This window comes from Impatiens glandulifera, chromosome 1, assembly GCF_907164915.1.
Source record: "Impatiens glandulifera chromosome 1, dImpGla2.1, whole genome shotgun sequence".
NCBI lineage: Eukaryota > Viridiplantae > Streptophyta > Magnoliopsida > Ericales > Balsaminaceae > Impatiens > Impatiens glandulifera.
This window is the reverse complement of record NC_061862.1, coordinates 31,531,213-31,590,130: the sequence shown is the minus strand read 5'-3', so window position 1 is coordinate 31,590,130 and position 58,918 is coordinate 31,531,213. Positions and strand designations below refer to the sequence as shown.

Below are 58,918 nucleotides of genomic sequence, written 5' to 3'. Positions count from 1 at the left end.
CTCTTCAATCTGTTTGTTGTGTTTTCAAGCTCTTTCTTCCATGGATAATGGGGGATAAAGTTGCTGCATTTGTAATGCATATTCACACCATTTTCTTTCTTCAATTGCTTCAACTATTTAAATCTTTTCATGACTACATACATTTTTACGTTTTTGACTCATTAAGTAAGAAAAACAAAGAAGATGAGACCATGTAATCCATGTACGTCGGTTTGATTTCATTCGAAAGCGTTTTGAATAAGAGCGAGTCATATAGCGGGTCATATGACCGGTGAGGTGTGTTAAAAAGAAAGCTCAAAGCTTATTTAATGAAATTGTAATTAAGAGGTTATGCTAGCTCCTTAGGAAAAGTCAAATTTACTTTGTAAATAGTTTGAATAATTTAAAAATCAATAATATGTATGAATTTTTTAGTGACTATGTCCTATTTCTAAAGTTTAAATTATGAATGACTATTCAAATTAATTTGAATTGTCTAACCGTTATATATAGATCCAATTTGAATTGAAAAATATCATATCCTTCTTGTAAGGGTTTTTGATAGGATATGAGTTGGATATTGTTAATATTTTCATTTTTATTAATAAAAAAATATTGTTATTTAGTTGTTTTAATTGATTGAATGATTATAATGTTTTTTTTATATTTAAAAAATAAATTATATAAAAAATATATATTTTAATTACAAAATTAAATTATTTATTAATTAAAAATAATAAAAAGTAAATAAATAAATATAAACTTTCGGTCATACAACTCAGACTCATAGAAAGGACTCCATGGGCCATGGAGACTTATTTGATTTGAATTAATTTTTTTATAATTATTTCAATAAATAATTATAAAACAAAATACTCTTATTATCAAAAAAGGAATATTCGCCCCTTTTGAAAAAGTTCTTAAAATTATAATCACACATCAAACAAAGAAGTATAATAAAAATTCCAAACAGGTCCTACGAAAAAAAAGGGAATAAGTCAAATAATAGCGAATGGGGAAACTGCAGACGAGACGCTCTTTGAATTTTAAAAATTATGACCTGTTTGATTCCCATTAATGATATTGAATGTTCCAACTTTGCATCTAAGTTGCAATCAAACTAACCCTAATGTCCATGTGACAACCAATAATTTGTTCATCTTTTGAAAATTTCATCATATTTCATTTATATTTGGTTTATTTAAGAACTTAAACAAACATATCTTTAAATTTATCTTTCCATTTTTCTTTTGTTTGAACTTAGACATTTTCCTTTTATTAAAGAAGGCTAGCACAATACTTCACACATGACCCATCATTTAATTTTGTCATATTTAAAATAGAAAATTTTCAATAAAAATTGAACATGATTTGTTCTAGATGTGAAGGCAATAACTCACTTAGTCAAAGCTTGTTACCCTTTAATTAATTCAAATTTTGATTTATAAGTTGATGTGTTTATTCAATTTATTGTTTGAAAATTATCAAGATAATGGATATACAACATGAATTATAGACTGATATGTTGAGTTACTATTTTAAACATGAGATTATTAATGGTTAATACTTAGTTGTCTATAACCACTACTTGATAAGGACATAAAAAATTACTTTTCAGCCATTTGAATTTTTTTATTTATATATGATATATATTAAAATATCTTACTTTAAATTTATACAAATTTTATCCCATTTTCTAATTTAGTATAAGCAGCAAGAATAAGTAAATAACTCTAGTCACTCCGAGGTTCTAGATTCGAGTACGTAAGATGACACATCTGATTGAATTGATTGAGTGTATTTGCGGACTATGTATTTAACCTGCAAAAATTAATAAGAATAAAAAAAGTTGTGGAAGCCGCGTTCTAATAAAACAAACTTGTTACAAAAATAAAATAAAATAAATTAATGTAAGATAAAAGATTTTATAAGAATGTATTAAGGTTAAGTGAGATATTACTATGAAATTTAGTTATGTTTTTAAAAAAAAAATTAAAAAAAAAAATATATATATATATATATATATATATATATATATATATATATATATATATATGGGGTAAAATACATTATAAATTATTTAATAATCTAAACTTTCTATCAACATATTTTCAATTCAAAGAAAAGTTTATAAAGAAAATGAACAATGTCAACCTATAGTTTCAAGATTTTTGTTATTAGTAAACTTTGTACTTTCTACTTTTACCTGATTTTTATCATATAAATATTATTGCATTTCAATATGACCCTTAAAATATTTTAAATCACTTAATAATTAATTTAGCTTAAAATTCAATTTTACATTTCATTACCAAGCTACTACATTTTTTTTTGGTATCATTCACCAACCACACGTATTACATCAAAAAAATAATATTAATTGTCAATTTCAAATTTGTTAAATTTTCATTTCAAAATATTTAAAAAATATATTATTCAAAATAGCTAAAAGAATTGACAAGTGGTGAATTTGAAACAATATTAACATAAATATTATAAAAGATTGTAACAATATTACTATATTTATTAAGAATCTTTAACATTATGATAATATATTATTACAAAATATTTATAATTTATTAATCTTTTTCTGTTAGCAAAATAAATATATATAATTTGAGTCCAAAGTATTAATTTAAAGCACCGATGAAGTAACAAATATGCTTGAATAACATAATTTAATGTATAACATAATTTATTGTAATATACATAAAAAAAACAATCTAATTGTAACCGATTTGGTTGATTTTTACATAGGAAACAATAATTAGAGATTATAAGATATATATTTTTTCTAAATATTAAAAATTGAGAGATTTTAATATATATAAATAATGTATTTATTTTATAAAGACATGCCATGACGTGGTTGTATAGATCGGGTTTGTTTGATTGAAACGTGTTTGACAACCCATTACCCATTTACTTTTTCGATTTTATTTATTATTTACTATTTTAGCACGTCATTTCATGTTCTACTTCTTAGTGCTAGTTTGATTTCAATTATTTATTATTTTAAATAAATTGATACTTAACATTGTAGTATAAATTGATAAAAACTCAGAATAAGATGAGTAATTAGTCATATCAACATTTAAAGGAATATATTTGTTATTTAACGTTTAAATTATCTTAATGAGTTAAAAAAAATAATAAATAAGTTAGACCTAATAAATAACAAATTATATACTGAATTATACTAATCCTAACTAAGAAATCAAACATTATTTCATTCCTTCTCATTTATTAAATTAATTAATTTATTAACTAAAATATTAAAATATTATTTATTTAAAATTTTTATTTTCTATTTTATTTATATATATATATATATATCAATACTTTTTAAATATTTTTTTAAAAAAAATATCTCACTTTCTCAAAATCATCACCAATTATATATATGAGTAATAAGGGAGAGAATAAGAGAAGATATGACTTAGTATTTAGAAAAAAGAAAAATGTAAAAAATAAGAGAAGAAATAGATTATTTTATTTTATTTTGTCAATCAAACTACATTATTCGAGTTTGTTTGATATTGATTTTTTTAGTTAAAAAAAATACTTTTATAAAAGAAAATATAAATTATTAAAGTTTTAATTGGTTTAATTACTAAAATATACTTTATATTTAAAATTTAAATTTAATAAAAATAAATTTATATTATTTTTTATAAAAACAATTGTAAAGAAAAGATTAAAAAAAATAATATCAAATGAGGCCTAGTTTAGATTTCAGACGTTTACTTCATTTAAAAAAAAACGCGTTTCCACACTTCCAGTTTTTCCCCTTATGCTGCGTTTGTTTGTTTGTTTGCAATCAGTACTTTAAAATATAATCATAAATCATTCTATTATTATATTAATGATATTATATATTAATAAATCATGCCTTTTTTTTTTCATTAAACCAGTCTACTTTACCTAAGTGGGTATTTGTTTCAAAATTATAGTCAATTCAATTACAAGAAATCACTTGTTTAAGTTTTTGTTACACTAACATTAAAAAAATAAATTATTGTAAGTAAATAAAATCAAACATATTTAAGCGTTTAAAACTATTAAAATAAGTTGAAAACATATTCAAACATTTAGTAAATAAATCTGAATCAAACTAGACCTAAGATTTTGGGTAAATGGGTCAATGTTCTATTAGAAGACTTAGTATTATGTATTTTATTTTTCCTTCATATTTTCCTTAAATTCCTAATTCTGTTGACTAGTTTCATTTTCCATTATATATTTTTTTTCTTAATAATTTACAATTTGAGTAATTATAAGTGAATTTTGATATTAATAAATATTTTATAAAATAAAATAAAATAATAATAAATTAAATCCACCCCAAACAAGACCTTAGCTGTGGCGGTGAATTCCTCCCCTCTCTCTTGCCTAACTCGAGCCGACTCCTAAAAGTCGTAGCCATGCCAAACAATTTCAAATACGAATTTATTTGATTAATTATAAAAAAAATTAAATTATGTAAATAAAACGGCATCGTTTAATAGAGAGAGAAAAATTGGTTAATTCGTTTAAAAAAAAAAGAAAAAGAAAACAGGGGATAAAGAAAGAAAGAGAAAAAGGAAAACAGGGGGTTTTGGAGATCTGAAATTTTGGCTATAAAATCCAAGTCTTGCGATCTCACAAATATCATACCATTCATTGCTAGTCTTCTTCATAGTCAAATCCATCTTCTTCCCAATTCAAGTTCTACTTTGATCATGGCAGGAGGAGCTTCGTCGGTCCATCCGACGCCCCTGCTCAAGGATGAACTCGACATCGTCATCCCCACCATCAGAAACCTTGATTTCTTGGAGATGTGGAGGCCTTTCTTCCAGCCATACCATTTGATCATCGTTCAAGATGGAGATCCCACCAAGACTATCCATGTCCCTGAAGGTTTCGATTACGAGCTTTACAATCGGAATGATATCAATCGTATTCTGGGTCCTAAAGCTTCCTGCATTTCCTTCAAGGACTCTGCTTGTCGATGTTTTGGTTACATGGTTTCCAAAAAGAAGTATATTTATACTATTGATGATGATTGCTTTGTAAGTCTTTCAATTTTCCTTAACTATATTGCTTGGATCTGTGTTTGATTAATCGTTTTCTGACCTAAATCTGCCGTTTTCGAGTTCATTATAATGTTTTGAATTGTAGATCAGTTATTAGATCCCTCATTTTAACGCAGGTTGCAAAGGATCCATCTGGGAAGGAGATCAATGCTTTATCTCAACACATTCAGAATCTTTTGTGCCCATCAACACCGTTTTTCTTCAACACACTTTATGATCCATACAGATCAGGTGCAGATTTTGTTCGTGGGTATCCATTCAGCCTTCGTAATGGCGCACCCACTGCTGTTTCTCATGGTCTCTGGCTTAATATCCCTGATTATGATGCTCCTACTCAACTGGTCAAGCCACTTGAGAAGAACACCAGGTATTATTATTAGATCATAGAACCAAATCTTACAGATTCATAGTCCAATCCCATGTTGTTTCTAATTGCATGTCATTATTGTTTCAAGATATGTGGATGCTGTCCTTACCATTCCAAAGGGTACCCTATTTCCCATGTGTGGCATGAATTTGGCTTTCGACCGGGAGCTCATTGGACCGGCTATGTACTTTGGACTTATGGGTGATGGTCAACCCATCGGACGTTACGATGACATGTGGGCTGGATGGTGCATCAAGGTCAGGATTCATGACTTAATTTTTTCAGTTTTATCAAAATCAAATGCATCCCCTTTACTTGTACTAATGATAATAATAATAACAGGTGATATGTGACCACTTGGGTTTGGGAGTGAAAACTGGTCTTCCCTACATTTGGCATAGCAAGGCTAGCAACCCATTTGTGAACCTTAAGAAGGAGTACAAAGGAATATTCTGGCAAGAAGATCTTATCCCCTTCTTCCAAGGTGTGATCCTCCCTAAGGACTGTACAACTGTTCAGAAGTGTTACATTGAGCTGTCCAAGCAGGTTAAGGAGAAGCTTAGCAGTGTTGATCCCTACTTTGTGAAGCTGGCTGATGCCATGGTTACCTGGATTGAAGCTTGGGATGAACTCAACCCATCTGAGGTGGTTGTGGTGGAGGGGAAAGCTGATAAGCCTGCTAATGGTACAGCAGCAAAGAAGTGATTTGAGAGAGTCTTATGAGATTTCTCACCTTGCCAGATATATTGGGAGTTTGGTTAGTGAGTGAGCTCAATTTGATTCTCTTGATTTTGGAAAAGTATTTGAACACAGAAGAAGAAGGGTTAGTGGAGAAGAACTGATGAGTTATTTTCGTTATTTATGCATTCAAAGTTTAAGTTTTTACTTTCATTTTCAATGTTATTCAATCCTAAAGATTTCTTCTTGGGATTTTTATTTATATTTTTAACTTACCTTGACATGTTGAGGATTCTATTATTTCTGGCAATAGACATTGTTATAATTTACTTGATCATATTTCTTTTGCGATTAAGGTTTTACAGTCATCAACATTTACAATTTATTCTTGAAGCCTTACATTTTTTCTTTATCAAAAATCACAATAATCTTTATACACATTATATTATTATAATCTAAATAATGATTTATAAAATATTTTATATATTGAATAAAGTTAAAAATTAACATGTAATGTGAATTATAATTTACAAAATGATCTATATAGCAATTAAAGTAAAGATAGATTCAAGTTATCTTTTATTATTTGTGGGAAATGAAGAAATCATAGATCATATTTTCATTTGGTTCTTTGTTTTGGAATAAGTTTTTTTTTCTTTGTTTTGGAATAAGTTTATCATATCTATAGGTCTTTTTAGTTTTTCAATGGAATGGATTGATATTAATGATGTTGCTCTCATCAAGGGAAAGGGTAAAGACTTCTCTTCAAATGTTTTAAGTGTTTCTTTGTCAATATTATTTATCACATTTGAATGGAGTCGTAATGCAAGAATTTTTTCTAGAGTTTGAAATGATATTAAACAAGTTTTAAGGTATATCATTTTTTTATGGAAACTCATTTATTTGAACATGAGGCGAATTCTTACTTGTGAAAGAAATTTGTTGATTTATCAAAAACATATGACCAAAAAGATGAAGCATTGCTTATAAGTAAATCTCTAGTTCAAATACTTTAAAAATGACTTAATTTTCATGTAATTGTAGTGTTATTTACTTGTTTTATTTCGTTATTTATTGTTATCGTTTGTCACTTTTCTTTTTGAGATTTTTATTGAGATGAAACTAAGTTATTAAAAATAAAAAATAAAGACATTATCACATTATAATCTAGATCACGATTCAGTCATAAAGTAATCTAAATCACAGTCAAAACAATCTTATACAAAGGAAAAAGAAGAATTTTCAATTTAAACTTTGATAATCTTACAATGTAATTATGACAAATTCACAGTTTCAAAGGTAATAAAAAAAGGGTAGATTTTGCTTCTAATGACTTTTGTTCTGCACATATGTGATTTTGCTCAAAATGAAAATTGAACTTTACAAGACTGGGGCAATAGAGTTTTATTTATTTATTTTTTTACATAGAACAACAAATGGAAGCATAATATGGTGGTAGATCATTTGAGCCAAAACTGGATGGCCGAAGGAATTAGTGGATCGGTGAACGATAAAATAGCAAGTGTTCTCCAGATGCAACGGCTAAGAACTCTGTACATGAATCCTGGTCCATGGCGATACAAGTGATGGCCTTACCTAATGCAGTGGTCATAACAAAAACAAATCAACAGAAAAAACTTGTGCAATGAAGTTAAATGATATTTTTCGGAGAGCTGAAAATAGATTAGTTACTAGAGAGTCATATGGTGAACCTGAATTTGAAAGTTTTACAACAAAAAGCATACCTTCAAGATGATGTAGAACTTGAAGCTTGATTCCTGTAGAGATTTCCCAAGTATAAAGGCATCCATCACACGTTCCGAGAATTCCATGACCAGCTGATGTCCCTAAAGCAGTGGCTCTGACAATAACGATTTTCCTCTTATTAGACACTCATATGCAATCTGAAGCCCCCTTTGGCTTCAACATAACATGAATAATATAACAAATACCTGGACTCCAGTGCACTTCCTAATGTCACTTTGTTTTCCATCAATAGAGCTAACCTACATGATCCACCTAGGTTCATTTGGGAATCACTGGACTTGAATTTTTGTTCAGTATCAGAGGTTGTTGATACAAGAAGCCAGATCACCATATTCTCTTCTTTTTCTGTTGGCAGGATGGGGGAGTTATTTTCAGGATGCTTTGAGAATGACTTTTCTGTTGCAGTAAGAATGGCATCTATTCGATCATTCTCAAAGGGATTCATTGAAGCACGGCCTTGACCTTTCCATCTAAAGACTGTAACTGGAGCAATTTGGAGTATTGAAGTACTTGGGCATGAATATCTAGCAACAAGAACACGTTGGCAGATATCCCTGACAAAAGAAACAAAACAAATGTCATGGATCATGCAGACAGACCACCACAATCAGATCCTCTCTTTTTTCTAAGGGAAACAGAAAGGAAGTGATGGCCAACATCATAAACAATGACATATAAATTTCTGTTGGGAAAACATTTCCTTATTTACTACCATGGCATTGGTTAATAAGTGTGCAAAATAAAGTACACTTTAAACTCTAAGTCTATGTTTGTTTAGGGGGAAAATTGAAATTCTTCCATTTGGAACTAAAATTCCAATGGAAAGCACACCTATACATTTTTCCAACCCAATTCCATTCTTCACTCATTGGAATTATAATTCAAGTGACTTTTTTCTTCATCAAACATAGGATTTGAACTATCCGACTCCAATTATACAAGATTTGGAATTGGAATTTCAAGTAACAAACATAGCCTAAGAGTCAGCTTCTTTGAACTATAGACACTAGAATCGAACAAATAGGTAAGTAAGTTTTTTTTAAAGAACTTTTGAAACTGAAAAGTTGTATAAACCATGTGGCTAAATATTTCACCCAAAAAAGTTGTATAAATACTTTTCTGCAAAGGAAGTTAAATGTAGGCTAAGATGGAAAGCAAATTCCACTTAAACATGACCAGAGAACTATTCTGTTACAGCCTTGGAATTATCAATGACAAACGGTGGAAACAACTTCTTTTTTTCGCATTACAAGTGAGAACAACATTTAATATCCATGTTAAGCATATATCCAGATTTATTTTTTATAAACTTGCAGCTTTACAAAGTCTATTTTACAACTGATATAATGACACTTGAAACCCCTACCCTAGATCCTCTAGGATAAACAATTACGTGTCCAAGCCCACATTTATAATCCACTTAACAACCACTCTCACGATCTGGCATGATACATGCTTGGTAAGAACTTATGAGCAATTCTAACTCTAAAAGCAGCTTACCATATGCCAAATTCCCCAAAACCATTATGACCAATAACCAGAGCAGCTGAATTGGGAATTCTCTTCAGCTCCACGATACAAGGAAAGATGCAGTCACAAGTTGATAAATCATATGTTTCTGTTGGTGCACTGCAATCAGCAAATGAGGAAAGAATAAAAAATCACGCCCTTACTCATCAAGAACCGAGGAGGAAAATAAATATCGGAATGAGCATTGTAGATTGTGGAAAACAGAAGTTAACTGGTTTCAGAAGTAAATGAATGAGAAACAAGCAACTATTGGGGCTGTTTTGCTAGCAACTTTTTTTTTTTTCAAGTTGATTATGATCTAAGAAATCTACATTTTCTATGTTGGTCAAATCAAAATGATGTAAAACATGATCTGATCTTGATCAGGTAACAATTCTCTATACGAAATGAAGAAAAAATTACATTTGCATGTCAAATGGAGGAAATAATCTGAAAACCAAGTGAAGCAACAAAATTACACAATAATTTGGATCATGATACAAAATATTCTTTTACCAAACGGAAAAAAAAAATCACTTTCATTTTAATTTTGCAATATTCCAATATGATTGTGAGAAAAAATTAGTTTCCAAATAGGCTCATAATATGTGCAGTAAATACCTCCATGTTGAGTTCATGGTCCACAAGTGCAATGCTCCATTCCCTTGAACTCCAAGAAGAGAGCTTGGTGGGCAAACTAATAGACAGTGAACCTTATCATTTGTCATAAGTTCTGTCACCTTTGAAACATGTCCATGCTTTATTTGCACTACCTTGATTGCATCCTTCTGAGACTGACATGATTGACATGCCATACATTGACACTGTATCTCTCCTTTCCTGGTAACATGGATTAGGAGATACCACTAAATAATTTATGGGTAAATTTTCTGAATATGTTAATGGACTGAGAATTTACCTGCAATAGGGAGCTTCAATACTATTAGGAAATACAAGGCATTGTCCATCTGGAGTAAGTTGCAAACCAGATCTATAAGGTGCTATCTGGAAAGCAAAATGTAATAGTGATTCTAAGAGTGTATGAAGTCTATGAAAGTATTTCCTGGAACTCGGGAAAATAGTTGGGGATATAACAAGTTTGACATAGAGGAACTTACTTCTCTACCAACTGCATCTCTAGACACTGAAAATAATATCTTTGAGTAACCAATGAAAGATGGGCTTCCAATGTGCTCCTCTAGTGATACCTTGTACATGAAAAGTGTCCCATCCTTGTCAACCAAATTACCACATAGGACACAAATATACATAGTATTTTCTCTTCTCCTCAATAAGATAGATAAAATTGGCAAAGGGTGGACGTATCGTCCAGAAAACTCAAGAGCATTATCTACGTTGTTCTTAAGCCTTAGACTTGAATTCTGAATGACCTTGTGAACCTGCTCCTCTGCAAATTGTGTTTGACAATTTCCTTCACGGGCCATGCATGTAGTAGAAACATCTAAATCATATCCATCATTTGAAGGACACAGTACAGACTGAGCTCCACTGCTGAACTTACTATTATGACCATTGACATTTTTCTCTTCATGCAATGATTCAAATTTAGATTCAGAACTAAATGGATGGCTCTCGTGTTCTTTATGATGGAATAAACTAACTGGATGGTTCCCTGGGGCAACACCGGATGTTACAGGGTCAGGAGCGCAACCATCTACAATACTTCTGCAGATTATACTTTCAGTCAAAAGACTGTGGCTTATTGCTGCTACAGTACATGCATCAGTTTGTTGAGCTGAGAAAGCGTCCTGATTATTTTCCTTTTTTGGGCCACTGGAATCCTTACCTGATAATTGAACAATGTAAATGAGTAAATCACATGAGATAAACTGAATTGTGGAGAAGATCCTAGAAAATGACAAAAATCAGAATGCCATCAGAAAGACATTAAAAAACAGTGTTACAATACTTTGTAATGTAGATACCAAATACCTTGTATTAAAAGATTCATACCTCAGGTTTACTGCTAATTTTTAAGACAATTTCCTAAACCATGAAAATTTCAAAGCTGGAAAAGCATTTTGTTAAGGACTTGTGGGATTATCTAGTGCCTAGCATTATAAACCAACATGCAAAATCTGCAAATATCTCAATTTGAAATTTTGAATTTCCAACTCTGAGATAGTTACATGCATGTATGCATGTCCAGAGATGGAGGAAGTGTACCTCCACTTGAACCGGGAGAATCTTCTGATTTCAAGATACATCCATCTGATTCTTCGCAAATGACTTTGTAGTTCCCCAGATAACTGGTCTTGCTTGAGGGCGTGAACCCAGGAGCAAATTCAGCAAAGAAAGATTCTTCCTCCTTGGGATAACTTGTGGCAGCTACATTAACTTCATTATCAAAGTCCATTCTTTGCCTTTCATTAACACAGGCATGAACCTCCGTTGGTTCATTGACAGCATCAACAAGAACAGGTGGTACCATAGTGTCAAGTTGAGGGCATTCACTTCTCAAGGAAGGTATATATAGTCCAATGTCATCAGCGCCGCAATCGTAGTCAACACTGTCAGGAGCAAATATTGTGCATTGTCCAGGTTCGTGGCAATACAAAGCAGCAGTGTCTGTAAAGGCATGCATTGTTTCCTTCTGCCCTTCTAAATTGGAGCCATCAATGTGTGCTCTTGCTGAAGTTTATTACAATGAAACATTAACATATATTCAAAAAAAGTAATAGAGAAACTACTAACAGGCAGATAAAAAAGAGCTGCAGATTTATAAGTGTTTTTCTACCCAAATCTGTAGAGGTCCCATTGTCTTCAGTCCTAAGATTGTCTTTCCTGATTGAGGCTTGGAAAGGAGCAATCTCCGAAGACTCCTTTGTTTTCTTTTTCCTTCTTTTGAAAGTTTTGAGAAGTGGAACAGCACGTGGGAGAAGGCATGTCATCATTGATTCAGATATCTCTCTACCAACTTCAGAAAACTTCTCAGAGTGGGCATATGGTGAGTCACTTTCTGCTTCTAGAGGTAATTCTGCTGCTTTTTCCTCGGAAATAACCAATTCATTGGCATCTGGATTGCAGTCTTTATCAGAAGAACTATCTTTTTGTCCAGTTTCTTGTGAATGGGAACCATTTTCTGCAATAGGACATTCCTAATCATCATAGTGGAAGGTTGCTTTTTGATTCTTGATACATATCTCTAGTATAAGAGGAAGAAGAAGAAGAAGAAGAAAAAGATGCATGAGTAAGTACCATTAACTGGAGGGGCGGTGCTATAGAAAAGATCCAAAGAGTCTGGGGCAAAAAGGCCCAAATCATTGTTGTTTCCTGTCTCTCTTTCAAAGTGTATTTCTCCACTTTTATCCTGTTTGGCCATTAATGAACTATAGCCTTCAGTCTCAATGCTTGTTAGTCTACTAACCTGTAGCAAAGGCCTGTCTTCTTTCTGGGGGATATCGCCTTCTTTGAGAATGTAATACTGAGAGGATCCTGATTGAAAACCATCTTGAACAGAAGAAGGATTACCGCCATCCCCTGCTTCTTTCAATGATTCCAGTGATCCTCCTGTTACACTACTAGTTTTTTGGTCTTTGGTTGGCATGTGATTCATGGAGTTCTCAACACTACAATTTTTACCCTGCCTAAAACTGAATTCAGCAGCATTTACAATACAATCTCCATATCGAAGCTTTTTAAGGCTAGTTGAAGCCCCAGGGTTCAAGTTTTTCATTTTAAGTGTCCTGCTTCTCTTCCCTTTAATAATTGGTTTGTCCAGACATGATAGGGGTGGACCAGGACATATGAATGAATCTGTGACTTTTGTCTGATGCTTCATTCCAGAATGCAAGCTCCCATAGCTGGACGGTTGCAGATTCTGATCAGTGCATCCAACATTTGCTAGCAATTCTCGTAGCAACCTCTGAACAGACGAATTTTTGAATCCAAAAAACTGCACATAATGTCAAAAAGTAGTTAAAACCATGTGCCTCTGGGTCCTGTTACTTTCTTTATTTCTCATAAAGCCACAAAAGAGCTAACAACAGATGGTCTAGACTGAAAAGGAAAACTAAGGGAGAAATTCATCTACTTATTTGTTAACATGTTTCAAAATCAAAGTTTCTTCTTGCAACTCCTTAAGAAAAAGTTCATAGAGCCACGTAAGTGTCTAGATGTCTCATAACTAGTCCATAAAAGACCAACCTCTTGGTAAACATTCCATAAAGAGAAAAGGTAGCATATATTTTTATCATAGTATTTGTGGATACCAAGTTTTCATCTACTGCTGATTCATATGCAGGTTGAGAGCTCTCTTCCTAGCATTTACTTTGTAAATTTTGTATAAGAATTGTCCGAAGGAATTGATTGCACCATGAAAAACAATAGGGACATTTATATGAAACCAAACAAACAAAGTTTTCTGATATCTTTTGTGGGTTATAATTTTGTAAATATATAAAATGTGGAAATATTCAAACTAAGTCATAATCCCTACAGTTTAGAAATTAGTCAGGTTTTCTATGTGATAATCCTCATATTATGTTTACCCCTAAATAAAGGGATCACCTTTATTATATATGGGGGTCTACCTATCAAAAAGATAATAACCCGATCTCTTTTTCTCAATAATTCAACAAATACCATAGTCAATGTGACCTTCGAGTTTACTATTTTTTCAAAAAATAATCAATTCAAGAAATAACAAAGCAAATAACAGGGAAAGATACAGTCCTAAAAGAAGCTGGGTAGAACTGCAAAAACTATACTATTGCTCTGTTTGAAGAATACTTGCTGAGGTTCAATAGACTTACTTCAACCCCGTCTATCTTGCAAGAAAATCTTTTCTCACGGCCCAATTTTATGCTATGGGATCCTTTCTTTGGAAACTTACCCCATGCAATATCTGGAGTTTGTCCTGAACATGACTGTCCATCAGATGAAGATATCTGTAAATGATAAAATAGGAGAAACCAAGAAAGAAGCAATGAGATATCTGGTAATATTGGACACTAGTTAAATGTACAAAAGTAATATTTTCATCTGCATACCATAAACAAAGGCCCTTTAAGACCTTCATGAATCTTCATTGTATATGTGACACCATTCCGTGTGCGCAGAGCTTGGTATCCAACAGGATAGGGATACCGATCTTTTCCCTGCATTTTCTTTTAAAGGTTAAGCCAATGGACTGCAGAACTAGAAATATGGGAAGCAAAGTTTCCAGTTAATCATGGAAGGGCTAAATCACTTAGATCCTAATCAGTTGCATCAACCTAAACTGATCTTCTAAACGTATCATAATTCACGGCCTTGGAAATAGTTATCTCTTGGACAAAATAAATTAAAATGTGTTTCTTGTTACTCCTTCTGATGGTATCAATCATGTAGTTATGCATCCAGCTGGAAAATATAGTAACATTTCACTATTAAATAAACTCTTGGAATATATGTAGTGTTGATCGATCATTATCAAACTAAGCATTGTCCAAATAGATGATAGTGCACTCACGCTCAAGAACCAACCAGACCAAGTGTCTAATTCCTACAGGCATGAGGTAATCGTTATAAACTCAGGCACTAGAAACTTGTCATCAACATCTAATCCTCAAATATATCCTTCTATTTGTCATTGCAAGTTTGTAACACATGCATTCAAGACCTCAAATTGCATGAAAAGAGCTATTTTCCAACTCGCTTAGATAAACAACGCTATCTTAGCATGAAAATATATCAAACTATCTTAGCATGACCATCGTTTAAGGATTTCAATGCTAATTGTTTAAACTAACGTATCTAGAAAGGAAAGTGGAGAAGACAAACCCTAGTAGAGCTCCAGTACTTCTTTTCCAGGGGGCCGTTGTATAAAGCTCCTATGGAAAGAATCTCCAAGCCGTCGTACTTTTCATCGCTGATTTTCGCCATAGATGACTATTGATTGATTGCACTCAAAACAGCATCATCTGTGTTCAAATCGAATTGATGGAATCAGACGAATCGGAAGAGATGGCGTACGGATGAGAGATCGTTTTTTGGCGCAAATGTATTTGATGACTGACTGTAGGTTTAGCATTCTCCCGCCAAATTCATGCTAGAATTTTTAAAAAAAATATATGGCTAAAAAGCGCCGTTTCCAAGGATCGAACCCGTCACCCTCTACTAGAGAATACTTATCACTCTACTATAAAGATTTTGATGTTCAACTATCTATATTATATATAAATATGTTTTAATTTTTTTGGTCCCCGTTTAATTAGTTATCTTAAATTAATTTGATATATAAAATTTGAGTGATGAAAGGATTCTGGGGAATATGTATATATTTATTTTTAAATGTAAAAAATATTATCAATAATGATGTCATCACAACCACGATAAAAAGAGATAAACAAAACAAACAAAAAAACATGAAAAGACATGAAAATAGTATATTCAAATTGATACCTCAAAAGTACTTGCAACTCAAAAGAGCTGAAAGTCAAAGATCATTGAAATCTATTATATAAACTCCTCTCTTAAACTCATGTACTATGCATATCACTAGTGGAAAATGAGATATTAGTAAGGGTGAAAACCGTTACTGAAAGTCTCAAAAACCGTTACTAATAATATTCTGTAACGACGAATAAAACCATTACCATTTGTTACAGAAACGAGCGTTACTAATACCCTTCTTGTATCAGTAACGGTTTTCGAAAACCATTAATGAAACACGTCTAACAATAGTAACAGTTTTAGCCGAGGTTAAACCGTTACAGATAAATCATTAGTAATAGTTTTCGCCTTTCATAAAACCGTTACTGATATATTACTAGTAACGATTTTCGCCTTTCATAAAACCGTTACTGATATATTACTAGTAACGATTTTCGCCTTTCATAAAACCGTTACTAATATATTACTAGTAACAATTTTCGTCTTTCATAAAACCGTTACTGATATATTAATAGTAACAATTTTCTTATTTTTAATACCGTTATTGATATATTACTAGTAACGGTTTTCTTATTTATAATACTGTTACTGATATATTAATAGTAACGATTTTCTTATTTATAAAATCGTTACTAAAAAATATAATCGTTTAAATTTTTTATTTATTTCATATTTGTACCTATATAAACACTAATAATTATCTAATTTGCCAAAACTACAATCATCAATTCAAAAACACAATCATAATCCAAAACCACAATTATAATCCAAAAACCACAATCATCCACAAACCACAATCATAAATCTACAATTCATCAATCCACATAAACCATAAACTAATCAGACTTCAAAAACCACCTAAACCATAAAGTAACCAGACTTAAAAAACCACATAAACCAAAATTAAACTAACCAGAATTCAAGTGGGAGGGGCATCATCTCTAGTGGGAGGGGTAGGTGGACGTGGAGGGCGAGCGTTAACGGGAATTAGGGATAATATGAAGCTCATCTACTCCATCATCTCAATCATCTTATTCCGCATTTGATCACACTCTTGTATTGATTGTTGTATCTCCCTTTGTGCTTCTTCACGCTCCATTTCATGCTCCATTAATGCTTCTTCACGCTCTCTCCATGACTGAAGTCTCTCAGCTTCACGCTCCTCTCGTATTCTCTAAATCTCCTAAAGTAAAACTCGATTTTCCTCACGGATCTATTGCGTGTCATTGCGCGGAGTGCTAGAAGTACCACCACGAGCATCTGCTCTAAAAGATGTATGTGTGACACTTGAGCCCATACCCACAACTTGCCCATGTCCGTGAGACCCGAACGCGTACTCAACCAACTGCAAGTCATTCCTACTCGGGTCTTCTTCTATAGCAGTTCGCAAGGCAGTCTACAAACACAAATTACATTTGATTACAGACATAAAATAAATGAAACTAATAAACACGACTTACCACTTTTTCTTGAATAATAGGGGGACATCCGGATTTGGATCTTGTAGAGTTGGTTTCTTTGTATGAGTGTGGAGAAATAAGTCAGCAAAATTAGGCGAGGTACCGGTAGTCTTCTCCTGTACAAATTTAATAATTGATAAAAACATAATAACATTAGAAACTTCGTATTCAATGATAAAACGCACCATTTGTCTCTCGACTTGCGAAAATGAGATGTTGCCCGCATGATTATTGTACACAACATGCGATCTATTACTCACATTGACATGACTTGTTTTCTGCAAATAAGAAAAGATTTGTGTTTAATGAATGATTAATGTAAGAGCTCTTAAAAAAAGCTTACCCTAAACTCCAGAGTGAAAAAGCGACGATCAAGAAGATAATTCCAATCACTTACGGTGATCTCCGGAAGGGAATTTGCCCTAATCGCTGTCTCGTCACCTTCACGAACTCTTAACGTACAAGGTGTTCCATTGACATCTCCATCTATCCCATAATTTGTTTGCTTGATGTAGACCTTGGCGGCGATAGTTGTTGATTTCCTCCCCCACAGCCTCGAAAGGATCCTGAAAAGTCAACATTAAAATACAATTATAGATTGTGATTAACATATCTGTAATATCCAAATTTAAAAAAATAAAAGACTTCATATTTTAATGATAGTGGCTTAACATGTAGGTGACACTTGCTTTGCTTTAAAAGAAATAAGTGAAACAAGGCATGAATGACACTTGGACTATTCTAAGAGAGAGAGAGAATTAGCAAATGGGTTTAAGATACTAGGTAAATGACAAATGTCATTATCTAATAACCTTTCAATGCATATATTTGTACTTTTACTCTTTAGCTACATAGAGAGAGAATCAGGGTTTGTAGATTTAAGTTTGGTGGAAGGGAATAAAGAGAACTAAGAGCTTATGGGAAATTAGGTAAGGAAATCTATTCTTCTACCGTTTTAGTTTTTAAAATATCTATATGTATAAGTATTTTGGGTATAAGAGGTTGGTTTTCATTAAACAAATGTTAGGGTTACAGATTTATTTTTAAATGGGTTTATAAATGTATGAATCAAGAATGCATGTGTATTTTGATGATGAATTTGATAAAATGATAGTTTAGGATAGATGATTCTGAAATTGTTTTGATAAAAGGATAGGTTTATAATAGTTGATTCTGAAATGGGTTTTTGATGAAATGAGGGTTTATGATTGATAATTTTGTAATGGGTTTTGATAAAAGAATGGTTTATGAGAAATTAGTTTCTAAACAGATTGAGTGTATTGTTTCGACAATGAAATGGATTACGATAGATTTGGATTTGAAAATGAAGTTTTACATAATTATGTCGATTGGACTATTTTTATTACTCTGGACTTGATTTTGTATTGTTTGTCTAATAATGAACTATTTGTGCCTCGAGTGCCGCTTACACCGGTTATATGCGTCAACGCAAGACACTTATGTCTTGGTTGATGGCCCATGCGTCAATGCAAGACCTATGTCTTGATTGATAGCGCGTCAACGCAAGACGCTTATGTCTTAGTTTATGACTAATGCGTCTATGCAAGATAGATGGCTTATTAAATTATTATGATAATACAGACTTTATCTTGATCCCAGAGTTATTACTAAAGTATATTATTTTCTGTGTAATGAGTATCTTAATTACTTAATATTTGGTTAACCTATATTTGGCTTCTTGATCCAGCTGTAGAAGGGTTTGATTTTCTTACTGAGCTTGTTTAGCTCATTCTTTTTAAATGGATTCTTTTCAGATAAGAACAACGACTAGTCAAGGGGATTATGAGTGAGAAGACTATAGTAGTATAGATTAACCGGTAAAGAGTTACTCTCTTTTTGTGTTAGTATGGATGTATAGAAGGTATGTAATATGAAAGGAAAGTTTTTAGGAATAATGGTTAGAAGAAGTTCTTTTGTTTAGCCTAGCATGTTTTATTTGGCTATTGACATGCGGCGTCTGCACGCCTCATGTCTTGGTTCGGAGAGTGACAGATTTTGTGGTATCAGAGCATAAGGTTTAAGTTAAAGATTAAGAGTTAGTGTTGCTGCAAATATGAAATTAGGTATTCAAATCATTTAGGATATCAAACTTATCAAATCATTTAGGACAAGTACCCACACTTATTTGGAAGTTAAGTTTGGAGGACCAAACTTCTTTTAAGGAGGTAAGATTGTAATATCCAAATTTAAAAAAATAAAAGACTTCATATTTTAATGATAGTGGCTTAACATGTAGGTGACACTTGCTTTGCTTTAAAAGAAATAAGTAAAACAAGGCATGAATGACACTTGGACTATTCTAAGAGAGAGAGAGAGAATTAGCAAATGGGTTTAAGATACTAGGTAAATGACAAATGCCATTATCTAATAACCTTTCAATGCATGTATTTGTACTTTTACTCGTTAGCTACATAGAGAGAGAATCAGGGTTTGTAGATTTAATTTTGGTGGAAGGGAATAAAGAGAACTAAGAGCTTATGGGAAATTAGGTAAGGAAATCTATTCTTCTACAGTTTTAGTTATTAAAATATATATATATGTATAAGTATTTTGAGTATAAGAGGTTGGTTTTCATCAAACAGATGTTAGGGTTACAGATTTATTGTTAAATGGGTTTATAAATGTATGGATCAAGAATGCATGTGTATTTTGATGATGAATTTGATAAAATGATAGTTTAGGATAGATGATTCTGAAATTGTTTTGATAAAAGGATAGGTTTATAATAGTTGATTCTGAAATGGGTTTTTGATGAAATGAGGGTTTATGATTGATGATTTTGTAATGGGTTTTGATAAAAGAATGGTTTATGAGAAATGAGTTTCTAAACAGATTGAGTGTATTGTTTCGACAATGAAATGGATTACGATAGATTTGGATTTGAAAATGAAGTTTTACATAATTATGTCGCTTGGACTATTTTTATTACTCTAGACTTGATTTTGTATTGTTTGTCTAATAATGAACTATTTGTGCCTCGAGTGCCGCTTACACCGGTTATATGCGTCAACGCAAGACACTTATGTCTTGGTTGATGGCCCATGCGTCAATGCAAGACCTATGTCTTGATTGATAGCGCGTCAACGCAAGACGCTTATGTCTTGGTTTATGACTAATGCGTCTATGCAAGATAGATGGCTTATTAAATTATTATGATAATACATACTTTATCTTGATCCCAGAGTTATTACTAAAGTATATTATTTTCTGTGTAATGAGTATCTTAATTACTTAATATTTGGTTAACCTATATTTGGCTTCTTGATCCAGCTGTAGAAGGGTTTGATTTTCTTACTGAGCTTGTTTAGCTCATCCTTTTTAAATGGATTCTTTTCAGATAAGAACAACGACTAGTAAAGGGGATTAAGAGTGAGAAGACTATAGTAGTATAGATTAACCGGTAAAGAGTTACTCTCTTTTTGTGTTAGTATGGATGTATAGAAGGTATGTAATATGAAAGGAAAGTTTTTAGGAATAATGGTTAGAAGAAGTTCTTTTGTTTAGCCTAGCATGTTTTATTTGGCTATTGACATGCGGCGTCTGCACGCCTCATGCCTTGGTTCGGGACGTGACAATATCAAAACTAATACCTTACCGTGATAGCCATCCATATGTGATCTAGCTGTGTGGAGCTCAGGTCCGACCAATGCAAGGTCCTGTGAGGTAGTGCATTAGAGTCTCGAATGACACTCCCAATATGCCTCGACCACACTGTCCTATTCTCGCACATTGGCTTACCATCTATCGGGTTAAACTTAAGATTCATCTTCTTTCCCGCTTGTAATCTACCAATTGCATATTTTTGTTCTTACCCCGTCTCTTCCTCAAAATATATCCTAAAATTAAACACACAATTATATAGGATCATAAAAAAATACGTAATCAAACACCGGTACCTCCATTTTTCTCCTCAGACGGGGGTTGTGTCTCATCATCATCATCGAGGTTAGTGTTTGGTACACTATCAACATTCATGTCATCATCACTATCTATTATACCGCCCAAATCAAGGTCCCCGATAGAGTTAAGTAGTGCTAAAGGGTCCTCTGAATGCTCCTCAATCCTCTGTACAAGGTCTTGTAGCTGGCCGGTTAAACCCTTACCTACTACTCTTTAAGTGCCATGATAGCTGCAAATATAGAATGTAATGTTTATAATAAAAATATACAAGTAACCCTTAATAGAAATAGTTCAACCTTAATTAGTGACGTGAATTTATTGGTGTCACAATTTTCCATCCAAGCTTTGATGCCATATCTGTAGAGTAAAAGACTTGTTGTGCTTGGTTTGCCATTATGAATGATTCATTTAATTGAGTCTGTAGAGTCTTGTTGATATTTATACTAACATAATCATACTTATCAACTTTAATGCCCTGATCTTTGTGATGAACATCAAACCATTTGCATTTGAAGAGAACCACTTGTCTTCCACAAAAGAATATCACTTCTATAATTTCATTAATCACTCCATAGTAGTTAATAGTCTCGGCCTCATTATTACCAACAACCAAAACTCCGTTATTTTGGGTGGTCAAGCTCTCGTCATGTTTTTTAGTGTTAAACTTGTACCCATTTATTTTGCATGAGTTATATTTCTTTGCATACATTGTAGGCCCACCTCCTAAAATCTTAAAATTCGTTGTTCTATCGGATTGATCGGTCAGTTGCTCCACCTATTAATTAGAAATTGTTGTAAAACTAATTGTCATCTACTAAAAAGAAATTGTTGAGACGATTACTTACTCTTTCTTGGAAATATATAACATATTATTTATCCCGATCTTCATTGAAAATATTAGGTGGGCATGATTGAACGAAATCGCCGCGCAAATGATAAATTAAATTATTACTTAAATCATACCTCATAATAAAATTGATGGACTTACTTATAATATTCTTCAGCTTCGCGACAATTTTTTAAGATGTACCAATGAGCACGCTCACGATCACCCGATTAGTATGTGTAGGATGTGCTCTTAGATAAGTCTTCCATAGCGATAAATATGGAGAATGTTGTACTAGTACGTATCAATGCATCTCCTGACTCATGATCGTCCAAATATCGGGCACACATGCTCATACTCTCATTCATAAGGTAGCTCTCGCTGATTGGACCTTATGGAAAGTTCCTGTTCCTAAAATATTTTTTCAGTGTGCTTATATATTGTTTAACTAGATACGTCCATCGATACTGAACAGGCCCTCCAAGATAAGCCTCAAAAGCTAAATGAACTGGCAAGTGCACCATTATATAAAAAAGGTGGAAAGAACCTTGACAAATTCACCACAGCATCGTACACATCATCAGGAAGTAGGCCACGTATAGCTAGTGGAATGAGATATTGTAATAAAATGTGACAATCGTGACTCTTCAATCCTAATTTTTTTTCTCCTCCATGTTTACACACGCCCCAATATTTGAACAAAAACCGTCTGACATTTTAATATCTTTCAGAAACTGGCATAATCGTTTCTTGTGTTCTGATGACAATGTATAGGGGGCTATCAGACACCGAAGAACACCATCTACTTCAACCAGATGTAAGGAATGTTTTATGTTCATTATGGCCAAATCTTTCCTCGCTTTAATTCCATCATTGGTATTTTCTTTGAAATTCATTAAAGTTCTAAACAAACTATCACATATATTCTTCTCAATATGCATTACATCCAAGTTATGTCTCAACATCAAAGATTTCTAGTAAGGCAATTGGAAAAATATACTGAATTTGTTCCAGTTATCACCCCGGGATTCATGAATAACTTTTGTTTTCTTGGGAATGTACTTTGTCAAACAAATTTCCTTTAGATCTCGTGATTGCAATTGAATTTCAGAACCCAATAGTAGAACATGAGGACCCCTATGCTCAGTACGCCCATCAAATATATTAGTCTATTTGCGCCAACGATGATTAGACAGGAGGAATCGTCGATGACTCATGTAACACTCCTTTTGGCAATTTGTTAACCTCAATGATGTAGTGTTCTGATTACAAGACGGACATACCAATTTCCCCTTTGTAATCCATTCAAACAAATTTACATATGCCGAGAAATCATTAATAGTCCACATAAGAGCTGCTTGCAACTTAAAATATTGTTTTCTGCTTGCATCGTATGTCTTCACACCGGTATGCCACAATTTCATCAACTCTTCAATAAGTGGCTCAAGAAATACGTCAATACAATCTCCGGGACTTTTTGGTCCTAGAATTAGCATTGATAGAAGAAAATTGCTTTTGTCCATACATGTGGTGGGAGAGACGTTGTAAGGGATAAGAATAACTGGCCAAATACTGTATGATGATTTTCCGCTAGCAAAGAGTTGAAAATAATTATTTGCCAAACCAAGTCGCACATTTTGAGGTTCTACTAAGAAATCTGGGTACAAGTTATCAAAGATCTTCCATGTCATTGAATTAGCAGGATGCCTCAACACATCATCTTCGGGATTGTTATCTTTATGCCAAGTCATGCGTGGAATAGTTTTGGAACACATGTATAATCTTTGCAACCTCGGTTTTAATGGAAAATACCGCAACACCTTATTGGATATATACTTTCCATTCACATTCGTTCGAATTTCACCACTAGATTTATTGATATTCCATCTAGAAAGCCCACAAACTTTACGTTGCTGCAAATCCTTATCCTCTTTAAGAAAAAGTATGCAATCATTCTTACACGCGTCAATATTTTCGTACGATAGACCCATGTCTGTAATGAATTTCTTGCACTCATAATACACATTTGGTAGCTGATTATGAACTGGTAGTATTTTCTCATTCAATAAACTCAACAACAAATTAAATGACGTGTTTGTCCACTGACCTACATTCTTTATGTGAATAAGTTTAAGAAGAGACGAGGCATTGGAAATGCGAGAACCTTCATATAAAGGTAGTTTTGAATCATCTAACAATTTGTAAAACGTCTTAGCATCATAAACGAGATGCTCATTTTCACTCGAATGTTCATTATCATTGTTGACATTAGGGTACAAATCAACAATAATATCTTCCATTAGATGATCCTCACAAACATCAATAGATTCATCTTCCATGATATTACTCTCGTTATTTGGTGCTACATTGATCGGTTCGTCTTTAAACTCATCTTCCTCCACATTCTCACTAACAACATTTATATTCTGACGTTCAATTCTCTTTTCACCGTGAAAATACCAAAAGTCATAATTTTATCTTATACCGAATACAACTAGATGAGATCTAACGACGGTCGTATTCTCATACACTCGATTTGCACACCTTACACAAGGACATGCAATCGATGACTTACCCGTAGACCTTTTAGCAAATTCTATGAATTTGTCAACCCTCTCAATATATATTGGATCGGTACGAAGTATAGTCATCCATGTTTTGTCTAGGACTTCCATTAGGACCAGACAAAATATTATTATGTCAAATAAAGTTTTTTATTTCTAAATTAATCATAAACCTAACTAGTCTAATTATTTAACATATAATTCAATAAACTATCATAACCTAATCAACATACAATTCAATAATCCAATAAAGCAATAACCTAACATACAAATAATCTAATAATGCAATAATCTAACATACAAATAATCCATTAATCTAACAATCCAATAATCTAACATTCCAATAATCTAACATTCAATAATCTAACTTAATCTCAAATAAAATTAACCAATAATCCAACATATAATCTAACCTAACATCAAATAACCTAACAATCTAACTATTCTAGCAATAATGCACTAACCTAATATACAATAATCCAACATATAATCTAACCTAACATCAAATAATCTAACAATCTAACTAATCTAACAATAATGCACTAACCTAACATACAAATAATCTACTAATGCAATAACCTAACATACAAATAATCCATTAATCTAATTAAAGAAATTTGAAGACTAACCTGTATATCGACGAAAGACAACGACGACAACAACAACAATAAATTCAATCAGCGGTAGAGAACCTTCAAACTTCAAAGAAGAAAAGTGAATCAAAGAACTCAAACACAATTTTTTCAATCAAAAGAACCGAACAAAAGAACTGAAGAGAAGTTTTCTTTTCTTTTGCCGAGTAAAGGGGGTATTTAAACAATATTTGAAACAAATTATATGAAATTTGTATCACTCTCAAACATATCTCTATAACTTCATATTTGTTCATCATCCTAATGAGCTTCATTTAACTATATATATAGCCACAATGTAGATAAATAAATATGATACAGAATTTACAACTTAAAGGTTGATATTGTCTTTATCTAAACAATAAAAATTATTTCTTACTATTGCAGGTTTAACAATAAATGATACTAGTATATGATTCCACTTATATTGGCTACATTGTACACAAAAACCCCTAGTTCCACTAAGCTAGAATAGATTTCCAATAATTAGAATGTACATATTCTTCTTCTTCACGTGTAGCAAAATCTGGCAAATGAATAGATTGAAAATATATTTGAAAAAGAAATAAAAGAAGTTACTTGATTGTAGGAACCTTGAACGGGCGACGGAGGAGAGCTGATACAACCGGCAGGGGAATTGAAATTTCTACAAAAAAGAGTATTAGAAATAGATTGAAAGAAGATAATGAAAGAAATAGATGAACTTACTTGATTGATTGTAGGGGCTTGAACGGGCGGCGGAGGAGATCAAATTCAACCGATAAAAGGCTTGAACGGGCGACAGAACATAGAAAAGAAGAAGAAAGTTACATGATTGCGGATGATCGACGTCTTCTACCGGCGACGACTTCAATAGACATGCGATGGAGAAGAAGAAAACGGGAGCGCGGAGAAGAAAGAAGGAAAAAAGAAAGAGGGCGGCACACTCTCGGGTTTTATTAGAATATTAGTAACGTTGTAGATAAATCTTTACTGATGTTAAATCGATATTAGTAACGGTTTTCTCAAGAACCGTTATTGATACCTCTTGTGAAGATGAAACGGTGATTTTAGAAAGGGTGCCTCGCCGTCCTTTGTTTGTGCTTGCGACAGGGCACGTATCATTAATGGGTTTCAAAGTAACCGTTACCAATACTATATTAGTAACGGTTTTGAAGGGAAACTATTACTAATAAGCCTTCAAAAAATTTAAACTGAAGTCATATCAGTAACAGTTATACTAAAAACCGTTACTGATACCCCTTTGTGAAGACAAAACGACATGGCACGTATTAGTAATAGTTATCCTCAAAATCGTTACCAATACACTTTTAATAACGGTTTCCCTCCAAAACCGTTACTGATATTCCTTGAGAAAAATTTTAAATTAAAGTCATATCAGTAACGATTATCCTCAAAACCGTTACCAATACACTTTTAGTAATAGTTTCCCTCCAAAACCGTTACTGATATTCCTTGAGCAAAATTTTAAATTGAAGCCATATCAGTAACGGTTATTCTCAAAACCATTACCAATACACTTTGAGTAACAATTTCCCTCCAAAACTGTTACTGATATTCTTTGAGCAAAATTTTAAATTGAAGCCATATCAGTAACGGTTATTCACAAAATCGTTACCAATACACTTTCAGTAACGATTTCCCTCCAAAACTTTTACTGATATTCCTTTAGTAAAATTTTAAATTGAAGCCATATCAGTAACGTTTATTCTTAAAACTGTTACCAATATACTTTCAGTAACGATTTCCCTCCAAAATCGTTACTAATATTCCTTGAACAAAATTTAAAGTGAAGTCATATCAGTAACGATTTTAACAATAACTGTTACTTATACCCTTAACTCGAAAAAAATATTTAAGACGCTATTATCTGTAACGATGATTCATTATGTCTGTTACTAAAGATTTATAACAGTAACGGTATTATAGAGTCGTTACTGATACCTTAATAACAGTAACGGTTTATTATACCCGTTACTGAAAAAAAGTATCAGTAAGGACGTTCGAGCGCCGTTACTAAGCTTCATTACAGAAGCCTATTTTTCTACTAGTGATATTTAATTAGTTATCTTAAATTAATTTGATATATGAAATCTTATAAACAAAGGGTGATGAAAGGACCCAGAGGAGAATATGTATATATATTTTTTAAATATAAAAAAATATTATCAATAATCATGTCATCACAACCACAATAAAAAGAGATAAACAAGACAAACAAAAAAACATGAAAAGACATGAAAATAGTATATTCAAATTGATGCATCAAAAGTACTCGCAACTCAAAAGGGGTGAAAGTCAAAGATCATTGAAATCCATTGTATAAGCATCCTCTCTTAAACTCATGTACTATGCATATTTAATTAGTTATCTTAAACTAATTTAATATATAAAATATCATAAACAAAGGGTGATGAAAGGACCCCGAGGGAGAATATGTATATATTTTTTTTAAATGTAAAAAATATTATCAATAATCATGTCATCACAACCACAATAAAAAAAGATAAATAAGACAAACAAAAAAACATGAAAATAGTATATTCAAATTGATGCATCAAAAGTACTCGCAACTCAAAAGGGGTGAAAGTCAAAGATCATTGAAATCTATTGTATAAACATCCTCTCTTAAACTCATGTACTATGCATATTTAATTAGTTATCTTAAATTAATTTGATATATAAAATCTCATAAACAAAGGTGATGAAAGGACCACGGGGGAGAATATCACTAGTAAAAATTATTGTTTTAACGACTATTTATAACGTCCGAATAATATACGGATACTAGAGGTGGGTTAAATAACGTCCGTATGGAAAACTAACTTTAAAGGTGGATTAAATAACGGCCTTCCATGAAACGGACGTTAGAGGTGGGTAAATAACGTCCGTACATAAAACGGACGTTATAAGATTAAATAAATTTAGTAATTAGCTGAGACTCATTTCATTTCACCTGACCCTTCCTTCACCTTCTCCATTCACGATCACTTGCCCCAGCTATGAGACCAGAGCTAAACTTACGATTATGGTTTACAACTTTGAATAGGAAAAAAGGTATTGACCATTCACCTCCTCCATCACTCTGTAATCGGGATTCAAAACTTCCAGCCGTAGCTCCATCTCTCTGTAATCAGAGAGATAGAGAATCGCAAATGACTTCACCATCACAGGGAACGACTTCCATCGCAGGGACTCTCAACCGCCATCGCAGCCACCCTCTCTCTAGCCCAAACACATGATTATAGGTAGGCTGAAAATTTTACAGATTGTTCAGCTTGAGCTTTCCAAACATTACATTTTACCATTCTCAATTGCTGTTCTAAAATGTTCACTAGTAGTTCTAAGATGTTCACTAGTTTGTTATATTAGGTAGACCTACTATAGTTCATTTAATATCAATTTCTTAATTTAACTTGCTGAAATTTTGATATTTACTTGTTTTACTACCAATATAGTGTAGCTTAGTGTTTTTGGTCCATCCCCTAATTGGTACTTTTCAAAAGAAATGTATGCTTTCTTGATTATCCAAAAGCTGGATGTTGAGGACAATCTTTAAAAATAGAAGAATCCAGATGCATTTTTAAGCAAGTAGTAGTTCTTTAATCTGTACATTTAATTGACCTATATGCTCATTTGATAAGGCATATTATTTTTCTTTCTGTGTTTAGAAGAACCATTCATATCATTTATCACATTGACAATCAACATTAATTTCTATAAAGTTCTATTAATCGTTGTTATTGTTTCTATTATTTTATTTGTTTCTCATATTTAAGATGTACCTTTCGAAACGGGGGATCACACCTTCCTTTCTCTTCTGCCGCTTGGATCTCTTTTTTGCAAAGATTGGTGCTGCTGCCTATGATTTTGAGCTTCCTCCTGGCTCCCGCCGATCGGGAAGATCCAAAGAACCCATCCATTTCAAAAGCAGAGAAAATCAAAGAAACGGAACCCAGCTTGCGAAGATCGGTGCCGCAACCGACATAAATTCTCCCCTTGTGTTTAAGTATGCCACCGCATCTAGGGTATTGCATGACATCTATGGTGACTTCGTTAGCATGTACAAAAATACCTAATACTTTCAAGTTTGAAGGTTTTTTAATCTAGGGAGACCCACCATATTCCATGAAGGTTTTTTATTTTAATCTAGGGAGACCCACCAGATTCCATGAAGGTTTATTTATTTATTTGCTGAATAAGAAGTGATCATATGAATGGATAAAAAATATAATGTAAGAGCCATATTTTGTTTTCTATGGCCAGATTATGACACTTAATTCACTCTAGAGATTATTATTTTCTTAGTTTACTTATGCTGCATTTATAGTTAATTGTTGAACTGCATACATTATGCTTTTTCTTTATGGGTTTGATGTAATGGAGCTTGACCAAGTGTTTTTAGACGTAGGAGTTCTTTAAAAATCCTTAATGATTCAATATACAAATGAGTCTCTAAACTGGAGCCAGGACATCATCTCAAAGAATTTTACTCAAGAAATGTGCTATGATTTTTTTTCAAGTAATGTCTATTTTCTTAATTTCAAAGTTAATCAAGGATTTTTCTTTTATGACTTGTGAATGGACTTCTATAAACATTAACCATTCAGATTGTTGTACATTCTTCAATGGGGTCCATTCTCCATTTTTCAATTGCAACATGATTTAGCTTTTTAAGGTAGAAAATCATGGTAATCAAGTCTCCAAGTGTTTATCCTTGAAGAGTTTGCACAACGGTGTTCACATTAGACATAAAATTAGGCACGTGATGGTGTTGCAAGTTTAATAAATTTTGTTATTCTTTTTTCTAAACTCATGAAGACTATTTCTTTTATTTCTAACAGTGAGGTATGAACATAATAAACTATGGAACCTTTAAGTTCTTAATATTGTCTTGTGAAATCAATTTAATTAGTGGTGTTCTATGCATAATTTGCTTTTATGGACACGTTTAGTCTTGAATTGGATTCTTAAGTTTTAGGATGAGTTTGGCGTACCTATACATAAGCATGCTTTGCAAGATTGAATATCAATTACTTTTCATCAGCTATTTATAAATTTTACATTGGTATCTTCTTTCGAAATAAACATTAGTTTTCATATTATTGATGCAGTTTGTTGCTAAAAAGTTAGACAAGAAAGTTTCAGATCTTGGAGCAAGAACGATAATTGAAAGAGGTCTAGGAGATGATCAGCACCCTTCAGGATAGTCGCTCAGATTTGAAGTCTAACATAAAACTAAATGTGTATTGTCAGTGTTGTGGCTTTATTTTTTTATGTGTGGATCTTGCATGACTAATGGGTTGTGATTGGCATTTTAGTGGGATGGGCAACCTTAATCTCTTGAACTATGGTGTATCCATTGTTTTATTACTACATTGGCTCCCTTAGAAGAATTTAATGAATTAGAAATCGAGTAGAAGAAAGTGGAACAAAGCCAATCTCTACTCATAAACCTTAGTTTAATGTAATTATATGTATTGTATTGGGCATTTCTTCAAGGTTCCTCTAGCTGCTGAGAACTGCAAGTGTGTTTTTAACCTTCTATTCTCTTTCTGACTTTTGTGTTCAATATTCGAACAACTAATTTACATATTCACTTGTAATGAGAATCGAGGAAAAACAAAATGTACTATACTTCCATATTATCGAAGTTCCCTAAACCTAGAATCTAACTTGAAAAGTTGCTTAATTACTTGTTGAATATATAATAATTATTTTCATGAATGATGTCATGTTAAAATATATACGAATCTGACTCAAATTTGTTGAAAAATAATGAACAGGTTGGAGCTCTAGTTCGATTTGGTCTTATTGCGACAATTGATGTGATTGTTCCCCTGAAAATACTAGACTAGCTAGACCATTCACATACATTTTTCTTCCAGGTTTATTTTAATCTCAATTCCAATTTTCAACTAAACACAAAATTTCACCATGTTTAATAGAATATATAGATAGATAGATAGATGTTGATTATCATTTTCCTCCATGAATATTTCTACAAACTCTGATTATCATTAATTCATTAATTCTCCATGAAATGGGGTCTGATGACATACATTCTAATTGAGTTAAAGACTACGTATTTGATGAATATAGGTTAATTATTTATATTTTCCGACTTGATTATTTATAGAATGCATGTACCTGATAAAAAATGGATGGAACTTGCAAGTCAAGGTCGACATTCTTCTGAATATCGACAAAGGGTTGATTCTTTTTTAGATTTTGCTAAGAGTTCGGGTAGAAAGACTGACATTGCTTGTCCGTGTGTGTATGTGGTAATAGAATTTTTTTGATAGAGCCACTGTGAGAACACACTTGATTGTCAATGGAATAAGGAAATGTTATAAACTTTGGCATTGTCATGGAGTAAAGCGACCGCAAAATGATGATATTTACATAGATGATGATGGTTTAGAAGATGATATGAATAATGGTGTAGAAGATGATCATTCTATAGATGATTATAATTTAGAAGAAAATGATGATGTTGAAGATGATTTAAAAGTTGATCATGATGTTCTAAACCTTCAGGATGTTAGGAATAGTGAACAACCACATGAAGATGCTAAGTTTTTATAAAGTGTTAAATGATTCGAATGAACCTTTGTTCAAAGAATCAAGGATTTCTAAAGCGTCGACATTATTAAAGTTACTTCACCTCAAAAATGTTGGAAAATGTACAAATACATCATTTGACATGTTGCTGAAATTGTTGAAGGAAGAAATATTACCGAAAAATGTCAATCTCCCAAATTCATATTATGAGTCTAAGAAGTTTCTTAGAGATATTGGTCCTTCTTATGAAAAAATAGATGCATATAATAATAATTGTATGCTATTTCCGAAAGACAATAAGGACATGCAATATTGTAAAGTATGTGGGTTGTTTAGATGGAAAAATAATAAATTTGGAGAACCTCGCAAGAAAGTCAATGAAAAAAGATCCCGATTAAGATTTTACGTTATTTTCTACTAACACCAAGGTTGCAAAGATTATATTTATGTTCAAAAACTGCTCTTTCTATGAGATGATATAATGATATGAGAGTTGAAGATCAATTTTTAAGACATCCAGCTGATTCTATGACTTGGAAGACATTGGACGAAGATTATATAGATTTTTCCTTGGAGCCTCATAACGTGAGACTGGGCCTTGCAAATAATGAGTTTCAACCATTTACAAATAGAAAATCATCCTATAGTATTTGGCATGTGATCTTTATTCCTTACAATTTACCACCAACATTATATATGAACTCGTCTAATTTCATTTTATCCATGTTAATTTATGGTCCTGATAGTTCAAGAGATGCGATTGATATTTATTTACAGCCCTTGATTAATGAATTAAGAGAGTTATGGAAAACTGGAGTAGAAACATTTGATGCATCAACGTCTCAAAATTTTACTTTGCGTGCTGCTTTGCTTTGGACACTTAATGATTTTCCAGCATATGCAAACTTATCTGGATGGAGTACAAAAGAGAAGTTAGCATGTCCATGTTGTAATAAGGAGACTATCTCAATGAGACTGAAACATGGTAAAAAGCAGTGTTACATGTGTCATCGACGCTTTCTCCCAATTGACCACAAATTCCGCATAGAAAGGGACTTGTTTGATGGTAATATTGAGAACAGAACGGTGATGCGGTGCGAGTCGAAGAGGCGTTTATGCGAAAGTTGCAGCATCCGAAAATATCTCGCAAGTGTCAGATTTCGACGATTGCCTAGTGTTTTTCGGGCGGAAACGTTTAGGGGCTCAAAATCGCATTTTTTATTAGTTTCAGGTGTTTTTGCAATTTATTAAAAGTTGTTTATTTCTTTTGCAAGCTAGGGTTTGAGTATTTAAAGGATCTTAAAACACTTTGTTAGGGGAAGATTATTAATCAGAAAACGAGGTTTCCTCAATATCTATCAACTTTCGGTATTCGTAAGAATCAACGAATCTTGATAAAGGTTCATCCTAGCCACGCACGCTGCATCAGTTGGTATCAGTTTCCAGTCGACCCTGAGGTATGCCGCCCCGAAGACAGCCGCGCAACCCTACCCCTGGTGCTGATGATGGTGACCTTGCTGAGTTGCGACGTGAAAACGCTGAGTTTCGCCGTGATAACGACGATTTGAGGCGGCAGGTTGAATGGTTGACGCAACGGATGGATGCATCTATGCACATGCACCACCCTGAAGATGATGTTACGATGACAGATGAAAACCCTCTCGGTGGTCTTCGGAATCGATCCCCTGAACGCCCCAATCATCGCTGGGAGCAGGCTTTCAGGGTGGACATCCCTAAGTTCGATGGTAGTCTATCACCGGAAGAGTTTATTGATTGGCTTTCTCAGGTTGAAGAGATTCTGGATTTCAAGGAAGTTCCTGCAGATCGTCGTGTACCCCTTGTTACGATCCGCTTACATGGTCGTGCACAAGCATGGTGGCAGCAGTTGAAACAGACACGTGTTCGTCATGGTAAGGCAAAGCTCACGAATTGGGACAAATTCAGGAAGCATATTAGGGCTGCGTTTCTACCATATAATTACGAACGTAACCTGTACCAGCGGTTCCAGAATCTTCGTCAGGGTTCTCGTTCCGTGGATGACTATTCCACTGAGTTTTACACCTTTGTGGCTCGTGTTGACCTGTCTGAGTCCCCTCTCCAGTTGGTTTCTCGCTATATTGGTGGCCTTCGCCTCCAGTTGCAGGATATTTTGAATATGTTTGATCCCTTGACTGTTTCTGAGGCACATCAGCGTGCTTCACAGGCTGAGAAACAGCTAGCCAGGCGCGGTTCGGGTAGCTTTGGAAAACAGGTTGTCCCCACTAGTGGCATTGGTTCTTCTTCCCAGTCGGCCCATCCCACCCCAGCCCCCCCTCGCGGCACTACAGCCCCCCCGCAGGGACGTCCCAGTGGCTTGCGTTGTTTCAATTGTGGTGAAGTTGGCCATCGCCAAGCAGAGTGTCGCAACCCAAAGTCCACCAATCGTGGTCTTTTTACTGAGGTGGATGATCCTGACTCTGCTCTTCCTTCAGATTCAGCCCCAGTGTATGATGTTTATGATGATGAGGCAGCGGAGGAGTATGTTTCTGGTGATGTTGGCCCCCTTTTGGTGATTCGTCGATCATGTTTAACCCCTCGTGCTCCTGACAACGAGTGGTTACGCAATAATCTGTTCCATTCCACTTGTACCATCGGTGGCAAAGTTTGCACCTTCATCATTGATGCTGGGAGTTGTGAGAATGTGATTTCTGAGGTTGCAGTTTCGAAGCTGGGTCTGTCCACTGAACCTCATCCCAAGCCTTATCGCTTGTCCTGGCTGAGTCAAGGTACGGATGTTACAGTTTCGAAGCGCGTACTTGTTAATTTTTCCATTGGTTCCCATTATCGTGATGTTGTATATTGTGATGTGGTTCCTATGGATGCTTGTCACCTTTTACTTGGTCGCCCTTGGCAGTTTGATCATTCTGTTATACATGATGGGCGTGCTAATACCTACACGTTCTTATTTCATGGTACCAAGATTGTGTTGATGCCAAATCAGCCCAAGAAGGGTGCTGCCCCCACTCATCATGTGTCCCCCCCTGCCACCTTGTTATCTCGGGGTCCTTTTCAAACCGCCATGGTCGAATCAGGCATGGTGTTTGCTCTATTTTGTTCGCTGATTACCTGTGGTGCTAGTTCTGAGGTGCCTATTCCAGTGCAGCCGCTGTTACAGGAGTTTGCAGATGTTTTTCCTGAGAATCTACCTTGTGCCTTGCCTCCTTTGCGTGATATTCAGCATCACATTGACTTGGTTCCAGGTGCTGCCCTACCCAACCGTCCTCATTACCGCATGAGTCCCAAAGAACATGAAGAGTTGCGTAGACAGGTGGAGGACTTGCTGGCTAAGGGACACATTCGAGAGAGCCTTAGTCCCTGTGCTGTCCCGGCCCTTCTTACCCCAAAAAAGGATGGGTCTTGGCGTATGTGCATTGATAGTCGTGCTATCAACAAGATTACAGTGCGTTATCGGTTTCCTATTCCCCGGTTGGATGACTTGTTGGATCAGTTGGGTGGTGCTTCTGTGTTTAGCAAACTGGATCTCAAGAGTGGATACCATCAGATTCGTATTCGCATGGGTGATGAGTGGAAGACTGCCTTTAAGACTCGTGAGGGCTTATATGAGTGGCTGGTTATGCCGTTTGGTCTGTCGAATGCTCCTAGCACCTTTATGCGTGTGATGAACCAGGCTCTTCGCCCTTTCATTGGGAAGTTTGTAGTCGTTTACTTCGACGACATCTTGATTTACAGTGACAGCGAGGTAGCACACCTCTCCCATCTTCGTGAGGTGTTATCTGTTCTCCGGCGTGACAAGTTCTATGCTGCTTCCTCGAAGTGCACATTTCTTACTGATTCTACCCAGTTCCTCGGTTATGTGGTGTCTCGGGAGGGCCTGAAAGTGGACCCGAGTAAGGTATTGGCTGTCAATCAGTGGCCCCGCCCCTCTTCGATCACTGAAGTTCGCAGTTTTCATGGCTTGGCTTCCTTCTATCGGCGTTTTATTCCTCACTTCAGTAGTGTTACGGCTCCTATCACTGATTGTATGAAGGGGGTTAAGTTCTTCTGGACGGATGATGCCGAGGCTGCCTTTGTTGAGATCAAGCACCGACTCACTTCAGCCCCTATTTTGGTTCTTCCTGATTTTTCCCAGCCATTTGAACTACATTGTGATGCTTCGAAATTGGGTATTGGGGCTGTACTTAGCCAATCTGGGCGTCCTGTTGCTTATTTTAGTGAGAAACTGTCTAGCGCTAAACTTCGTTTCAGTACCTATGATATTGAGTTCTATGCTATTGTCCAGGCAGTCAAACACTGGCGTCATTATTTATTTCAGCGGGAGTTTGTCTTATATACGGATCATGATTCCCTCAAGCATCTTGGTGGTCAGGACAAGATTTCTCATCGTCATGCTTCGTGGGTCTCTTATTTACAGCAGTTTACTTTTGTGATTAAACACAAGGCTGGTGTTTCTAATCGCGTGGCTGATGCTTTGAGTCGTCGTCATGGGCTGTTGGCGGAGATGCGTGTCCATGTACCCGGCTTTGATTCGTTTGTGGACCTCTATCGTGATGATCCTTTCTTTTCTCAGGTCCTCATTCGCATCCAACAGGGGGATTCGAGGGACTTTGTCTTGGAGGATGGGTTCCTTTTCCGCGGTGTGCAGCTGTGCATTCCAGATTGCAGCCTGCGTTTGAGGATGATTCAGGAACTCCACAAAGAAGGCCATGTTGGGCGTGATCGTACCTTCCAGCTTCTTGCAGCTTCTTATTTCTGGCCTTCGATGCGCAAAGAGGTGGGGCGTTTTGTTGCTCGTTGTCGTGTTTGTCAGTTGGCTAAGGGCACTTCGACTAATGCCGGGTTATACTTGCCTCTGCCTATTCCCACTCAACCATGGTCTGATGTCAGTATGGATTTTGTCCTTGGGCTGCCACGTACCCAGCGTGGTTCTGATTCGATTTTTGTGGTGGTTGACCGATTCTCGAAGATGGTTCATTTCATTCCCTGCAAGAAAACCTCTGATGCTGTGGCTGTTGCACAGCTTTATTTCAGGGATGTGTATCGCCTTCATGGACTTCCTGCCTCCATAGTTTCTGATCGGGACACTCGCTTTGTGAGTCACTTTTGGAGGAGTCTTTGGCGTTTGGTTAATACTCAGCTGAATTTTAGCAGTGCCTATCACCCGCAAACTGATGGCCAAACTGAAGTTGTTAATAGGTCTTTGGGGAACCTTCTGCGCAGTTTAATTGGGGATCATCCTAAGGCTTGGGATCTGAAGCTGCCTCAGGCCGAGTTTGCTCACAATCATGCTGTTAATCGCTCCACTGGTTTCAGTCCTTTCCATGTGATTTACGGGCTGTCTCCGCGTGCTCCTCTTGATTTGTTAGCGCTGCCCAGCAAGGTGCGTCCTCATTCCACTGCTGCGGATTTTGTTGGTCAGTTGGCTCAGGTTCATCAGACCACTCATGACCGCTTGGTTGCTGCTACTGCCAAGTACAAGGAGAAGGCTGATTCGAGAAGGCGTGCTGTTGATTTTGAAGTTGGTGACTTTGTGTGGGCTATTCTGACTAAGGATCGTTTTCCAGCTCATGAATATAGCAAGCTTGCTGCTAAGAAGATTGGTCCTGTTGAGATTGTGGAGAAGATCAACCCCAATGCTTATCGTTTACGCCTTCCCAGCCATGTGCGTACCTCTGATGTGTTCAATGTGAAGCATCTTGTTCCTTTTGTGGGTGAGTCTTCTTCTGATGAGGATGATGCGGTTCCAGATTCGAGGACGAATCTTTTCTACCCTGGGGGGAATGATGCGGTGCGAGTCGAAGAGGCGTTTATGCGAAAGTTGCAGCATCCGAAAATATCTCGCAAGTGTCAGATTTCGACGATTGCCTAGTGTTTTTCGGGCGGAAACGTTTAGGGGCTCAAAATCGCATTTTTTATTAGTTTCGGGTGTTTTTGCAATTTATTAAAAGTTGTTTATTTCTTTTGCAAGCTAGGGTTTGAGTATTTAAAGGATCTTAAAACACTTTGTTAGGGGAAGATTATTAATCAGAAAACGAGGTTTCCTCAATATCTATCAACTTTCGGTATTCGTAAGAATCAACGAATCTTGATAAAGGTTCATCCTAGCCACGCACGCTGCATCAAACGGCGCCCCAAATATTTACGGGAAATAATGTTTTAAGACAGGTACATGATTTGAAAGGCATAATCTTAAGTAAGGACTATACTAAAATGTCAAAAATATTTCATAATGATCGGGGTGATAATTGGAATAAGATGAGTATATTTTTTGAGTTGCCTTATTGGGAAACATTATGGTTGAGACATAATTTGGACGTGATGCATATTGAGAAGAACATTTGTGATAGTATTATTGGTACAATTATGGATCTTCATGACAAGACTAAAGATACTCTTAATACGCGTCTCGATTTGCAGCTAATGAATATAAGACCTGAATTACATCCTGTTCCTTTTAGAGGTAAACTTGAATGTTCATTCGCTCCTTATGTATTGTCCTCCAATGGAAAAAAATAGTTTTGCCAATTTCTTAAAGATTTAAAAATTCCAGAAGGTTTTTTTTCAAATATTGGAGGTTGCATAAATGTTAGTCAAACAAAAATTTCAGGTTTAAAGAGTCACGATTGTCACATATTGCTAGAATACCTTATTCCTTTAGCAACACGTGGATTATTTCGAGATGATGTGTATGACGCTCTTGTTCATCTATCAAAGTTCTTTTGTATATTATGTTAAAAATCACTAAAGAAAGATGATTTGGAACATCTTGATGTTAATATTGCTTTAACACTTTGCAAGTTGGAAAAGGTGTTTCCTCCATCATTTTTTGACATAATGGTACAATTGCCAATTCATTTACCATTTGAAGCTTTTCTTGGTGGGCCTGTTCCTTTTAGGTGGATGTATCCAATATATATTGGTATTTTGAAAATATATGTTCAAAATAAAAATCATCCAGAAGCTTCAATTAGTGAGGGTTAGCTCGTAAATGAGAGTATCAGTTTATGCTCAAGATATTTTGAAGATTTAGTAGTAGAGACTTCTGATCACCCAATAGAGACTTCCCTATCCATATTTTCAGTCATTGAAGGTTATCAATAGGGACGAATTATACTTATGAAGAAGGTGATCGAGAGCGGGCTCATTTGTACATACTAAAGAATTGTGAAGAGGCTGAACCATTTTACTAGTACAAATACTGATTTATTCTATATTCAATATGAATTATTCTTACAACTATTAACTTTTATTCCAAATTATGCAGTGAATACATGCAAGGACGCTCTAATAGAGAATGTGATGATGAATATATGAATTGATTCAGAATTCAAGTGAGTTATTTCATAACTGCATATTACAAAAAATATATGAAAGTTTAAACTTTATCTTTTATTTGAAATTATAGGTCGAACAAATAAAAGACGATAATCAAAGAACGAAAGATCTTAAAATTCTAGGAGTCGGTCCTACAAAGTATGCGTCCAAATTTGTATGGTGCAAACTGAACGGATATAAATTCAACACAAAAGAGCATGACGAGGGTTTAACGACACAAAAAGTGGTATTCTTGTGGTTGACAATAATGACTTGGAAACTATGGACTACTATGGAGTGTTGACAGAAATTATTGAAATGCAATATCATAATGGAAGACGGATTGCACTTTTTAAGTGCAAGTGGTTTGACGTGCATTCTAGACAAAGTGGAATTAAAGTTGATAAATATGGTTTTGTTAGCATAAATTGCAACCGATTATTGACAACTCAAAAGACAGATCCTTTTATATTAGCCACTCAAGTAAAACAAGTATTTTTTTAAGAGATAATGTCTCTAAACTAGGTTGGCAAATTGCGATTAAGATAAATCCTCGGTATTCATATACTTGATATTATCAAATGGGTATTGTTTATTGTACTAATAATATGTTTAGAGTTTATTATACTCATAATGTTGTTATTGTTTTCTATGCTAATAATATTATTTATTTTATTTCAGAAGTCATGACTGGGCAAGATAAGAACAACCTTCCTCCAGGTAGCTTAAATGTCAAACTAGCAGAAATGCAAAAGAAAAGAGATGCATCTAGAAGTATATTTGCACAAGATGTCAAAAATACACATGATGTCACACCTCACTCGGATGACATACTTGCAAATGATTCCACATCTACCCAAGATGTCATACTTGCAAATGATATGCCACATTCACTACCGGACGCTGAATCAACGACAGAACAAGGTACCAAAAGAAGGAGATGAAGTAATAAAAATTTTGCGTTGTCAAAAATGAAAGAAAATGGAGAGAAGGCTTCTGTCGTCTTCAATTTGGTGGATAAAAAACCATTTTGTGAAAATAGGAAGAATTGGGCTCGTCACTTAGGGTCTATTGTGCGCGATAATTTTGCAATCAAACATCGCATGCTGAAATGGAACTTGTTAGTTCCATCTGAAATGGATAATTTGTGGCAACATGTGACAGTGAGTTAAATTTTCTTTAAAAATATTTCTAAATAATATCTTCTTATCAAAACATTTAAAAATTTCCAGGATAAGTTCGATGCTACTAATATTCAAGATTATCGCGATACCACGTTATGACACATGCAACATTTGTAGAATAGGTGGAGAGCCGATATTAATAGACATTGTATCGCTGTGCACAAAGGTGACATGAATAAAGTTAAAGATAGCAAGCCAAAGGAAATGACCCAGAGGATTGGGAGTGGTTGCTTCACCACTTTCTCACCGATAAATATAAGGTAATTACTAATTTAAGATAAATACTTTTATGTGATAAATAATTTTAAATTGTTTTTCTAAGTGTAGAAAACAAGCTCTATCAATAAAATTAATAGAAGGAAACACAATTATGTTCACCGCACCAGAAGTAAGTCATTTTCTCAAGTGAGGTGGGAAATGGTATGTGTGTAACTAGCTTAATTACTTTAATTTTTTTTAAATAAACATATATTGAATGTATTTCATTGAACATATTTAGGAAATACGTGATGAGAAACGTCCATATTACGAGGACGTCTTTATTGAGACTCATACAAGGAAGGACAAATCTATTGATCCCGATGTACAATCACATTCGGTAAGTATTTCTAATTTTTTATTCATTTTTATGATATTTTGTTTATGCTATAATTAAATTAATATACTGACTTATTATAGGATAAGATGCGTGAAGTTAGACAAGAAAATCCTTCCATTTCTGATTTGGATATGGTGGAACAAGTGTTTGGCCCTCAAAATCATGGAACTGTCATTGGGATGGGAATAGGAGGGTCAACTTCACAATTTAGAGGTGATCAATCAAAGAGAGCTCTCTGACAAGAGAACGCTTCTTTAAGAGCCGTAGTAGAGAAATTAACAAATAATCATGAGCAAGTACAAAGTGAATTAGAAGAAATTAAAAAAAAGTTAATAGAGGAAAGGGAGACTAATGAAGCAAAAATATTAGCAGAAAGGGAAGCTATTTATGCTAGATTATTAGCTGAGCGTGTTGAAACAGAGAAAATGATGCAAGCTATGATGACACGATACTTAAGAATTTAATCTTCGTCGATGCCATCCCATGCACAAGTACCACCTACTACGCCGCCTTCTAAAATAGGTTTAAATATATTTTGATTAATTGTTTATGTTAATATGATTTTTTTTATTATTAATTTTAGCCTCATTAAATACAGCTAATGAAGAAGAAGATGAAGAAGATAAAGATTAACAAGTCTTTCCACTTCTCTTGTGAAACATTTGGTAAGAGATTAGTTTAAAATCAAGTTATATTTTCTACATGATCAACAAATCATGTCATTTCTTTAAAATCAACAATTCATTTTGTTCTTATCATGATTAGGGTTGTGGTATTGTTGTGCTTATGTCTTCTTTAATGCCAGTTTAATTAATCTATTTTATGGATAGGCTCAGCTTAATGAGATTTGTGGTTTTACTAGTTTTACTGGTTTTTTCTTCTTCTTATAATCGACTAAGATTTCTATTAGTTGTAGTAACTTGGAGTTTGCAAAAACAGTTAATAAGATTATTGTTTAAATGATAATGTGGTTCTATTATTTTTTATAAGAAGTATTTTAATTATGTTGGTTTTGCTTTCTACAGTTTTGAAATGCCTAATTTTTATTTTAATGTGATTGTTGCAGATTTTTGGATATAGGAAGATTGAAGAAATGAAGAAACCTATATATGTCTATTCATGTTTTGAAAATTTGAAGAAATTAAGTAACTGAACATATATGTCTTTATAGGTCCAAAATTTGTGAATGTCTATTCATGTTTTGGAACATATATATTTTTGAATAGATTGTTGAAATATGTTATATGTTTTGTGTTATATATAATATTGTTTAATTTGAATATAATAGGTTTTAATTTAAAATGTCAGGTTTCTAGATTAAAAACTTTTTTTAGTATTTTCTAATCAATAACGTTCGTAATAAAACGAACTTTATTGATCAATAACGTTCGTAGGAAAACGGACTTTATTGATCAATAACGTTAGTAGGAAAACGGACTTTATTGATTAATAACGTTCGTAGAAAAACAAACTTTATTGATCAATAACGTTAGTAGGAAAACGGACTTTATTGATCAATAACGTCAGTAGAAAAATTCGGCCTTTATTATTTAATAACGACGGCAAAAAAATTGGCCTTTATTGAGTAATAACGTCCGAATGAAATTCAGACGTTATTGATACTTTTTTCAATAACGACGCAGGTTCTACCATCCGTGAACGTCCGTAATTTAACCGGACAATACTGATTAGTACCGACTGAAATAATATAAATTACGGCCGAATATTCGGACGTTAAAAGATCAATTTTTACTAGTGTATATTTTTTTTAAATGTAAAAAATATTTTCAATAATCATGTCATCACAACCACAATAAAAAGAGATAAACAAGACAAACAAAAAAAAATATGAAAAGACATGAATATAGTATATTCAAATTGATGTATTAAAAGTAATCGCAACTCAAAAGGGGTGAAAGTCAAAGATCATAATTGTATAAACATCCTCTCTTAAACTCATGTATTATATATATATATATATATATATATATATATATATATATATATATATATATATATATATATATATATATATATATATATATATATATGAGAAGAGGTTCATTGACAATATTGCCCTTTCTATGAAGATTGGAAGTTTATGACAACCTCTAAGGATTGAGTTGTTTTTGTGTCTTTTGACTATGTTTAATTATAAACTGTGAATTAATGAGTAAAGTAACTTGTAAAACAATAAACAAAAATTTGTTAATTTTAAAAAATAAAGTATGTTCATCTATTTACTGTTACCTACAAAATCATTGTTAGTTTGCAATATTACACATTTCAAAATATGTACTTAAATTCACCGGTTCGATTTCATTAAAAACACATTAAGTTAAGTTAAAATGAAGATTATGGCTATTGGTAATGCTATCTTCCAAGTTCCAAAAAATAAAAAAAACTTAATAGTCAGACTTTAACAGTGCACCATTTCAAAAAATAAAAATCTAGACATTTACATAGTTTAATTAATTCAAAAGGAATGTGTTATTGTGAGGTGCATTAATCGAGACGATTAAAATAAAGAGACTTACGAGATTGATATATGTCCATATAATTTTTTGATATTAGACTATCTAGTTATAATGAAACCGGAAAATATCTAACAAGTTAAGAATCATTCACAATGTGACAATGTCATTATTATGACAATGTCATATATTATATCCGGTAAACTGCATGTTGTTTCGTTTAAGAACTTCATCGTTATTCTTTTTTATTATTTTGAACTGTTAATTTTATTATAATTGCATAGATCATTTTAAAAAATTCTAAAAGAATTATTAGAAGTTATATATATTATTTTCATTAAAAACATGCCTGAATCATTTCAGAATAAATTATAAAAAAAATTCTAAGTTTTTAAATTCAATACAATAAGATATAATTTAAAAAATTTCAAACCCATTCACACAAAATCAATAAAAAAGTAAACAAGACGATTATATTGCGATGTAATAGATGTCTCTTTCAAACTTTATATTTTTAAGAAAAGAGAAAAAAAAGTTCAATCTAAAAACTTGTAAGTTTTGACGTTTCATAAGCTATTTTGACTGGTAAAGTAGGATTTGATTGTGATAAAAAAAGAAGGTAAAATTGAATTGATGATGAGCAATTGTTTTCACGATTTTCTGTTTGGAAGCGATTGAATGGGAAATTACAGGAAAAGAAAGTGAGGAGAAATAGGAAGAGGAAGGACAAAGAAAGCACAGAATATGGAGGTTAAGTCCAATCAAGATTTCCAAAGAAAGACATGTAACAGAGAAACATACGACCAATGATTCATGTCCAAATCCATTAATCATCTCATCAATTACTAGCTAGCTAGCTAGGGTTTTACAGACACCACGAGAGATCATATATATATATATAGCTTCCTAGCTAGCTAGCAAGGCAATTTCCAACATGAAATATGAATTAATTATGAGAAAGATTTTATATGAATTGAAAGGCTGATGATTCATTCATTCATGCATGCATTCATGCATGTAATGTAAAGTGAGAATTATATTAATGGGGAAAGCCATAGTTTATACAGACAAGGAAACAGTATAGGACAAATGTCAAAATAGCTTCTTTTCCATTTTGAGAAATCTAGGTATTGTCCCATCACTCTTCTTTATTTTTTTCTTTTTTTTACTTTCACTTTAATCTAGGATCCCGTTTGATTATGCCTTACATTTGTCGGGAAATACTTTTTTAATCTAATAAACAATATTGCAATATCAAGAATTTTCAGAAAAAAAGGATGGATACAAGTGAACTTCTTAATCTCCCTCAATATTCAAAACAAAACCATATATAACTTAATAAAAAGAAATGAAAAAACATACCAACTCTAAACTCTCAATCGATTTGTCAAAAGAAATTAATTAACCTCGACTTGAAGTTGAGTTTCCTTGGTAAACATGTCACAACTAATATTACTTTTCTCTGGTCGCCATAGATGGCCTAATTTCGCGCGATCGTACTTTAGATACAAATTACATGCCTTATTTGACGCTCTCACTATACAGATAAACAATGAGAGTATCTACCCGGATGTTTAGGTTTATTTGTCGTAAGAATAAAGAAGTTCGACAATGGACAAAACACATGCTTAATAAAAGCTTGATTAAAACAACATGAAGTTATATTCTCTATTTTAACCTAACGGAAAAAAATATGAATTTTCGTACTTTCCCTAAAGCCCTCGATTCGAACTCGTCTAGCTAAATTGGTTGATTGTATTTGTGGGATATATGTAACCCGCAAAGATTAGTCGTATATCGATGGAGTTGCGAAAAAAACATTAGCGTTAAACAAGTTTTTTTTTTAGAAAAATTACTTATAACTCTTTTATTTAAAAATGTCCCAAAATAAGAGACCATGTAACTTTTTTGATGGGCAAAACAAACTTTGTATCACATACTGTTAATCAAGTTGAAGTCAATACCATTAAAAAAAAAGTTAGATTTGAGAGAAATAGAGTAAAATAAACCCTATAAAATCTATAGTGGGATGATCATGCCCTAACTAAAGGCATCAAGATTTGTTTTTAATGAAGTTAGTAAAGTAATTTAAGTGAAATTTGTCGGCATGTGTTGTACGGAAGGGGAAAAAAAGAGGAGGGAGTAAGTGGACTGTCTAAATCCATGAAGAATGGAGGAGCTGACAAAGACCTGTAAGTCAGACAAGATCCTTTGATAATAGTAGTAATACTTATCTATACCAAATCTCCCTTCTTTTTTTCTCAAACTCGTCCGTACGAGGATCCAACACCATCTTCTTGAGTCATAACAATATATATATACATGTCTTCTTTCTTTCTTTCTTTCTTCCTGAGAAACAAGTTAAAGTTAAGCATGGATTTGATTCAGCAATCCGAACACCTATGCTACGTTCATTGCAACTTCTGCAACACTGTTCTTGCTGTAATAATTCATTAAACCTAAACTCTACAAACATACATACATTCATTAAACCCTAACCCTAAAATCATATATGCATGATGCAGGTGGGGATTCCATGGAAGAGGGCGGTCGAAACAGTGACAGTAAAATGTGGGCATTGCAGCAACCTATCCTATCTCAGCACCAGGCCTCCATTTCTCCACCACCACACCCACTACCTCTTACAGGATCGCTGTCCATCCACTTTTATGGTATATATATCATCTATTTTTATTTATATACATGACCTATCTCATAATTATGATAATGAATTGATCAATATCATCCATCCATGCACAGGGTCATCAAGTTTCCAGTGAAACCAGGAAACACCAACCACCATCTTCATCTTCTTCGTCATCCTCGCAGATTATCAAGTCTATGCCGACTAACCCTAGCCAAGAGAGAGCACCAGTGGTTAAACGTATGTCATCATCGTCAATAACTAGTTAGACACACTGTTTTTTAATATATTTATTTCATTTGCAGCACCTGAGAAGAAACACAGGCTTCCATCTGCTTACAATCAGTTCATGAAGTATATCACTTTTTATCCTTTCTTCTTCTTATTATACATTGATTATCAGTACTTCTTAATTATAAATATATATAAATGAAAAGGGAGGAGATACAACGGATCAAAGCGGCACATCCTGAGATACCACATCGTGAAGCTTTCAGTTCTGCTGCCAAAAATGTAATTAAGCAACTTAAATACCCATTAATGTTTAATATTTTTTTAATATTAATAAATAAAATATTACAGTGGGCGAGGTATATTCCAAGTTCTCCATCAGTGACCACAATGTCGACTCGTACCGGCCACCCATAGCTCACTTCACTGTAAGAGAACATTATATTTATTTATTTATATTTTGCATATATATATATATATATATATATATACATGATTAATTGGTTGATTTTGAACTATGCAGGAATATTAATGTAAGTGCATGGTAATGGAAATAGAAGCATTGGAGACAGACAGAAGTAGTTGTTTTTTTGTATTAATTATGAGATTATTATTATTATTAATCTCAGCTAAGTACCTGCTTATTTTGGATATCTACTTTTTATATTTATGTCATGAAAATCTTAATCTTAATTTATCGTTTAGTTCTTATGTACTGAATGGATAAGCTGTCATCAGTCTGTTGTTTTTATATTTTCTTATGCATATTATATATATGTATCACTGTCAACTTTGGAAACTTTGAAGAACTTTTATGAACTAAGTAATTACTACCTTTTGGGTGGTAAAAAAAAGTCATTTATATTATAAATCAGATACATTTTACCTAAACCCTAAAACAACATACACAAAATGTACAAGCCAATCACAATAAATTATTTTTGAAAGTATAAAACAACAAGATTGATCAGCTTATGTTTATGATCGATTTTTTACGTCTGACAACTTGAAAAAAGTTTTTTGACGACTCTTTTGGGGATATTTGACGTTTAGCTCAAAAAGTAACTTTAGTCATTTGGATGAAGCTTACACATCTATATTTTATGTGTTATTGTGGTCAATGTGGATGACACTCTCAACCCAAGCCAAAAAAGCTTTGTGTGATTGGTGAGTTGAGAAAAACCTAGGAAAAAAACCGGATTAACCCTCTCTACTTTTCAAATATTCCACACTATTGAAAATGAGAGATTTTGAAATAGTGGTGCGGGGTACGTCCAATTGAGAGCTCCTCTTACATCGAGATATCTCTTTTGGGACAGTATCCTTGTTGGTGGACAACTCTCTCTTAAGCTACTTCGAATTTTAGATTAAAATCCCAAAAGCCAATTCTATCAAGCCGTTGCCTCGTCTCGTCATATCGAGCAACAAAGCCACGTCGTAAAGCCTTTTACAATACTTCACATCAATCTATATGATAAATACGTGTATGCATATAGATATATCTAGGCGCTCATTTTATCCATTCAAAATTAAAAATGCTATGAACAGGTATACAGTTTTGAAATTTTCAGGCCGAATCCAAAATTTTAAAGGAGGAAAATCGAGGAAATCTAAAGAAGCTAAAAGAAGAATCTAATCTAACTAGTTTCCTTTCTTTGTGTTTATTACTCAAATTCTAGACGTAAGCATGGTCAAGAAAAACACCATCGAGGGACGCATACAAAATTTGAGCATATAGGGGAAACTCGATGCCATGAGAGTAAAAAAATTAGCAATAGCAACAGAAGATCTCGAGGCATGGAAAAGAGACACGAGACTTGCTCAGAGGAACGTCAAGAAAGACAAGCAAGGCATGAGGAGATCCTACCAACTCGGAACGACGCGGGAGTACATTTCTCTATTCAAGCCTTATCGTACTCGAGAGCAAAACTTGTAATGAGAGGATGATAGGTGCTTGTTTTCATTTTATGTCTATTGTGTTTGTGACTTTATCCAAAACACTTAATTAGGATTTTAATAAAATAACTCATTCATATGTTACTCATCTTGTCTTATCTTGTTAAAGGTTTCAAACTTATCGTATTCTTTTGAACGCATCTTTAATCTATCTATCATTACGGCTACTTCACGTGATCCAATCACACTTCACTACTCTGTACGTGACCCAATTTTAGGATGTTACATAAGAGCTATATCTAACTCGGAGGAATGACCCACGTCAGGCCAAAAGTCAGGTCTCTTTACTAGCATCGAGGAAGAAAGCATGGCCAGGAATGATGACTTGAAGGCTTTATAATACAAGTTGGCCCTTTCAATGACGTGAGTTGAAGCAATAGTTTCTCCTATACGTCCACAACCACAACCTTATCCACATACCTCTAACCTTAATCCATTATTCCAAGTTGAGCGGACCAAGGCTACAGATAATGAGAGCGCAAAAATCGAAGACTAGGCCGATTCAAGGTAGAGCCTGATAAATAGTTGGCATGGATCCGACAAATTCAAAAGGGGAAAGGGGAAACAACAAAGCATGATGTTGATGATATGGTCGAGATGAGGAAGATGTAAACCGAAATTCTGATAAGGTTGAATGAGCATTCGGTGCAAGGTACCTCCATATAAAGACGTGGAGATATAGCATGGAAGTTGCGAACACTAGTAGAACATGCATGTTTACCGATAGCAATCGCCGAGAGATTTTTACCGCTCTTGGAAATATTTTTATCGTTGAGAGCATTATTCTGCCTACGGTGATAATCAAAATGTTACCGAAAGCACTCAGCCACCCTTGGAAATAAATATTATTTCCAAGAGCATTTGTATTAATCTCTCCATAATATTCATTTAATAGTTTTTCCGAGGGCTTTCTTAAATGCTCTTGGTAAAATCTAATTTTATTACCCCTAGCAACGCGACCTCTTTCTTCCTTTCTTCTATCAGCGATTTCCAGCTCTTCAATCTTAATAGATCTACTAGTAAGTTCTCTACCTCCTTTACGCCTCAGCGATTTCTTTTGATTTTCAGCGCAGTCTAGTTTATAGTTTTGAAGTATAGAAGTGTCTCGTTAATGTAATATGATTATTTTTATGTGTGTTGAGTTTTCTAAGTCTCATTTGAGAATGTTAGAGTGTGCTTGGAAATCTATTTCAAATCTTTCTATTCAATGATGATGTTTTGGTTTATCGGAAGAATCAAATTTTGAGTTAGAAAAAAGCATGAAAATGTCTAGTCTAGATGTTGGATGTTATCTTTGGTTTAATGTTGTAGTTAAGAAATAACAGGAAATATGAACTGATGTAAAACCGTCAAAACTAAAAAATGGTTTGCTGATATTGATTTTTTGGTTAAAAAGAAGCTGATTAGATTGGTTTTCTTGATATTCTAGAAAAATTAGGTTTTTATATTTGAGATATTAATGATGTTTGGATTGTGTGTTAGGATATATTTGATTTTGGGTGTTATCAGTCCATCTTCTTCCGTCCGGGTAATCAGAAACCCTGTTAAATTGACTAAAATGATTCATTATTTTCTTCATAAATCTGTTATGTCAGTTGAGAAGCTGTTCTTCCTTTTCTAAAGAAACTTTTATGAATTATGGAACTCTATGATGTTTGAGAATTCACAGGAAGCATTCAACCATGATTGTAGCATTTGTTTCTGGATATATAGACATTGTATTGTTCATTTTACAATTTCATAATTCTGGCTCGTAAAGTGTTTGCATTTACTTATCGTTTTCTGCATTTCCTGTATGCCATTTTATCTTAATTTTTCTTTAATTAGGTCATCTTTGTTAATTTAAGGTTGTAACAACACTGTATTATAAGCTTCAAACATTTCAATATAAACCAGTAACAGTTTATCAAAGGAATATCTTGGACATGAATTGCTGCATATTTCTCTTAGATTGTGGGTTTATGGTTAAATATATGGGTACAAGTATTCGAACATCTAATTAAGGTTTCATTATATTTTATTTTAATTTAATTAATTTAAATTATGTAACATCTTTTTTTTTTGAACAAGGAAGATGACACCTAAGAAGAAACAATTAACTTATAAAGGAGGCATGTTGGGAAGCTCGAGGATCTCCAAAGGAGAACCGTTCTTCTCAAGGCAGTGGCTCTAACGAGCTAGATGACACACCCGATCATGATTCGACGTTACCGGAGGTTGAGATGATGACGACATCATCCTCCCAGCCTGCATGTATAAATTATAATTCTTTGAATACATAAATATTAAATTGCTAACATTGTATAATACTTTTAAAGGATCTACATAAAAAAAATGCTTGGAGCAAAAATATGAACACCGTCCTCTCAAAGTTGACCCTAGGTGAGAAAATAACAATAGAATTCTCATCAAATGAGAGGATGTGTTGCGACAATGACACGACATGGTCCAGACATATTGGGATTGTGGTTCGGAGCCCGACTGTGATATCACATCGTCTGCTACATTGGTCAGACTTGAGCTCCACCGACTTAGATCATCTTTGGAAGTCGGTAACAGTAAGTGTTATTATATTATTTTATTAACTTTCATTCTCTAATACATAATAATAATTAATGAATAACTTAATCCCATGACTTTGCAGAATCGTTTTGAGGCAGTGCCTGAACCTATCGAGTATTATCAGAAATAGATAATGGAACATGTTAAGGTGGCTTGAGATAGGTACCGATGTTAAAGCTCATGATGGGAATATAGCAGCTATCTGAGCACACAAACCGAGTGAATATACGGAAGATGATTGGCATAAAAACAAATGGAAATACAACTGGAAAGACAAAGAAAAGAATTCCAGACTCAGCTGACGACGTTTATGGCGAGATACTCCACCTCCGGATCAGTCTAGTATATGATATATTATTTAGACTTGCTTTTATCTTTTAATACTTTGACCGGTATATTGGATGATTGGGATTTTGGTTTATTAGATGATTGTATTTTTGGATGAATTGAGATTTAGTTTTATTGGATGATTGTATTTTTAGATTATTGGGATTTTGGTATATGAAATTTGGTATTTTTAATTTGTGTATGATTTATGTCTAATTTATTTAGTTTAAATAGGTAATATTTGGTTTACAATCGTTTTATTTAAAAAAAACTCATTATAGCCGAGAGCAATAGGCGACTACTTTCGGTAAATATATATCAATTTTTTCTAGAGCCTTTATAACGCTCTCGTTAATAATTTACAGTTTTCTACGAGAGCAGCGCTAACGCTCTCGTTAATACATATTCCCTCGCAAATATTTTTTTCACCGATAGTTGTATTACCAAGACGCTGCAAGAACATTTATCGCTCTCGGGGAATACTATCATCGAAGGAATTTTGTCTTTCTCCAAGGGTTATTTCTCTCATTAAAAATCAATTTATTACTAGTGGAAGAACACTTCCATACCTCACGGACTCAAACTGCCTATTTTGCCGAAGTACTCGGGAAAGAAGGATATTGCAACCTTCATGATCGAGTATATCACCAACTTGATTCCATATAACCTGGGCGAAGCTATATTGACTCAGGTGTTTCCTTGGTATGTGGCGGATATGGCTGTAGAGTGACACACGTGTTAGAACATCTCTATATTAGATAGTGGAAGAGTTAACCCATGTGTTTATTAGTAGGTTTTCCATGTTTGTCAAGGTTGACAAACCCGAGCGGAAACTACGTCAGATCTACCAGGGCCTAAATGAGACTTTTGAGAGCTACACAAACCGGTGGAAAGAAATTGCATCAGAACTAGATGTGCTGCCCAATGAATAGACACAAGTCAACATGTTGTACGTTAATATGAAAGTACAATATACGAAGAAACTGTCAGGGCCGAAGTATCGCTTCTTAGAAGATCTGATTAGTACTAGGGAAGGGTACGATGATGCCCTTAGCAAAGAATTTGAAGAAGGGAGGAAACTATATTCGTCACCACGTAAGTACAACCCGCTTAAGAAGACAAAGATCAGTCATGTTGCCAGCATATGGGAAGACAAGAACAATGGAGCGGCACATCCTCCAAGACAATCGTTTCCTCCAAGCCAATTCATTCCCCTTAAGCCAGTTCCGTAGCCACCACAAGCAAGGAATACCACTACTTATCCACTCAAAAAGTTTGATAATATAAGAATGTCGACATCGAAAGCCTTGCAAATATTATTACCAAGGAAACTGATTCAGGAACACTAGTGTTAGAGAAATGATCAAGAGGGAAGTTCGTAAATGAATGGTTCTAATACCATCAATCTAACGGGTACTCCACATATTTTTTCTTTACTTTGAAGCACAAAATTCAAGACCTTATTGATAACAAGGTCATCCTGGTGCCGCAGGTTGAGGCCAATACATTGTTAGTGCATGATGTTAATATCGTCGCGTTAGATGAAGAGGCATCAATAATTTGAAACAAACAATTTATTTTCCAGCTGGTTTAATTCTAAAGAATAATGCTTTTATAACATTTTGCACAATATTTTTCATAATGAAGTAATAGTTTCTGATTTTACAATCTCGGATAAAACGTCTGAGTCAGAATTAATTCACAACATGAAACATTACTTAGAAAAGTAGGAGGAAGGTTTGTCCATTACAGAGAAAATAATTGAAATCCTAACACTGAAAAAGATTATCAAAATTTTTTAATTGAAGATAAGTTTAAATGATTTAGAATGAGAAAATCTAACTAAACTTTTAAAAACAAACAAATATGTTTTGCTTGGTTTTTGTAATTATGTAGACGAACGGTACAGTTGAAACAACAAATAAGAATGTCATCACAATCATTAAGAAGTTGACTCGTACTTACAAGGATTAGCACGAGAAGTTGTCATACGCCCTTTGGAGCTATAAAACTACCATTCGAATGTCAATGGGAGAAATGTCGTTCGCATTGGTCTATGGAATGGATGCAGTGCAACCTATCAAAGTCAAAGTCCCTATTTCAAGAGTTCTACTAGAGACACAAGTAGTGGAAGAAGATTGATGTAAGTCACAGTACATCAACTAACATTTTTGGCAGACAAGAAGTTAGTCGCGTGATGTCACACACAAGCATCTCAAAGACGAATGACCAGAGCTTTTAATAAGGTGAAACCTAAGAACATTCAAGAAGGCGATCTAGTCCTAAAGAAGAACTTAAAGATATTAGACCCTAGAGGGAAATTCCAAACATAATGGGAAGGACCCTACCTCGTCAAGAATATATTTTCAGGTGGTGCCACTCGATTGACCACTTTAACGAAAAAGAACTCTCAACACCCTTCAACATCGACAAGCTCAAAATATACTTCGTCTAGATCATGCATAATGAAATCCATTCACGAAATACCAAAGTTCATGACGTCATAAGGTGTGAACTACATTCGGACCCGACTCTCCTTGTTATGAGAGTACGTAGGCAAACTGTCATGAGTGTGGTCCCACATAAAATTATAACTTCAAAACTCAATCCATTTACAGCCAAAGTTCATAACTTCACAAGGTGTGAACTATGTTTGGACCTGATCTCTCCTTGTTATGAGAGTACGTAGGCAGTTTGTCATGAGTGCAGTCCCAAAAAACCTAAAAACCTAAAACCCCTATATCAAGAAAATAAAAATTCAAAAATGAAACTCACCCCAAGCGGTTTAGATTAAAGAGGACTGAACTACATTCAGACATAATCTCTCATTGTTATGAGAGTACGTAGGTAGTCTATCATAGGTTCGGTCTATATAAAATAAAACAAAACAAATCCTCAGCAAACTTGAGTGATAAAAATAATCCCCAACAGTTCACACAAGGGACTGAACATTTGACAATTCCTCAATAAACTCATTTACTAATCCCCAACATAACTTGGAATCACGATCTATCCATGGTACAATTCAGAACTACATTTGGACCTGATTTCTCATTTTATGAGAATACATAGGCAGCTAGTCACGAGCTCGGTCCCAATAAAATACAAATCTCCAACAAGTCAATACTTGAACTAGGATAAAATACATTCCCATAGAGTTTAAGCCAATATGAACTTGGAAGTTCAAATCTATCCAAAATAATTAAACCAATCAAACCCCTATATCGATACTAAGGGCATTTTTGGAAGATAAAATGAGTTGGACCATCGAACATTTCTAGTGCCAAACAAAGCAATGAACGGGGACAAGAAATGAGTAATGATGCGGGAAAAGATGATTCTCCCCAACGAATGTCTCTTGACGAGTCGATATGATTGGTGAAATCTGAGTAAGGCGCTTCGCAAATAGATCTACCTCGAGCCCAAACAAAAGCATAAACTTCTAACGTTTAAGAGGGAGCTCGTTAAAGACAAATGCCCAAACTCAGAACCATGTTGTCAATAGAGGCTATGTTTCGTCTCAAACAGAGGTCAAATGCAAGGATCTAAGACATCGAAAAAAATCAATCAAACAAGACTGTGTTGGTTGAGATATGAGTAAAGATGGTAATTTGAAACCGCCCCACAAAAACCGAACCGAATTGTCCCGTTTGGGACGGTTTCCCCCCAAACCGAACGGGGATGGGGCGGGAACAGTATTTGTGTCTCCTGCCCTGACCTCACCCCAATTATGCCCCGAACACAATAAAACATAATTAAATATATTAAATCACCAATATATTTATTTATTCACTTAAATTTTATAAGAGTTGTATGTTTATTTCTTTATAATAATATAAAATTTTAATATATTACAATATATATTATATTAAAAATCTGTTTATATAATATTATTTTTTAAAAATATTTTATTAAAACAGTGCCCTGCGGGGATTCTCTGAAACCGAACGGGCGGGGATGGTATTAAAAAAATTCCCGAAATAAAAATGGTGCGGGGATGGTAAATATATTTCCTGTCCTGAATCGCCCCATTGTCATCCCTAGATATGAGACATAATATTGTTGTTCATTTAGACTCTTGTCTAACTTGTCGAGCAAGAATAAAGTATTTGAATCTATTAGATACGCCCCAATCATCACCAAAATAAGCCGAAAAAAATACTCATAGATGTTGATATATTGAAATCACCATTTGTTGTTCATCTAGACTCTCGTCTAATTTTCCAAGAAAGAATAATAATGTATCAATTCTATTAAATATACCCTGAGTATAAAAAGAGCCCAAAGGACTTAGAATTTAAAGCACACGACCTCTTAATTCAAGACGCAAGACTACACCTCTTGGTGCATAGTTAAAAGATTAAGCATTTAAATAAAGTTCTAGTAAGCAAATCCCTCAAATAACTCAGGACAAATGTCTCGACAAAAAACAAGTGCCTCCAGCGATAACGTCAACCTCGAAGAATGCTAGTTACACGGTCTCCTAGAGACACATTCAAAGGAGAATGTATGGAATCAATTTTTGGAAAAAAATCTAAGTGATAAAACATCATAAAGACGTTTTAAAAGTGATAAAATGTAAAAAATAGCTCAAAAGATGCTTACATCTGAACGGATAAAAAAGTCTAAACTATAAAAATTTAAAGTTTCTACAATAAGTGAAACGAAATTAAAAAACATTTCTAAAAGTAATGAAACAAATTTCAAAGACATTTCTAAAAGTAACGAAATATCAAAATTGATCATCAAGCTTCTATAGTAAACGAAACAAAATTTCAAAGACATTTCTAAAAGTAACAAAATATCAAAATTGATCATCAAGCTTCTATAGTAAACGAAACAAAATTGAAAAAAAAAACGTTTCTAAAAATAATGAAACAAATTTCAAAGACATTATTAAAAGAAGTGAAATGTCCAAATTTATCATTAAAGTTTCTATACTTAACGAAACAAAATTGAAAAAAACATTTCTAAAAGTAACAAACAAATTTCAAAGATATTTCTAAAAGTAATGAAATATCAAAATTGATCATCAAAGTTTTTACAGTAAACAAAACAAAAATTGAAAAACCTTTCTAAAAGCGACGAAACAAATTTGAAAGACATTTCTAAAAGTAACAAAATGTCTAAATTGATCATTAAAGTTTCTACGGTAAACGAAAAAAAAAATTGATTTTTTTTTCAAAATGTAACGAAACAAATTTTAAAGACATTTAAAAAAGTAATGAAATTTTAAAATTGATCATTAAAATTTATACAGTAAACAAAATTTTTTTTGAAAAACGTTTCTAAAAATAACGGTACAAATTTTACTTTGAGAGATCTATTTTTTGTAGGATTAGTTTACTTTTTGGAATTTGTTGATTGGTGTAATTTGTACTGATGATTCATTTTTCTTGATGCAGATCGAAAAACTACTACTTGATTGTATCTCATAGGAAGCTTTGTTGATCAAGTAAATAAATCAGTAATTTCCTTAAGTCTATGTTTTTGTTTTCTTTTTCTAATTATGCATTAACATACAACCTGCTTATTGTTTAAAGATCATCATGTAGCAAAAATTTCTGCAATATCTATTATAAACCATGATTGATGTATGGCCAAAGTTCTTTATTACATCCTTGTATAATATTGTTATTAATCGGCTGGATTAGATTAGATTAGATTTGGTCTAGACTCTTAAGCCTTAGTTAGTTTCAGGCATTTAAACTTTCTCGGGTCTTGTAGAGAAATTAACCGACTTACTATGTGGCTCTATCTTGGCCTCTCATTCGCTTGTGTGGTTTGTCATCCGACCAAAAATCAAAGAGGCCAGGAACTGAAAAAGCTTGTCCTCTGATCAAGAAGCAAAGACGCTAGACCTCGAGAAAAGGTATTTGTGATTATTTTCTTATTGTCTCGCAAAATCTGTTTTCCCAAATCCGAGATCATATTCCCCTCTTCCTCTTCCTCCTCCTCCCCCTCTTGAATAATCAAGTGATCTTCATAAATTTCTGAAGTTTCTGAACCAGAACTACCATGTAACATCTTGTTTATTTCATTCTTAGTTGTTTCCCCAAATCATTCATCCTCAGGAAGTGAACTTTGTGGGTTGATGCCTCTATCCGTAAATGTCTTGATCGCACGAGCAGTGATGGCTGAAGCTAGTTGATTGATGTACCATGAAGGGTATCCAGCATATCGTGCTATTCAATTGTGAAGTGCATATCCAGAATCAGTTGTTGCAACCCTATAGGCTAAAGCCGTGTGGAATCATCTTCCAACACACCCCAGAACTCCTATTCATTAGAAAGCCACATTACAACTGTCTCGGTCAGCCTTGTTAGCAAAATTTTATGTATTTTTTTCAGGCAAAACGTCTCCAGCTACTATTGCCAATTATTGTAGTTTCCCAAACAATGTCGGGCCAATAGAGGGTCTGAGTTCCAAAATAGATTTTCTTTATCTCTCTTTTTCTCAATTAGATAGATTTGTGCATCAAGTTGTGTTCTTCCATCTCTAGAGTATATGAAATTCAAAACGTATTGTCTACCGAAGTGATCACGGAGTTTGTCTAATGAATGTTAAAGATGTCACCTCCAGTCCTTAAGTTCTGTGGTGTTTGTAGTGGATCCAATACTTTCAGCAGCAACTTCCCCTTTTTCATTCAATGTACTCTAAATTCAACAACTTATTTGGATAGTCTCAAGAAAGCCAGTACTTTGTGCGTGAATTATCACATAAATTCTCCACTGCATCTTTTAAATCCAGAATATCAAGCTAGCACAACTTTCTGATTTTCTTTTCAGTCTTGGACTTATATATTGAGTCAATTTTGGCTTGAGAAGTTACGAATTCAATCGCAAGGAAAAACTACTACTTGATTGTATCTGATGAGAAGTTTTGTTTTCTTTTATCTAATTATGCATTAATATACAACCTTCTTATTGTTTGAAGATAATTATGTAGCAAAACATATATGCAATTTCTATTATAAACCATGATTGTTGTATGGCCAAAATTCTTTATTCCATCCTTTGTATAATATTGTTATTAAATCATGATCTGCTGTATTTGATTTGATTTGGTGTAGACTCTGCTGATCTGCATCAAATTTATGCTCGATTTCAATAAACAATGTACTAATACATAAAAAAAGTTACATGTTCATTGTATATATTAAACCCTCAATTAGCATCTGACATTTATCGTTTCCAACCAGTTAAATTGGATTTAACTACGATTTTATTTGAAAATGATTTTATTTGATTCTCTCTTCTCTAGATAGCTAAACCTAATCTATTTTGGATAAATTTCTCAAGCATAGTCAAGACATCAGACATCCTTTTTGGAACTATTTTATATTATTTTCCTTCTATAGATTATGACTTCTAGTTCAAGTTCTCATTTGCAGTAGTGAATTTTAGAGTACATTAGAGGCACGAGGCAGTTCAAGCACTAGAGGTTTATTTACCTCTGAGACAGACGTGCCGACTCTACTATAAGTTTTGGCACCAGGTGCATTATATCTTTCTACTCTATTGCTGAAATGAATGAAAAACATTTCATCGATTTTGATCTTTCATTTGAGAGTTCTAGATGTGTTTAAGTGTGACATTAATTAAATTATGATTGAGGAAATGTTAAAATTCTGAAATATTATTTGACGTTATTTGAATTTTATAAATTTGAACTATAGCAATGCGTGTGCATGATTCTGCTGAAGTTAATCGGAAGTATTTTTAATTTAATTAATTAGAAAATGTTTTGATTGATGATTAATGAATTTGATGCAAAATTTGTCAAAAATTTAAGGTTGATACAATTCCTAGTTAAAAAGCCATGAGCTTGAGTTAGGAATGATGAGATTGTGATAAACATGCTTAAATGCCAAGAGTTTGATTCGTGTTTTGA

At 33.7% G+C, this 58,918-nt stretch overlaps 4 protein-coding genes across 4 annotated transcripts in view; 3 read left to right on the top strand and 1 right to left on the bottom strand.

The window, feature by feature from the left end:
• The window catches only part of LOC124920100 (folate synthesis bifunctional protein, mitochondrial-like), a 1,962-nt gene extending 1,829 nt beyond the window's left edge, over positions 1 to 133 (top strand). Inside the window, exon 2 of the mRNA XM_047460506.1 lies at positions 1 to 133. This exon is cut by the window's left edge and continues 1,465 nt beyond it. The gene's annotated coding sequence lies outside the window, so the exon portion shown is untranslated.
• A 4,450-nt stretch (positions 134 to 4,583) lies between these two features.
• On the top strand, positions 4,584 to 6,431 carry LOC124921638 (UDP-arabinopyranose mutase 1). The gene is made up of 4 exons (XM_047462315.1): positions 4,584 to 5,030; positions 5,171 to 5,421; positions 5,510 to 5,678; positions 5,764 to 6,431. Exons 1-4 carry the CDS (start codon positions 4,701 to 4,703, stop codon positions 6,124 to 6,126), a joined length of 1,113 nt encoding a protein of 370 aa, XP_047318271.1. The 5' UTR covers positions 4,584 to 4,700; the 3' UTR covers positions 6,127 to 6,431.
• Positions 6,432 to 7,406: 975 nt separating this feature from the next.
• Positions 7,407 to 15,359, bottom strand: LOC124921637. Its single transcript, XM_047462313.1, has 13 exons — positions 15,160 to 15,359; positions 14,388 to 14,495; positions 14,151 to 14,285; positions 12,595 to 13,291; positions 12,134 to 12,478; positions 11,563 to 12,027; positions 10,494 to 11,182; positions 10,295 to 10,380; positions 9,997 to 10,215; positions 9,367 to 9,495; positions 8,052 to 8,420; positions 7,845 to 7,960; positions 7,407 to 7,695 (listed from the first exon to the last, which is right to left on the bottom strand). Exons 1-13 carry the CDS (start codon positions 15,259 to 15,261, stop codon positions 7,592 to 7,594), a joined length of 3,564 nt encoding a protein of 1,187 aa, XP_047318269.1. The 5' UTR covers positions 15,262 to 15,359; the 3' UTR covers positions 7,407 to 7,591.
• A 30,301-nt stretch (positions 15,360 to 45,660) lies between these two features.
• Positions 45,661 to 46,597, top strand: LOC124923692 (protein CRABS CLAW-like). The gene is made up of 6 exons (XM_047463660.1): positions 45,661 to 45,747; positions 45,831 to 45,960; positions 46,076 to 46,189; positions 46,255 to 46,303; positions 46,387 to 46,462; positions 46,532 to 46,597. Exons 1-6 carry the CDS (start codon positions 45,679 to 45,681, stop codon positions 46,595 to 46,597), a joined length of 504 nt encoding a protein of 167 aa, XP_047319616.1. The 5' UTR covers positions 45,661 to 45,678.
• The last annotated feature ends 12,321 nt before the right edge of the window (positions 46,598 to 58,918 follow it).

Bases quoted from the DNA above. Each gene is read 5' to 3' on its own strand.
- LOC124921638 (XM_047462315.1), top strand. From the start codon at position 4,701: ATGGCAGGAGGAGCTTCGTCGGTCCATCCGACGCCCCTGCTCAAGGAT. The intron at 5,422-5,509 runs GTATTATTATTA...TATTGTTTCAAG, and splicing joins CCACTTGAGAAGAACACCAG to ATATGTGGATGCTGTCCTTA. The intron at 5,679-5,763 runs GTCAGGATTCAT...TAATAATAACAG, and splicing joins GGGCTGGATGGTGCATCAAG to GTGATATGTGACCACTTGGG.
- LOC124921637 (XM_047462313.1), bottom strand. From the start codon at position 15,261: ATGGCGAAAATCAGCGATGAAAAGTACGACGGCTTGGAGATTCTTTCC. The intron at 12,028-12,133 runs GTAGAAAAACAC...AATAAACTTCAG, and splicing joins TGGGACCTCTACAGATTTGG to CAAGAGCACACATTGATGGC. The intron at 7,696-7,844 runs GTATGCTTTTTG...CCACTGCATTAG, and splicing joins AGTTCTACATCATCTTGAAG to GTAAGGCCATCACTTGTATC.
- LOC124923692 (XM_047463660.1), top strand. From the start codon at position 45,679: ATGGATTTGATTCAGCAATCCGAACACCTATGCTACGTTCATTGCAAC. The intron at 45,961-46,075 runs GTCCATCCACTT...AGGGTCATCAAG, and splicing joins CTACCTCTTACAGGATCGCT to TTTCCAGTGAAACCAGGAAA. The intron at 46,190-46,254 runs GTATGTCATCAT...TTTCATTTGCAG, and splicing joins GAGAGCACCAGTGGTTAAAC to CACCTGAGAAGAAACACAGG.